Below are 60,491 nucleotides of genomic sequence, written 5' to 3'. Positions count from 1 at the left end.
CCTTGCAACTGGTGCAAAGGTCTCATCATAGTCAATACCTTCTTGTTGGTTGTAACCTTGAGCAACTAACCTTGCTTTGTTTCTGACAACTTTACCTTCTTCATCAAGCTTGTTTCTAAAAACCCATCTTGTTCCAATGATGGTTTTATCTTGATTATTTGGAACCAAGTTCCAAACTCTGTTTCTTTCAAACTGAGAAAGTTCTTCCTTCATGGCCTTAATCCAAGAGTCATCAATAATGGCTTCATTGATTGACTTGGGTTCCATTTGAGAAATCATTGCCATGTTGTTATCTTGAAAGGACAATCTGGTTCTTACACCATCAGTTGTGCTTCCAATGATTTGATCAGTAGGATGATCCCCTACCATTCTCCAGCTTCTAGGTGGACTTTGAAAAGATTGATCCTGAACATTCTGATCATCTTCTTTCTCTACTGTGTTCTCAGTATTTTGAACTGGAACATTCTGAAGTGTTGGTACTTCAGTGTCTTCATTCTCTTTAGGTTTAGAATGTTCATCATATTCATCAAATATGATATGCATACTAATTTCAACTGTCTGGGTTTTTAGATTGTACACTCTATAACCTTTAGAAGTTGTAGAGTATCCTAAAAAGATAGCTTTATCTGATTTAGGATCAAACTTACCCAATTTTTCTTTATTGTTCAGAATGTAACAATAGCAGCCAAAAATGTGAAAGTAAGATATGCTAGGTTTAATATTTTTCCAGAGTTCATATGGGGTTTTGTTAAGAACCTTTCTTATAGAAACTCTATTCAAAATGTAACAAGATGTGTTAATGGCTTCTGCCCAAAAGTAATTTTCAACATTTGATTCATTTAACATTGTTCTTGCCATTTCTTGCAAGGTTCTATTTTTTCTTTCAACAACTCCATTTTGTTGTGGAGTTCTTGCACAAGAAAAATTATGTTTAATACCATTTTCATCAAAGAATGTTTTGAAGGATGCATTTTCAAATTCTCCTCCATGATCACTCCTAACTGTGATGATATTATAACCTTTTTCATTTTGAACTCTTTTGCAAAAGTTTTGAAATGCTTCAAAAGATTCATCTTTATGTTTTAAAAATAGCACCCATGTAAATCTGGAGAAATCATCAACAATAACAAATCCATATCTTTTGCCAGTTAGACTTGCAGTTTGAACAGGACCAAACAGATCAATGTGAAGAAGCTCTAAAGGTTTCTGAGTTGAGATAAACTCAATAGTTTTAAAACTACTTTTTACTTGTTTACCTTTAACACATGCTTCACAGATTCTGTCCTTTTCAAAGCTAATCTTAGGCAAACCTCTAACTAGATCAAGTTGAGAAAGTTTAGCAATGGTTTTCATGCTTATATGACCAGCCCTTTTGTGCCAGATCCATTTGTCTTTTTCAAGAGACATAAAACAAGATTCAGCAGGCATATCATTTAGTTCTAAAACATATAAGTTCTTTCTTCTTGAACCAGAGAAAAACAATTTGTTAGAGGAGGTTTGTCTGACTTCACATATGTTAGGTTTAAAGATAACTTCAAATCCACTATCACACAATTGACTTATGCTAAGTAGATTATGTTTTAAACCTTCCACATACTGAACATTTTCTATTCTAGCAGAGTTAAGATTACCTATAGTACCTTTACCTCTGATTTTACCTTTGTCATTGTTTCCAAATGTCACTAGTCCTCCATCCTTCTTTTCAAAAGTTAGAAAACAATCCCTGTCACCTGTCATGTGCCTAGAACAACCACTATCCAGGTACCATGGTTTTGTTCTTGCACCCTGAGGCAAGACCTACATTTGACAAGATAAAAATTTTAGGTACCCATGTAATGTTGGGTCCTTGAGGGTTAGTTCTTCTAAGAGATCTTTTCTGAAAGTAACATTCTGTCTTTTATGATCAGATTTGTTACAGTAGAAACATGTCTTCTTAGCCTTTTCAGCCTTTTGTGAACTTTCTGATCTATTGAGATGAGAACGTTCTGAACTAAGATTTAAATTATTTTGTTTGATAAATTTTTTCTTAACATGACATACTGATTCATTATGTCCATACTTATCACAAAAACAACATTTAACTCTTATTTTAGCTTTAGGTACAAAACTTCCAATAATTTTGCTTGGATCCTTAAAGCCTAAGCCAGATTTCTTAGTACTTTTATTTTGAGATCCTACTATGTTTTGAAAAGTTTCTGTAGATTTTATAAACCCTGTCAGATCCTTTTTCAATGTTTCAACTTCCTTTTTCAAAAGTATGTTTTCCTTTTGTACTTCAGAAGGTACAGACATAATGCCTTTTTGTTTTCTGTTTATCTCTCTTTGTTTTTCTGACATGTCAAAATGAGAATCTTGCAGAATTTTTATGGTCTTTCTGGACTCATCATACTTGTTCTGAAGTATTTCTTTTTCTTCTTTTATCTCAGAAAGTTCTTTGATTAAAGAGTGACATCTATTAGTTAAGAAGTTTGAATCATATAAGAGACTATCAATTTTGTTTTCAAGATCTTTATATAAAGAATCAGTTTTATAGATAATTACCTCTTCCTCATCATCTGACTGAGCCATCAGTCCCATGTCTGTATCTGCATCTTCTTGAGAATCTGATTCTTCCATGTCATCCCATGTGATCATTGCTTTCTTCTTAAAGGGAGGTTTTCTCTGAACCTTTTTGATGTCAGGACATTCATTTTTGAAATGTCCAGTTTTGTTGCATCCATAGCAAGTGACTTGACTTTTGTCAGCTTCAGTTTTGATGCTGATGTTGGTCTTTGGAAACTTCTTTCTGATCTGATTTCTTCTCAACATCATCCTTTGAATTCTTTTAGAGATTAGTGCAAGTTCATCTTCAGCTTCTTCTTCATGAACTTCTTCTAATTCTTGTGGTTCTTGCACATCTTCATCAGCAACTGATGAGGTTTGCTGAGATGCTTTCAAGGCAAGTGTTCTTACCTTCTTTACTGGTTTGTCTCCTTGAAGTACAACTTCATGAGCTCTTAGTGAACCAATGAGATCTTCCAGGTTCATAGATTTTAAATCTTTGGCCTGAGTGATTGCAGTGACCATAGGTCTCCACATACTTGGAAGACATCTCAGAATTTTTCTAATTCTATCATGAGTGGAATATGCCTTTCCAAGAGATCTCATTTCATTTACTATTGTAGTAAATCTTGCATACATCTCATCAATGGTTTCATTTTCACTCATTTCAAAGACTTCAAATTTTCTGACTCCAATGTCAATTCTAGTTTCTTTGACATGAGATGTACCCTCATGATGTATTTTCAGAGTATCCCATACTCCTTTAGCATTTGTACATTCATCAACTCTTTCACTTTCTTCCATGGTTAGTGCACATGATAGAAAGAGTCTAGCTTTAGAGTTTAGTAATACCTGAGCTTTTTCATCTGTTGACCATGCACTTTTTGCTTTGACAGCTCCTTCTTTGTTTGTTGGAACAAAGTCTCCATTTGTGATGACTGCCCACATATCATTGTCTTGAGATCTGAGAAAGAGTTTCATCTTGCCTTTCCAGAAGTAGTAGTTTGATCCATCAAAGAGTGGTGGTCTATTTGAAGATCCTCCTTCAGCTATGTACTTGACTTTAGACATACTTCCTGAATCTTTTCTCTAACACTTGTTTAAGTGTTCAAACCCTTAGAGCCTAGCTCTGATACCAATTGAAGTAGATAAAATAGTCACAAGGAAGGGGGGGGTTTGAATTGTGACCCTTTAAAAATTATCCTGAAACTTAAAAGTGATTCTCAAGTTGTTTACTTGGAATTATGTTAACTTTCTGACTTCAGAATGTTCTGAAGTTCATAAACAAAATTGCTTAATAAAGTATAAGTGTAAGTGTGTGTTGTGTATACTGTAAATAAAAGAGTATAGAGAAGAAAGAAAGAACACACAAAGAGTTATAGTGGTTCACCCAATGTGGGCTAGTCCACTCCCCACAATCCTGTGAGAGTTTCCACTAAGATGCTTGAGATAACCTCTCAAGTCCTGCACCTTACAATCTTGTTCACCTGAACAATTACACTCCTGTATTCTCTAAGCCTCAGCAGGCTTGCACCTTCTTGCTAAGTTAACCACTTAGACTTTTACAACCTTTGCTCAACCTAACACTTTAGGACCTCTAAAAGCTAGATGAGACTTTGTTACAATTTGTATGGAAGTTGGGTGTTTGTAAAACAAACAATGAAAGAAGAAGAAGAAGAGGTTATCCTACAGATAACAAGAGTATTGATTTGCACTAAGTTGATGAAAGACTTAGAGATTGATCAATTTCAGTTTGCAAAAGCTTCAAACAAAATCAGAGTTGTTTTCTTGTATGCTTTGCAATGGTGTATATTTTGCTAAGGCCAAGCCCTCTATTTATAGAGTCTTTGGGCTCATATAGCCGTTGTAGGGTGTCCAATGGTGTTATGCCATGTGTCCTGGGTCCCACAAGCTTTAACTTGAAATTCTGGGCAAACATTCTGATCTCTGATGAACATCAGAATGTTGTTGTGTTCATGATGATCTTCATCTGGGTTCATCATGTTCTTCATCTGGGTTCATCATGTATGAATGAACACATGAAGTTCTGGGTTATGCATATGCTTTTCATATGAATTTCTGGACAATAACCAATGTATGGACTTTTCTTCATACATCAGAATGTTCCTTTCCCAGATTTTGTCTTGGAACCGGTGCAGGAGGATTTAGTGGGATTCTGCATCTTCATGCCCATGCTTTGAGAGATTGTGTTGTCCTTGATCAGTACCAACTCTCAGACGTGTCTATCTCTTGTTGGAGATGACAGATTTGCTTTGCTTTTGCTTTTTGTTTTTCACCTACTATACTGTTCATAAAGTAAGCATGAGCTGAGCTTGAACATTCTGATCATCAGAATGTTCCATCTGTTTCACTTAGGATGATTTGTAAGACTATCATTTGATGTAATCAAATCCTAATAGTGAAACAATAATGAAGAGCAGTGATGATAACATCTAGGATGATATTCCTTTGTGAAATATTCCTAGTACATCAATGTTCATAGTCTTAAATGAACATTGAATGCCTTCTTTGACATAACTCTTGTATATGCCTTTATTGCTTGATTGATCCATGCAAATGTACTTTCCTGGACATATATTCATGTCACATGTGCCTTGCATGACCTTGATCACAGTTCTTGAGATTCTTGGCTTGTATAAGAACAACCTTCTGAACTAGGTTGCTTCTGAACAGGTTGCTTCTGAACTGGTTGCTTCTGAACTGGTTGCTTCTGAACAACCTTCTGAACTAGGTTGCTTCTGAACTGGTTGCTTCTGAACTAGGTTGCTTCTGAACTGGTTGCTTCTGAACAACCTTCTGAACTGGGTTCTGAACAACCTTCTGAACTGGGTTGCTTCTGAACAGGGTTGCTTCTGAACAGGGTTGCTTCTGAGCTCTCATCAGAACGTTCTGATCAACTTTCTGATCAACATTCTGAACTAACTTTCTGAACTTTAGAATTAGTTCATGGATTCAATGTCCTTTGATTTTATGCATCTTGGTATGATTCAAACCTTGTTCCTGTCTTAGTGAAAGCACTCAAGAGCACAAGTTAAATACCAAGGAATTAATCAAAGTCCATTAATTCTTTAATCATATTTGTTTATTATCTTTAAAATTAATTAGGGATTTTGCCTCAACAACTATCACTACTGATGACTTTGATTCTGATTGGGGAGCAATGATAGATAAGTACGAGTTGCAAGATAACAAATGGCTAAAGAAGATCTACTCCATTCGAGCAAAGTGGATCCCTTCTTATGTACGTCACAATTTTTGTGCTGGAATAAATACCACCCAAAGGAGTGAAAGTATGAATAAATTTTTTAAGGGCTTTTTGAATTCAAGTACTCGATTGAGCAAGTTTGTGACACAATATGAGAAGGCTCTTGATGGACGTTATAAAAGAATGTTAAGACAAGGAATTCAAAACCACTTTTGCGCACTTTATATCCTATGGAAGAAGAGGCTTCAAAAATTTATACACGAAAAGTGTTCAAGATATTCTAGGATGAGTTGGTTGGATCCCAAATATTTATCGCAGAGAAAGTTGAATTTTCTGTTGAAGTTTCCACATACAAGATTCATGAAATTTACAAACAGAAACCTAACCATCATGTGACTTTTCATGACATTTCAAAAGAAGCAAAATGTAGTTGTCACGTGTTTGAATTTGTGGGTATTATTTGTAGACATGTGTTGAATGTATTCATCAAGGAAAATGTTTATTCTCTCCCTTCTCAATATGTTCTAAGCCGATGGACCATAAATGCTAAGAAAGACAAAAGTAAAGGACTTGCAATTGAAGACCATGAAGAAGGCAGAAACCAAGCTTCAAGTACTTCATTGTTTAATAGTATTATGGTTGAGTCTCTTGAGCTATCTGAAAGAGGTTCACGATCGATAAAACATCATGATATTGCAATTCAAGCTTTGCGGAAGGAATCACAAAACTTGATCAATTGGATATTGAAGAGCCAAATGAAGAGTTTGTTAATTCAATGTTTGAAGTTATGCCTAAAGTCTCCGACGACCAAACCATAAATTTATGTGATCCACCACGTGTTGTCCCTAAAGGTCGTCCACGTACTTTACGAATGAAAGGAAGTTTGGAATTGCTCAAAAAAGGTTCAATGAAGTGTAGTTATTGCAAGGGAAAAGGCCATAACAAACGTAGTTGTCCAAGTTTAAAACATGGAAGGTATCTTTTAACTACATGTTACAAGTAATTATGCAATTAGCTTGAATTTTTCATTTTACCATGTTAAGTTGATTCAGTGACAAACCAATGTCTTTTAGGTGTGATATTATCAATGGTCAGCGTTCAAATTCCAGTGTTAAAGCTTCTAGTTCTAGTTTGGTTGATTAAGAGGTATTGGTATTATTATTTTGTTGGCAATGCTATATGATTATTATTTTGAGCATACCAATATTATTGTTACAAGATTGTATTCTTTGTGTTAATTCCTGATGCTGGTTTGTTGCAGACCTGCTTTGCCACTAAAGGATAGTTTTGTCGAACTCAAAGGTGGTGGGTTTCTATGGTGTGATCTCAAATTTTGGATATGGTGCTGGGGTGAATTTCCTTAATATTTCTAGTGTGAATTTCAAGTCTTTGTTAATTTTGAGAGTGCTTAGGTTTTTTTTTTGGTGGGTGCTAAGGTTTGTTTGCCTGATAGTACCAATTGATATTTGATTTGTAGGAGTTTTTACTTTAGTTTTAGCTGGCTGGTAGGTGCTTTGGTGATTTTCTTTTTAGGCTTTTTTTTGCTTCTATTGTAACATTTTACTTAGCACAACTTGGTTTTGGACTAAGTGGTTCCATCAATGGATTTGGTTTCATGTAAATCTTAATTTTCTTTTATTCTTCAATAGTTATGACAGTAAGTTCTGTTGTGTCTTCATACGGTGATGATGATTATCTTTCCTTTGCTGCTGAGAGTGTTTTTGTAAAATCTGGAAGATTATAAGGAGCTGCTATGTGGTGAATATTATCTCTGCTACAATAAGAAATTACGCTAACATATCATCAGTTACGGTACTACTTGCGACCATCTATAATAAAGGTGTATAAGCTTGCTTTATGGTGTGTAGCTTGGCAAGTTTATTGACTATTGAGAATTGGTTTTGATGAAATTAGGAGTATACGACGAAGTGCTGTTGCTGATGCATGATGGTTGTAGGTTGGAATCACATATAGTGTAGTTTCCTATCATGTTATGTCTGATGCAACATTTTTGCTAGCATCTTGTGATGTACTATTAAAGTGATGTATTCATGAAGTGTATGACCACCAATGTGGTCACTTGTCAGCTGCAATAAAACACGACATTGTATTCTTTTACTGTAATATTAATAAAAGTTGTGCAAAACATCGGATATGCCATGGCTTTAGAGGCAGAATTCAGTGTTGTTATGTACGCAATAGAAAAAGTTGCTGAGATGCGTTGGAATAACATGGATTGAAACATATTCTTTGGTAGTGATATCAGATGCAAGTGCTCTCATATTAGGCGAGAAGGGAACCGTGTGGCTGATGCTATGGCAAGGAATGGATAGGGTCTGGCTATGCACTCATCTCAGTGGTGGATCGAGCCACCTTTGTTTTACCTTTGTTACAAAATGGCAGCTCTTGATTGTTTTAGGTTCTGTTTACATTTTGATTTGTCTTTTCCTCATACTGGTTGTATTTGGATTAGGTTTGCTCTTTTCTTTTTTCATGTATTTCTGTATCTTGTACTCGGTTCAGGCATCTCGCTTCGATTTAATGCATTTTCTCGCTTGATCAGAAAAATAATATAATGGTCTTAGGTATAAGTTAAAAGTAACATGGTAAATGCATTAGAATGAAATCAACACAATCCAAAAGTATATCATTGCGTTTATTATTACAATGTGAAAGGGATTCTAAATAGTTGGCCGACAATAAAGTACATGTTTTCATTGTCAAACACATTTACAAGATACTAGAACAATTTCATAAAAAATAAATAAACACATTTACAACCGAATTTATTTTGTTCTTTTTTTTATTATTAATTTAAATAACACATTTTAAAAGGAAATGATGTGGCACAATACCATTGGATGACTGCGTAAACTGGCTTTACACGGACAGTGCACCACAATTAAACTCGTTGACTTAGAAAGAGAAAACAAAAACACCCTTGTAAAAAAATAGAAAAAAAGTAGTGCATATTCTCTAGGTTAAATATGTTTTTAGCAAATGACTAATCGTTGAGGAGAACCTAAATTCGATTCTTTAGTGAAATAATTTTTTTTATACTTTACTTACCTCCCAACCAAACTCCATATCATCATGACCCCTTTACTCTGATAATCAGAGGGTTGACACAAAAAGAAAACGACAACTGACTAAATACGAGTCTGAGAGACATGAGATTTTTCTCACAAGAAAATATAATACATTAAGGACTAAATTATATCATTATCTCCTATTTTTATTTTATGTTATAATTTTCTCTTTCTTTTGTTGCTTTAAAGGAATCTTTTATATTTGACTAAATATAAGATAATTTAAAATAATATGAAGTATAAAACTAATGATATTAATTGCCAATTATTTTAGTAACATGGTAAAATTTTTAATTAGATTAATTGGGGTGACCATGGCCTAATAATATATATCTTATGAAGCATTTTAATATAGATTAGTTGTAGTATATAAAAAAATTATTAAAAATGTGTAGGGGAGACCATGGCCTCTGCAGGGGATTTCACACAATCTTGCTTTCACAGGAGGGAAAAATTATTAAGAAAATTTACTAAAGGTACATGCTACAAGCACCATATTATTTGAACGTGGATTTAATAACACAATCTTGTTTTCACAGGGGGAGAAAATAATAGTTTAGGTGTTGATGCACATGCAGTAAAGTTTAAAGAAGCAAAAAAATTCAAAAAGTAAGAGTATTTCATCCTGATTCCACGTGCACCCACTGTGAATGGGGGACCAAATCTTATGAATGATGCTGTCCTAGTACTCTGGTGAATTAAAAGCTTTGTCCTCTCAAGGGTACAAATACTGGTGCATAGCTCAAGGAAATAATTCAGCAGAAATAGTATAGAATGCTACTTTTGAAGCCTAGCTAGATTGGAGCATACAAGCCACAAATTACATGAACTTGTTATAATCACTCAAGAAAGATAAACAATTGATAAATGACGTGCATCGTTACCATGATTCACAAAACTTCACATGTAACATGTACTACCTCCGGTCTGAATTACAAGCAACTTTTTACTTTTTAGGTTTATTGAATAAATGATGTGTGTGGACCAAATACACCATTTATTTGATGAGCCGAAAAAGTGAAAAATTGCTTGTAATTGAGACCAGAGGAAGTATCGCCGATCTAAGAATTTTTCCATAAGATAAATAGATAACAAATAAAAACTCTGCTATGAAAATGAAACTTGATTGCTTTTTGTAACTCAACAAAAATAAGGTTGTTATAACAAATGGTTGGCTCAAATTGGCGAAACTAAACCTAAACAAGCACCAAAAAACTACTACCGTAAGTGCTTGTTGCTTCTTACTATGAACCTATATTATGGAATACAAAATTCCAATTTTTTGTATCAGATATATATGATATATAGCCACATTATGTACACTTGACATTACCCAATTTGTAGTGTACCCCATTGTCACAAACACTGTTTGCTTCGAAATTCATCAGATAACAGCACCTGAAGCAGCTCATGTAGCTTGTCAGCACCAGGTCCTGGCCTAAACACTGTATCATTGCCACGCAAAGAGCACGGGTCTGCTCCACCATCTGATGACCCAATACACCATGCACCTGGCGAAAACCTATGTGTGCGCCCCAAAAGTTCTTTGTCAATCTTGTCTAGGACTGGATCATCCCTTGCAAATTTTCGGGCAAAGGGAGCATTGCTCTTGGCCATTTTGTCGAAGTTCTTCATAGTTAGAGACATGGGATGTTGCTTTGGTGGACTGTCCCAAGCAATGTAATGAAGATCGTGGCTTATTGCTGTGTGCCGAAATTTCTGAGTGTTGCAAATGACAGTGTGAAAATATCCCTCTGGCGAAGAGACAAAATTTGTATAATACATAAGCATAGTCCGTGGAAAGTTATCCCATCCCCATATGCAGTACTCCACAAAAGACCGTGTTAGTACAACCCAAGCTGAACCTGTTCACACAGCATAGACAAAATTATAGGAAACTACCTTGTTGATTTCCTATCAAATAGTAAATAAATGCAGGCTCTAATTGGACACACAACTTAATTAAGCGCTTATAGCATAAATGTCTATCATATAAGTGCCTATATATAAGCTATTTCTATAATAATATATAAAACAAATTCAAACTGTTTCCATATAAGCCATAAACTATCATGTATAGCTTATAGAAATAAGCTAAAATCAGCTTATGGACATGTCATAAGCTGTTTTCATAAGTAACTAGATGTTTTATAATTTTAGCAGTGCTAGACCTAGAAAGGACCTTTTAGTTTCAATTTAAATTTATCGAAGAAAATAAAGGAAAAATGTATACATAAATATAGACATAAACATACATAAACATACCGGTGAACAATTTGAAAGCCGTAGGAAGTGTTCTTTTTTGACTAGTCACTGCTAAATCAGATTTCTTTGATAAGTAAAAGGCGGGATCAATAATAATGGGCCTTGCTCTTTGGTTCCTGAACAAATAAGCAATAATAGAAAGAAATGTCAGTCAATCAAAAGAGTAAACTAGAAAAAACAAACGACACACCCCACGGGGGCCGCAATTTGCAGAAATTTTGGAATATGCAATGATACAATTCACTTACAATTTCCAACCGGATAGGCGTGTATGTTCGATGAAATTAAGATCTCTTGACAGATTAGAGAAAACATGAAGCATATCTGTAAAAGCATGAAACAAATATCAAGTGACTTGCAGAAGACTCGATTATCAAGTGACTTAACAGGGTTTTTATTTGTTATAGAGAGAATACAAATATATTTGTAGCAAAGAAGATGTTGACACCAGAAGACTCGTATATTGTTGACTTCAAACCCCCGTAAACAAATAGTTACTACGGTACTAAAAAATAATTGGGGTCAAAACTGAATGCATTTTGTAGTCGATAATCTCCCGACACAAGTTTAGACTTAGTATGAATTTAAACCATCTACTTTAGAAGGATGATTATCTCGAATGTTTTACACTTCAGTCCATATAACAAAATACCATCATTTTTAATTGTACAATGGATCTTGTAATAAAAATAACTCAATAGTCTTATAATCCGTGTCGAATATATATTCATGAATGAAGCTATGATTCTTGAGAAGATTCAGGAACTGCTTAGATCGGAAGATATCATAGTAGTCAATCCCGGATAGCAGAGCGTAGCGGCCGATCCCAAAAGTTGGATAGCGTATAGCGGTATGACAAATAGCGGTCACCAATATTTGATTATTTTTTGGAAAAATTACATGAATAATGCTATGAAGTATAAACAAACTTACATATTTCTCAACAAAAAAAACTTATATTTAATATAAAAAAATTAAATATAACACTCAAATCTCATGAGACATTCATAAATCAAAACACCAAAAAACAAAAGACAGAGGAACAAATGAAAAAAATCATAAAACAAGAGAAACCATAAAACAAAAGAAAACAGTGGAAGAAAAAAAGAACAAAGAAACCATTCACAAGAGTCAATTTGGTTTTAAAAATCCCCAAAATACCCTAAATCAATTTGGAAACCATGCAAAAAGTTTTAAATATAGTCAATTTCGAAACTTCCTACTAAAACTAAACAGCTGTTGAACGGCCGCTGTCCGCTCCGCTACGCCGCTATAGGAGTTGAAGCGGCCGCTATTTGATTCCGCGCCGCTACGACGACGATTAGTGTAGCGGTTCGTCGCCGCTACGCTACGCGTGGCCGCTATTGACTACTATGGAAGATATTAATGTAAGGTGAGTTTTTATTTTACAAGGACACGGGTCCCAATCCCTATGGTTCGTAGACAAAAGCCCCCCATGAGTTCTGGATAGAAGCTCGACATGGAAAAGCCTTTCAAAGTGTACACTTGAAGGCCCAACTAGCAGGTGAGAGAAAGTAACGAAGTTTGTTATATAGCCAAGAAAACAATATATTTAGGGGCATGTCTGTTTTCTATTTGGGTTGCGGCTTTTTAGCTTAGAGCCAAGTGTTCAACTTGGCTGGGAGCATTTTCTTTTACAATATCTGTAGTGCTGTTCCTGTTTTCTTTGATAATACAAACTGCAGTCCCTTTTTTAGATAACAGTAATACTTACAGTACTAGTATCTCCCTTAATAAGAGCTTATTAACTCTTTCCCACTTCAGAGGAGGCAAATCCAGTTAGAATACAGGGCACATAAATTTTGTGGAAAATAAGACACAGACCTATCAGAATTAATGATTATTGAAGGAAAATAAGCACCATCCAATGCATGCTATATAGTAATGAAGATCGCGAACGGCCTTGTTTAGCATCTTCTAAGCTAGAAGTTCTAGCTCACAAATGTATTCTGGCAGGTATTAATAACATAAGTGACTTTGAAAACCAGATATATCTCTCAAATATCTTCCTAAAATGGCACATGGAGGAACTCTAGCAGAAATAAAATCTTCACCAGTATGTCTTCAAAGTATGACATCAAATAGGAAAGAGATTGTTGTCGAAGTCTAACAGAGCTAGACACGGCTAATTTATGGAGGGCTATTCAACTCAAAATTGCATTCAGGAGCATGACTTTGTCAAATCAGCTATGCTTTAGGATAGAATGAACGAGGTGGAAGACTTATATAAAGGTGAGAAAGAGAATATCTTGGAATTACAGCGGAAAATTAAAACAAAAACGGGGCAACAAACATGGCAAACTTGCTTCATTAGCTCAAGTCCAATTTTGCTTGTTAACCTTCTACCGTACATGGAAACATTAAAAGGGAAGAGAGAACAATTTGTTTGAATAAACCTATAGAACCATCATGAGACATAAACAATAACCAAGGGATGGATTAACTTCAATAATCTTTCCTGTAATTGAAACATTAAGTTCCAATTTTAACAATGGTTTCTGCCCTCAAAACAATAGTGTAGTGCCCAAGGGAAATAATTCAACAACATGATAAAAACCAAAAGCAAACTATACACGATGTATGGTACTAAAAATTTTAAACCACTGCAAAATATCGTTGAGCGTTTGCATTTAAATCCAAAAGACAAATTTGTAATGGACTAATGGCTCACTATAGCAATTCACAACAATTGTTTATGCAAGCATTTTCCCCATAAATAACAACATATATAACATCAAATAAGCATGTACGAGTTCAGTCACTAACCATCCTGTGTCACAAGAGGATAATCGGAGGCACTGAGGTTTATAAACCAGTCCCACTCAGAACTCTCCTTCAACAGTATAGCAATCGCTTGAAGAGTGCACGCGATCATTGTAGGACCCTTATAAGTAACCAAATTGGATTGAGACATAACACGCACATTCTCCACTTCCCTGAACACCGGATCAGCTTTCACCGCATTTGCCAATTCCAACCTCTCCCGAGGCGGCGCCTCAAGATCTAAATGCAAAACATACTGATTTCTCGGGTGATAAACTGCCTCTAATGTCCTCATCATCCTATGACTATCACCCTTTGTGCCCGAAATAAGATACGCAAACTTAGGCGCCTTCATTTTCACAACCACACTTGCATTAATAGACCTTTCCAAATCCGACTCCACAAATAAACCTCTGGAATCGTCTCCCTTAAACGAAATGACGTCAACCAGCGGCAACTCCTCTCCCCCACCGGCAGAACTAAATTCGCCAAGAATCGCTGTCAGAAGCAAGCTCACAGATACCAACAAACTTGCGAAAAATGGGATAATCCATTTCTTGTCACTAAACATCCTTCCTGAATGAGAACCAACATATTTCCTCATACTCTTTCTAACACTAATAATATAAAAGAACTTTTTCACTTCAAGTGCATAAAAACCAAGATCCCTATAAAGCCCTAAGTAGCAAGAACCTCACAAATCTTCGCAACAGAACCCAAAAAAAACTACCCTTTTAACAATTATAGCTAACATTTAAACAAAAAGGAGGGTCCATGATTTTCAACAGGATAAAGCATAGTTTTTTAAATCTGCATCAATCAACACCCTAATGCCTAAGATTTTAACTTTGCAGCTATGTAAGGTACATATGATATGACAAGAAATGGGACCCACCTCCTGATTACTCCTTCATGAGAAAGATACAATCTTTGAAGGTGGGTGAAACTTCAAAATAAGCTATTTTTCAGCTGAGAAACTCAGAAAAGAAAAATCTTTCAGTTGAGATATAAATGCAACTTGTACGTTTTGGTTTGACCCTTTATCTCTATTGAAAGAGTTCTAAAGAAATGAAACTGAGCTAAGATCTATGTAACTCCAAAATTAAAGAACCATAAAAAGAAATGATGATCCAAATCAAGAAGAAAGAGAAAGAGAAAGAGTTGAAAACTGAAATGAGGTAACTTAAAGTAGAAGGGTTTGTTATGTTTGGTTTTGGGAGATTGTGTTGTGTTGTGATGTTGCACTTTTTGTATGTACTGTTGTTGTTGTTGTGGCCATTCTGTACTCTGCTGGGACGGTGACTTTACTTTCATAGTTGGCAATATTTCATCATTCATCTTTATTATTAGTATAGAAAATTTGTGGATTTTGATAATCTAACTTTGCTTTTCATTCATTACTTCGTATCTTCTTAATGATTTTTTTTTTCTTTTTAATTTATGCCCTAAAAATATTTTGAAATTTACATATAGAAATTTTACCTTAAAAAATACAATGATATTTTGACTTTTTAAAAGTTGAATGTACAATTTTAAAATAATTATTTATATTTTAGTTCATTAAATTTTTCGTTGAAGAATTCAATTTTTCATATCTAATATTCTATGAGATCGTCTTTAAACTCTCATATGCATAAAGGATTTTTTTTAATGAAAATACTTCTATAAATTTATATAATTGGAAAAACATATATTTTCTCTCTTGGTTTATCATTAAATTAAATATATGGATAATTGGTTAAAAAGTAACATGTTTTTGAAAATTTATTATTACTATGTGAGTGTTTGGTTGCACGTTTTAATGCAAGTTTACATATAACACTTGTTTCCACCACAACTTTTTAGAAGCTCAATGAATTAGCTTTTGCATTAATTTGGTGTCTTTCATCGTAATTTGACTCAATAATGTACCACAATTTTAAAGATCACACTATAATGGGTATCTATGTTACCAAAAAAAAAGTGTGTGTCTATTTTAAATTTTTTTTTTCCCTCCTAAACAACAAGTCAACATTTTAGTACCTTTTACTAGTTATTAAAAAACCAAGGAAATAACTACTTCTTGATGGTAGACTCTAAAAGAGACAAATGTTAACAAGTATTATGTTTATTGGGATACACCAATAGTCACTGTTGTTACTGATCAAATCTTAGGATTTCAACGGTTTGTCAAAAGCCTTATAACGGTTCGTCTACCTAGGACTTGCAGACAAGCACAACGCCTCTGAAGGCGCCCACACAAAGTAATTTGGATTCATCACAACATGAAACGGAGTCTCGTGATGACCTCACCTATCATCATATTATCTAACAGTCATTCTTGGCCTCATATGTCTATATAAGTGTGGCATGTCTATCATGTCAGGTACACAATCACTTTATGTTAACTCATAAACTTAGCTAAACTTTGAATAATTTTCCCACTATCGAGCAAATACGAACTTAAGCGACAGAGCATGTGTCTGTTTCGTAGGTACCGCAATCCCTCGATGTAACTGTTATCAGAAAAACTCATCAGAGCATCTTCTCCACCATAACGATTCTTCATTGCACGAGTATCATAATTGATTGATCCTTAAGCTCTATTCTTTGACAGATCATTGGTGCTAGAAGGAGGGGCGGTTAGCGATTTTCATCAAATTTCCTCAAATCCTTCGTTGTAACTACTTCGTATCCACCACTAACCACTTCAGATTTGAAATTCTGATGACTAATTCTCGAATTACGCCTACGAAGAACACCAACAGGAACATCGTCGCCTTCGATCCGTAATCTAAACCCTTCAGGATCTCTCTGATCCCGTTCTCACTCCGTGCGATCAGCGATGGAGATTTCCCCATCATTCTGTCATAAATCCTCAAGGAGATCCACATCAGTTGAGGACTGAACTGTTTCTTACGCGAACTACTACAAATTGTCTTCCATAAATTACATTGACGATTAATCAAAATCCTCTAATTGTTCAAGCAACAATGATTCCTCCACCTTCGGAGAAACTAGAGGCAACAATGATGTTCTCGCAAATCCTTAGGTACCGTTCGAGTCTCCGAACCATAACGAGTTGTTAACAAACATCTTCAACCCTTTTTAAGCACAAAGTTCCAGACTCAATCTCGTTAAGGAAAATCAAGAGAAAATTTCAACCAAAGTTGTAACGCAAATTAAAGTCTTACAACACATGAAACAACAGGGAGAACCAGCGGAAGCATTGTGATATGCCACATCAGCACAAAGGACAGGATCCTACGAGGAAGCCTCATCGTCAACCTTTATCTCCTTTTAATTTTCATGGTTGATAGAGAACTCATACTCCATCCTATCCTCGGAAAACATGAAGGTAACGTCCCCGAAAAATTGTCATAGAAAATGTCGTGACAAGTCGCCAAGACGAGCTCGTCATCAAAGACGTAGAGAACCATTCACATGTAGAATCACAGACTACTCAATTCCAAAGTCATTGGTAAAATTGCTGAAATTAGAGTCTTATGACAGGAGCGAAGACCTCGACAAGCATTTGGAGCACATCGACATCGTCCTAGACTATCATCAGGAGAAGAGCCTAGCTAAGTGTAAGTTGTTCATCTTGACTCTTAAATGTGAAGCTATGACGTGATTCAGAGGATTTGAGGATAACTTAATTGATTCTTGGAGAACCTTTAGTGAGGAATTCACTTCCAGTTTACTTCGTGAAGCACGGAAACCGAAGACTATTACTGTCCTCAGTGCCATTGTTCAAGGGAAGAAAGAGATCTTTAGAGAGAACATTGAAAGATTTAATAGGGAGGTCGTCGAAGTTAAGGTAACTACGAGTTGAAATGTTTTATCTTCAAGAGGGGACTTCAAGCTGACAACATGTTTAACAAAAACATGGGCTGAAAGAACCCTAGCCCTCCCCCCACCCTAATCGAAGAGGGGCTAAGAACTCACAATGAAAATTTGATTCAGCTCATGACCTACATAGAAATCAGGGCTTGCATGGATAAACTAAATGATAATTTAAGTTTGATCGATCAATGACATTGTGTGTATTTTATTACTCCCTCCGTTTCAAAATGAGTGTCGCTTTAGCGAATTGCACAGAGATTAAGGAATGGAATGAAATAATCATTAGACATAACACTTTTACTAAACTGCCTTACTTTATAAGAAAAAGACAAACTTAAAGTTGCATTGAAAATTGTGTGAGAGAAAAGTTTGAGAGGGTAAAGTTGGAAGAAAAAAATTAAAGTTATATTGGAAATGTAAAATGACATTCATTTTTTTCATATCTAGTATTCTATAAGATCGTCTTCAAACTCTCATATGCATAAAGGATTTTTTTATGAAAAACACTACTATAAATTTATATATAGATAATTGGTTAAAGTAACGTGTTTTTGCAAATTTATTATTAGTATGTGAGTGTTTGGTTGCACGTTTGAATGCTCAAGTTCACATATAACACCTATTTCCACCGTAACTTTTTAGATGCTCCATGAATTAGCTTTTGCATCAATCTAGTTTTTCACCGTAATTTGACTTAATGTGCGTCAATATTAAAGATCACACTATAATGGGTATCTATGTTACCAAAAAAAAAGTGTGTTTATTTTAAACTTTTTTCCCTCCTAAATAGTAGAGTCAACATTTTAGTACCTTTTACTAGTTTGTTAGAAAACCAAGGAAATAACTACTTCTTGATGGTAGCGTCTAAAAGAAGACAAATGTTAACAAGTATTATCTTTATTGGGGTACACCTCTAGTCACCGTTGTTTCGGATCGAATCTTAGGATTTCAATGGTCTATCAAAAGCCTTATAACAGTTTGTCCACTTAAGACTTGCAGACAAGCACAACGTCTCTGAAGGCGCCCACACAAAGTAATTTGGATTCATCACAACATAAACAGAGTCTCGTGATGACCTCACCTATCATCATATTATCCACCAGTCATTGTTGGCCTCAGATGTCTATATAAGTGTGGCACGTCTATCATGCCAGGTACGCAATCACTTTATGTTAACTCATAAACTTAGCTAAACTTTGAATAATTTTCCCACTCTCAAGCAAATATGAACTTAAGCGACAGAGCATGTGTCTGTTTTGCAGGTACCTTAATCCCTCGATGTAACTGTCATAAGAAAACTCATCAGAGCATCTTCTCCACCATAATGGTTCTCTATTGCACGAGTATCATAATTAATTGATCCTTAAGCTCTATTCTTTGATAGATCGTTGGCGCTAGAAGGAGGGGTGGTTAGTGATTTTCATCGAATTTGCTCAAATACTTTGTTGCAACTGCTTCGTATCCACCACTAAACCACTTCATATTTGAAATTTTGATGTCTGATTCTCGATTTACACCTGCAAAGAACACCAACGGGAACACCGGCTAAGAACTGACAATGAAAATTTGATTCGACTCATTGCCTACGAAGATATCAGGGTTTGCATGGGTATAAAAAATGATAATTTAAGTTTGATCGATCCATGACATCTTGTGTATTTTATTATGTTATTTTACGTTGTTGAGATTAAATTTCCAGCGTTTTGAACCTTGTCAAGCCTTAAGTTTTATCACGTTCTCGGACTGGATCAGATAATATAATCCAAAATATTCTACGAATGAATTCGAATTATATAATTCAAATCATCCCATAATGTGGATTGTGGCGTTACAAGTAAGGTTTTAACGGTTTGTGGTGTGTTAATTGTATTTTAAACATTATACATGTTTACTGTAGTTACAATCTAGTGACATTATGGTTATAAATAGCCTTGTTTCGTTCAACATTTTCATTCATTCTTCACTTTTCATTTCTTCTACAAACTTCTTTCTTGAATATAATTTTGGAAGTGGGTTATGATACCATGGTCTTTCTTGACCACTCATACTATCCTAAAAAATGCTTTGTAGTTTATCTGAGAATAACACGATGGTTAACAAAGACATTCATATCAATTACAATACTTATAACCCAAAAAGCTCTAAAATAGCGTTTAGATCATGTCATTCGAACATGAGTATTTTTGAAAATAAAGAAGACATGTGAGAGTAAAGTAGGGTGGAAAAAGAAATTATCTTAAGTTTTTTTAAAAATATTTGGGCTAGTGAAAGTGTGAGCTTATTGGGCCTCTTTTTCATTTAATTATTTGGCTTACTAAAAGCATCACCCTTTTTTTAACTTATTTTTTTTAAAGAAGCAAATGTCATCAATTTTATAGGTGTGATTATTTTTATTATTTATTTTTTAATTATCCGGTTCAACCAGAGACAAACACATTGAACTTTTACATAGAGCTATCAAGTTCAATCATCAACCTGATTTTTACGGTATTGTTATCATAAATTTCTTAACACGTGTCTTTGAAACGTATGTTAACATTTTCCTTTAAAAATTTATCAAAAATTATTTTTGACCAACTTAAATGTTTTTTTATTGATCTTGGATAAAGATCGGATAATAATCAAAGTTTCAGTAGTGAGCTCATTATCGTAAGAGTAGTGATATATGTACATCCATTTGGTACAACTTTGTTGACAATTTTAATTTGTTCTCTTCTCATTGGTCCAAAACAATAGAGAGAGAAAAAAGAAGAGAGAGAGAATAAGAATATAATGTGAGTATGAAAAAAAAAATTGTAATAAAATGGCTGTACAAATATCATTTCTCTTTTCGTAAACTTATTTGACATGTTAAAAAATTTCATTGGATTCCGTGGGGGAGTGTATAAGTCCCAACAAGTCAAATATATTAGGTTGGTAGTGACCAACCAAACAAATTCTATTTTGTGTGCCAAATATGGACATGAGGCACAAAGACTCAAAAAGCTGCACATGGATAATACAAAGTTAGAGAATCCTAGGTGTGAACCTATACAAATTGTTCTTTTTTTGACAAATAATACAAATTGGTTGAACTAACTAATTGGTAAATTGTGTCCAGGGTGATGAATGAGCCATGCAGTCGATATCCAATGGAATCTCACATGTTATGTTACACACAAAAAAAATGCATGTGGTTAGTCAAGAATTTAACATTATAGGGGACCAAATTCATTGAACATATATAGTTCAACTAAAAAAAATAAAATTGTTTACATGCAAAATGTATACAGAAATAATATTTTCTTGTTAGTAAAAGATATTTATAATTATATTAAACAAGTAAGAGAGGTTTCAATCAACAAAAATTAGAGAGGATCATTGTGCTAAATAATAGAAAAATAGCCGTTCATATATCCTAAATGTAGCTCTGAAATTTGGTACAAAACAAAGAAAAAGAAACGAAAAATCTTATTACATGGAAAGATAATGACGATGGAATAGATTGAAAAAACTTATTTTATAGATGAGTTCGATACACACTTCATTCATATTCTCATGACACGGCTCAAAATTCTCTCTATTTTTTACCCTCTACATTTTTCTTTATTATCTATGTTTTGAAAAAATAAGTACAATAGTTTGATATTTTGGTGTGTCCAATTATTTACTAACTCTTGAAAACTATAGGATAAATTACCTTTTTTATCCTCTAACTATTCAATTGGTATCGGATTGATCCTCTAATTAAAAATTGATTTATTTTGGTCATTTAAGTTTCTCACTGTTACTACATTTAGTCATTTCTGTTAATTCAAATAAATGTTTGAGTTTGTGTTATGTGGGTCCTCTAACTTTATTTATTAGTATCATTTTTGTCCTATGCCTTGTTAAGATATTATGATTAAATAGTGACTGATATTATTGGTAACTGTTATGGTTCGTATGTATATGTGAAACAGGAGGTCAGGTACCCACATAACACAAACCCTAACGTTTATTTGAATAAAACTAACAGAAGGGATTAAATGTAGTCATGGTGAGAAACTTAGAGGACCGAAATAAATCAATTTTTAGTTAGATGACCAATCCGATACCAGTTAAATAGTTAGAGGATCAAAAAAGTAATTAAGCCAAAACTATAACATATGTGATAGATTATTGTATAAATGTTCCAGTAAGTTTAGATCAATTGGTAAAAACAATGCATAATATATATAAGATCCGAGGTTCAAATCCTAAAAAAAAAAAATGATTATTGTATAAATAGAGAGAGAAATTAAAATGGAGAGATTCTTGCTCCATAGTAATCTTATACTTTGAACATTAAAAGAGGAAAATTCAGAAGTTGTAAAAGTCATATCTGAAATTATCTATCATGTACTCTACTAGTTATTGGAATAGTGAGTGCTGTGAGCATGTGCAAATACTAATTGTTTGGTGGCCACAATTGTATCCCATAGTAAAAGTGTTGGCGGGTTTTAGCATAGGACAATTGTTAAATTGGTCCATCTTAGATCAATTTTGTTTTATTTGCTACTAGCTGTACATCCTACATTTTATATTTCAATTTATAGCTCTATTTAATTATAATATATCAATTTTAATTTTAATTTAATAAGGACTAAAATATTTTGGAGAGACAAAAACATATCATTTTTATAGAACTAAAAATAAAATTCGTCTTATTTATAGAGACCAAAATTTTTTGTCCCCTTTTAACTAATATTAAAATTGTGTGCTGTGTTTTTTTAGAGGGACAAAAACATGTCACTTTGGGTGAGCTAATTTAAAGGGACAAAAACATATCTCTTTGACTTGGGATTTTGGAGTGTGTTTCTTCTCAAGGTCTCATGTTTGATTCTCCCTATATCAATTTGAGTGGGCTAATTTAACTTCTTCAAAAAAAATTGCTATATTTATAAGGACCAAAAAATTATTCAACCCTAATTAGTATTACAAAGTTTTGTTGTAGGGATTAATATTACAAAGTTAAATACAAACTAAATTGATTTATTTATAAATAATGTAGTAAATATATATATATATATATATATATATATATATATATATATATATATTTACGACATTTTTTTTATCCCAGAACTAATCAAGTCTATGTTTTTAAATTAAAAAAAATATTAAGACTATATTTTCAAATTAAAAAGATTATTAAGAATGGGCTGGATGTATTAGATTTTTAAACGGGAGATTAAAAAATAACATATTCATAAGTAAATTAATTTGAGTCAAATTATAATTGAATAGTTTTTTTTTTTTTTGAGCAAATATAAGATTATACAATAACAAATAAAACAAAATTGATCTAAGTTGAGGCAATTTCACAATTGTCCCATGCTAAAACTCACCCTATTTTAAATCCCATGATAAGATAAGACAAAATAATAGTAACATCATACCTAGTAGCCTAGTACACGCCATAATTAAAAGATGAATACATATGATCGATCTTATGCATGATTGTACTGCTATGGCTCACCTTGAAATGGCAATAGAACACCAATAGCTAGAGGTCCAAAATATGAAGAACCAAATATGGTATCGTATCAAACATAGATTATCTATCAACAACATGCAATGTTAAATATTCTGCAAATCAAATCAAATAAAATCTATATAATGTTACAGAGCAGATCACATGCAATGCATGGAATCTTGGTGCTGTACCAGTAGGAGACTAGATTTGCGGCGTTATGGCCTTTCTCTTAGGCCATTTTCAGGAGGATTCATTTTCTTGGGTTTTTGGAGTGTTCAAATTGAAATCCTATTCATTTTCAAGGTTAGATTATTGCACAATCCGATTGGAGTGTGAGAACGTAATAGACTAGATTGTATTTTTTCATTAGTGTAAAAGTTTATGGTTCAAAAGTTCCAACAAATAGACTCAAACTCTTCCAACACCAACAAATACCTTAATTTTAATTATTCTGGTTCCCGCTTCTCTCTATGTTTTTTTTTTTTAGTCAAGCAAGATAGAGAAATTCACCTTAAAAATGAATAAGTGAGGTGTCTGAGGTTCGAACTCCAATCCCTGCATATATTATGCATTATTTGGTAAGTGAACTAAGCTCGTGGAGACCTCTGTATGACTTCTGCATAAAAAAATTAGTAGCGTTCCTGAAAAATAGATACACCTCCACAAATAATATTTGGAATCATATAACAATTGGTTTCTTAGCACTTCGAGAAAGTGTGGATCAAATTTTTAAAGTATGGATCTCATATTGATTTAACTTAATAAAAGAATGGTATAGGAAAAATATGTTCTTATAACATCCATTTTAAGGTGAGGTCTGCCTAATTTGAAGACATCTAACAATTAATTGGTTTATCACGCAATTAACATTTTTGGTTTATGTAAGTGAAAAAAGAGATTTTTTTTTTCTTTTTCATTGGTATTCTTGCGATTCCGGAGTTCATTAGAGAAGTGGTAGGAACATTTTATTTTCACACTCAATTTCAAAGTGGCGGGTCTATATTAATTTCATCTAATAAGTAGTATTCACAACAGTACTCCTCTTAAAGAGTATAGGTGTGGTTAGCCTAATTTTCGTTTCAAATAATTTTATTTTTTTGGTTACTAGGCTAAAGATGAAAAAGAAAGAAGGCAAAAAGAAAAAAATTAGAGTACACTCCACAGAACAAAGTTCCCAGAGCCTAATGAAATTCCGGCACGTAGTAATAACAAATTATATCAAATGTCTCGCACGAAGTCAGAACATCGTGACAACAGTAATCACAGATAACCAATATAATTAAAGATAGAAAGTAAATAACTCAGGTTATTTGTTGACCCAGTTCGGTGCAACTTCACCTACTTTTGGGGCTACCAAGCCATGAAGGAAATCCACTATAGTAGTATCAATTCGAAGCATACATAAAATCTTTCACCAACCTACTAACTTCTCACTTAATCACTACCCGTGGTATTTCTACCTACGACTCTCATAGTCCTAAATATGAGAACCCACTCACTTCCTCTTAATCACATACCAGTGACCGTCCTTGAAATCCTTAGTAAATATGGAGACACTCTCCTAGAAAAAAAAAATCAACTCGTGCTTAAAAGCTTAGAGAGATTCAGAGCATTACAACTCAATTACAAAGTCCAACTCTAATATCAAAGTGATATGATCATGGCTCACAAATAACAAAGACAAACTAAAACCCTAGATGACCCTTTTTCAATTGCGGATTCAATGAGTAATTAGGTCTTCCGTCTTTGTTTATATAGCTTGAATGCAGAATAGGTGTGATGCGCAAGTCTTGGCTAAAGATCAACTGAAATCTCGATATTTCAGCACAAGATACTTGAAGCAGATCAGATGTTTCCTTAAATGTTGCTACAACATTCTTAAGGACTAAGATAAGTTCACACCGCCTTCCTCTGCTTCTAGAACCACGCTATCTTGGTCAACTCTTTCTATGATACAAATCTTTAGATATTCCATGAAAAGCTTCATGATAAAAACGAATCTCCAAGAAGCAGATCAAGACACACTCTGATGTCGTACCAACATGTTAAGACATTATGTCTGACATCTTGCTATAACTAAGTTTTAACAAAATGCAGCCAATACATGTCTAAAAACCTAACACCTACAAAGAGGATGTCCAAGAGGCCGGAAGGAGGGAAGAGATGGACTATGAGCAATGCTAGAAAAATCACCTAACACAATTATTTCTTTCTTGGAGGTGTGAGTAATGTGAACATTTCAATTGTGATGAAAATAACATGCTTGTGAAACCCCAGGAAGTTTGATCAAGTTTGATCATGAAGGATACCGACACAATTGAGAGAATATGTGAAACAAAGTCATGGTGATTCAACTATTTAGGCAAAGTAAGACCGTGATGAATAGCACGAAGCTTGATATAAAAAGTATCAGAGGATCCCCATAAAAAGTCAAAGATCTAAGTCTTGGATTGACGACGAAGTACACCTTTAAACCCCCTTTAAGGGAGTTTTAAATAATCAAATTAATTAATTATTTTTTTCTTCCCATATTTTGTTCTTTTTACTAATATATTTTATGAGGATATAAGTTGTTGATCCTTTTTTATATCTCTACGTATGTCCAGTTGCTTTAACAAAAAGGTAAATAATTGCCATTGAAAATAAAACAACATGTACAATGGCGTGAGGGTGTACTACTATATATGGTGTGTATTTAAGGAACAACTTGTCAACGAATCTACTAAAAGTCTTAAAAAATGCAACCAAGAGTTTAGAATCGAATTGCATTAGGTAAAACTATATATCACGGGCACGTTTATGAGAAAAAAAGGGCTAGAAAGTTTTACGGCACATGAAATGAAAGCTGCCACTATACATAGTAACTAAAACAAATTCAGAGCTTTATTAAAAAAATTATTATTTCTGACAGCTTACAGCAACTAATTAAAACATATTCTACTATTAGAATTTGTATTCTAGTAAATTATCAACATAACTTTTTCTTTCTTTTTCAGGCGTGCTAGGATTTTGATATAGTACCTTAATTAATAATTATATGATGTATATTCCTTTCATTATCTAGTCGCCGTAAATAGTTTAAAACTTTATTCACTAATCTGTAGTCTGCAGTCAGTTCTTCAATACATTTTCATTCTAAAATGTAAGTAAAAATATGTCAACATAAATTAATGTATTTAATACAAATTTTAAACCACATACGTTAATTTTTACTGACCAATTTTTGCTTACATTTTATATTAGTAAAGCCTTGACCAATTTTGTCTCATAAAATTTTCACACATTAACTAAGTTGTGTTTCTCTTTCAAAGAAATGAAAGTTGTGTTCTTCTATTTTAAGTTTTCTGTCATATATATCGGTGAAAGAAATTGACCCTATTCTCCTATAATCAATCTTTTCATATATTATCACCCCTTCAAAAATGTATACATTATCACTTTTGTGGTTGTAGTAACGTCTAATGTAGCAATCAAAACAAGATATGAAATATTATTATTGCAAATTAACTTATGTAGTCACTGTCTTTGGTTCATAGACTCGTCAATTTTTTCCTTCCCATTGTATGAAGGTCATCAATTTTTTCCTTGGTTTATACAAAGTTTAATTAGAGTACACTTTGTGACCCTTAATTTCCTAGTCAACATATATTGTTTCTTGATCTCTGGAACGTACATTTAATCACCTTGGTTATGGACCTCCATAAATATACATTAATTTACATAGGACCAAATTAGTCAAAATAATAATATAGCCAATTAGGTTCTAATCATTTTTATAATTGAAATTAAATATGCAGAGAATAGAATCAAATTCTCCTTTCAAAACCCCACCTTCTTTTTTTTTTTCTTCTACCCTTTCTTTTGAACACCACTCATTTTGTTCCATTTTTAATGCAAGCAAGATCAAATATAGTAATAGTATCCCCACCCAAAGTGCAATACAACTACTTCAAAATTTCTCCTAAAGTAATCTAATAAAAAATCATAAAAATAAAAAACATTAGTAAAATAATCATCAAATAAAAATACACATTTACTTACATTCAAACTTGGGTTCGGATTCTATCCCATAATATTATCACATTCGAAAGAACTTGTTGAACCAGTACTACATCGTAGAAGAGGATCCGAACCCAACCCAATCACACATAAACAAAAATATACATTTAATTCGGAATTGGGTTCAGATTCTATCCCATAATATTATCACATTCGAAAGAACTTGTTAGACCGGTGCTACATCGTAGAAGAGGATCCGAACCCAACCCGATCAGACCCAGTCACACATAAACAAAAATACACATTTAATTCGGACACGGGTTCAGATTCTATCCCATAATGTTATCACATTCGAAAGAACTTGTTGAACCAATACTACATCGTGGAAGAGAATCCGAACCCGACCGACCGAGTCACACATAAACAAAAAGCACAAAAATCAAAAACCTCAACTAGTCTTACACAAGAGATGATTTCTTTCTCTATAAACCTTTCATCTCTCTTTTCTTTCATGATGTCAACTGTCATCATAATATCATGCAAGTAGTACCCCTTTTAACCTCAACATTTGTTTTGCTATACGCCAGCTAATTCATTACATTACATTCATTCATTCAACCCCATCACCAACCACTCTCTCTCTTTCTCTTTCTCTTTCTCTCTCTAATATTTCTCTCTCAGATCTCTAACATCTTCCTCCTCTATATATCCATACCCTTTGCACTTTGATTTTACACTGACCCATATAGTTTTTTTGGTCAAAAACAGAGTCTTTTTATGGAGAAAATGGAGAATGGGTTGGAGAAGGGAAATGGATTGTCAATGTTTAGCGAAGAAGAGCTGAGAGAAATGAGTGGGGTTAGTGTTTTTGATGAATATGTTGAAGTCACGTGTGGGTGTACTAGTCATAGATATGGTGATGCTGTTGGTAGACTTAGGGTTTTTCTTAGTGGCTACCTTCAAATTATTTGTGAATGCACTCCTGGTTGTGATGAAGGTCCCTCTCTCTCCTCTCTCTCTCTCTCTCTCTCTCTCTCTCTCTCTCTCTCTCATCACTTTCTTTCTTTTTCTTGTTTATGTGCATGTTGATAGTTGTCTTGTGTACACTTCTGATTAAAGGCGTGTTCTGTATCCGACATGCATATATACTGATACGACGTTGATACATGCGATTACATTGATTTTCTTACATTTTTTTTTTTACCTGAGTCGGTATGTCAGTGTCAGTGTCGTGTATATGTTAGTATTTCATTGGTTGATAGTATATGGTTTGGTGAAGGTTTGACTTTGATGAGTTTTATTGTTTTTTACCAGCTTTGTGTTTGGAGTTTGTGCTGATATGTTGACATCTTAAGTGTATGTTGATTTGTCTCAATGAACTCCTTGGTTTGATCCTTTTTCTGATCATGCTAATGAATGTTTTTTGTATGAAAATGTAGAAGATTTATAATTGGCATTCTGTCTTTTTGTGAGATTAAATTCAATATGGCTTGTATTTTTGTTAAATATTACTTTTCTATATAGTTACTTTGTACATATTTATTAATAACATAATGTAACTGTAGTAAGGTCCTAGGATATTTCTTCAAAGTCATTGAAATTTGCATAGAGTGTAGATTGTATAGTAATTAATATCCTAAGTATAACCTACAAGTTATGTATGTTCTTTTCTTTGATGGCACATTCTCTTATTTTATGTGAGAATGTTTATGATGGTTATTTGTATTGCAGCCACATATTCATACCACTTCTACATCCTTTTATTTGTTAGCTAGTAACTGTGGCTATCAGCCAAGGCTTAAACTTAAAATCTAATAATTTTCAGTCACTATGCACATGCAATGTCAAGTTGTACTTATTCCATGTATCCACTGCAGTGTTGTCAAATTTCCGCCATGGCAGCACTATGGCGGATTTTGTGCGCCCATCAGAGGCCGCAACATCTATTATATGTCCATGTTTCTGCCATATGTTGTAATGTCATGTTTATATGGTGGATTTTTGACCTGCGGCCAGCCATCATTGATAACTCTGATCCACTATGTACTTGAACATTGATATATACGAGTAGAACTTGGTATAGTATCTGTTGATGCAAAAGGACCAGTACATCTGCTGACAAATGAGAATTTGTGATTTAAACTGGCAGTGTACTTCGGAAATTTTGTTTGCCGCATTGCAGGATGGTGTCAAGGCACTATATGACATGTGTTTAAGTAGTTATGTCAACACTTTATACATGAAATATACTGACTTAAGAAAATATGAGTTATATCCTACCATACCTTCATAATTTAATTTGAAAGATCAGCAACTTGGGAAAAGATCATATGATTAAGGTTTGATGAAAATTCTAAACTTTTACTCATAAAAATTTAAATAAAAGAAGATAAGAGAAATAATTTCTTGCTCCCTCTGGGAGTGTCTTGAGGGGATGAGCACAAGTTTATGCCGTCTATATGACTAATTATTGTTAGCTTCACATTCATTTTATTAGATGATTTTAATAATTTCAGCTAATAATTTATGATTTTGTTTTGGTCATAGTCATTCATATATCCAGTGATAGGAGCTTTATAAGTATGCCATTGTATATTTTTTTTCATGTGCTTTCTGTATCCATGGTGAAAAGAAAAACTCAATTTCTGATTGTGATTCTCTATCTTACATATAAGTAGTGTTAATGACATTGTTTTTCTTGTTCACAACCTTAATTTTTGCATATGATGTTTTAAATGATAGACAAGTTAACACCTGCTGCATTTGAGAAACACTCTGGAAGAGAGACAGCAAGGAAATGGAAGAATAATATTTGGGTTATAATTAATGGTGATAAGGTTCCTTTGGGTAAAACAGTGCTGCTCAAATACTACAATCAAGTGGCGAAAGCTGCTAATGGCTCTCAGAGATCCCAAAATGGCCGGGTTGGTCACCGCGATGAGTTTGTTCGCTGTACTAGGTGCAACAAAGAGCGCAGATTTCGTCTGAGATCTAAAGAGGAATGCCGCATTCACCATGATGCTGTGTCAGATGCAAATTGGAAATGTTCTGATCTTCCATATGAGAAGTACGTTTATTCTTATACACTTTCACTAAGAATAGAAAATAAGTCAGCAAGTTATGCTTTTAATGTTGGTGACTTGTGTTTAATAATTTCTGTCACCGTGCTTCGAATGAACTTTGTTTGTACCAAAGAGCATCTTTATGTACTTTATTTCTATTGATAGATCTTAGAATTTGTGTTGAGCCTAACTCACCATACAAAACCAGCTTGTAAGATGAGTGATGCCTCCCACTTATAAACTCATTTTCACGCCATATCTCATCCAATGTGAGACTCTTAACACACCCCTCTCACACCCAAAACCAGACATCTAGAACGTGACTTGGATGGTTTGATCGCAGGTGGCCCAACAAATCATGGATAGGCTATAATATAATCTTCGAATTTGGGTTGGGTTTGTAAGGTGAGGGATGCCTCCCACTTATAAACTCATTTTCAGACCATACATTATCCAATGTGAGAATCTTAACATTGGAAATAGTGCACGGCTGCTCTCAAGTTAAGCCAATTCATAAATTTGGTCTTTTCTTTTCATTTTCAAACCTTGTAGGATCTAAAGATATAGTCGCTAATCTTTACTAATTTGCAGAGTGCTGTACAAATAATTGATAGTCTCAATATAGAATATCTTATTTTTTTTACTCTATATCTGACTACAGAATGTGCTCTAGATTACTTTATAAAAACTTCATCAGGCATATGATGTTACTGTTTTACGGCTGGGCAATTATGTATCATTGATGTGGTCTCTTTTCGGCATTGTTAAACTACATATGTACTCTTAGAACTACCGAACTATGATAAATAACTGCTAATCATTTGCATAAAATTTCAGGGATGAAATATATTTTATTGGTAATTTGTTATTGGTATATGCTAATTAATTCTTAAAGTTAAGTCTTGGTTAGAATACAGTTTATGTTCCATATTGGAATAGTTTAACAGACCTGGTACTGAATTCTGGGTTTGTCTCAATGAAACAGCCAATCTTGCTCAAGAACATTTTGTCCCTCTAGTGATTCTCTGTGTGTACTTTGTTAGGAACCAACTATCCTAAAAGCATATATCCTTTTCATATTGTACTCTCATTTCTCAAACGAGCTTATTTCTAGAACTTAAGCTGTTGTATGAAAACACAATGTTTTTTATATCGAACGTTATCATTTGATATTTCAATCGTTTAACTGTTCTGCTTTTACATTGGCAGTACTAGCTTAATTTCTAAATGTGTATATCTATTTTTTTAATTAATTTTTTGACCAAATGTATGGCTATTAGTTTTATAGTTATTATAGTTATGGATATCATTTGGAACTTGTGTTGCCTTTGTTGTCTGTTCAACTACTGAACGGGAAGGACCAACTTAAGGTTTATTATAAAAAACTCAGAATGTCCCCTTGAGCTTAGCTCAGTTGGTAAGAACAATGCATAATATATGCAGGTCTCAGGATTCGAACCCCGGACACTACCAAAAAAATAAAAGACTCAAAATTTGGGCACATTTCCTCAAGGAATTAGATATCTTCCTGACATAACCTACATAATTGCACCTGTACTATTTATTTATGCAGACATATATTTTATAGAAGCTCTTAGTAATATTAAGTTTTTCAGGATAACATGCGATGATGAAGAAGAGCGAGGAAGTCGAAGAGTTTACAGAGGATGCGGCCGATCACCAACGTGCAAAGGTTGCACTTCATGTGTGTGCTTTGGGTGTGACATCTGCCGTTTTTCAGATTGCGACTGCCAGACTTGTACTGACTTTACCAGCAATGTAAAAGCTTGAATCAGAGTCCTCAACAACAACAGCAGCATTGTGTTCCTATAAGCTGGTTATTTATGCCTATATAGAATTTTAGAAATGCTTAATTTCCTAATTTGACATCAACAGTCTGAGTTCATCTTTCATTGTTCTCATTGACTGGATCATAAATTTCATTGTTAACAATTTATTATTCTCTTACACAATGTCTTTTTTTCTCTCTCCCTGTCTCTGCAACAAAAAAATGTTTGAAATGAACTAGTAGACAATATGAGTATATATATATATATATATAAATGAACCAAAATAGAAATCAATGTGCCATGTAGGCACAACAGTGATCTGAGATATCAAATTGATAGTGACGGAGGTAGGGAACTATAGTGTCAGACTAAGAGCTTCCAAGGAATTTTCATAGTGGGTTCCATAGCTTTATGGAAACTTTGTCTCTATTGGAGTAATCTTATGTGGCAATTTTAGTTCGATAATTTTTTTTAGTTATTTTCATAGATCAGGTCTATTGTACACGAGCAAAATTCAGTATTAAATTAAATATAAAATATGATGAGATTTATTTAAAATACATCTTTAAATGGTGCAGAAGTAATTTCCTTGTTCATGTTAAACAAACCCTTTTACATAAGGTTGCAAACATACAAAATCACTCATCTGTCCCCAAGTTATAAATTAGACTGAAGACTCATTTTGACCCTTCATAATTTTCTTGCGACCTAATTTAGTCTATGGTAAAATATAATACTAAATTGGTTCCTGTTTTTTTTTTTATTATACATAAGATAAGCTAGTTTCTCACTCATTATATCAAAGGAACTAATTTGTCTTAAGTAGGGAGTAGTTTGAATATTATTTTTGTCGATATCATATTTATTAAATATGTCTTCAGCATAAAAATATCTTAAACTACACAATCCATAATTAAAAATATTCAAAATCATAAGCCGTTTTATAATATTAATGAAACATTATATATATATATATATATATATATATATATATATTAATAAATGATAATTTTATTCATAACACATTATTTTTCGATACAAAATTAAATGTACTTAACTTATGTAAAACTGTTAAAGTGATTTATAATTTAGAGTGAAGGGAGTATTGGTATAGTGTGAACTAATTGGTAGCAACAAGATTTCGTGCTTGAGTTGGAGGGCCCTCCCCATCCATCTATTGAGTCAGGTAATTCGCTATCGGAAATTTAGGTTTGTAGTGGTTTTACAATACAATTCAAAATTAATTTCTAGGAGTGTTTGCGAGTTGGAATTTTGGAGGATTAAATATATATTTGATATTTTTTTAATTATAAACATGACATTATAGGTACATGTATAATATTTTGAAAAAAAAGTTCATGAATGTTTTGACGTGGATATAATAATCACAAAAAATTAGGGTTTAAATTGTGATCCTTTTTAAATTTAATCCTACATTTTAAAAATTATTCTCAAGTTGAAACTTGAAAGAACAATGTTATAACAGACTTCATAACGTTTTGAAGTGTTAGTATAAAACAGAATATGAAAGTTAAATGATTTTGTGTGTGAAGTGGATATTGTAAGTAAAGAGTATATGGATAGAAGAATCGACCACATATAAATTACACTGGTTCACCAAATGTAGACTACTCTAGTCCCCACAGATTTTTCAATATGATGCTTGAGACAACCTTCTCAACTCCTACACCTTACAGTTTTATTCTCTTGGAACGATTACAACCTGTATTCTCTAAGCCTCAGTAGACTTACAATTTTTCTGTCTAAGTCACGTAGGACATTACACTTTTCTTTCACTCAACTAACACTTAACAAACTGAAAGTTAGCTGAAAAATCTTATACAATGATTTTTTTATGTATATAAGAATGAGGAAAAAAAGATCATCTTTGAGAAAATAAGAGAGAACTCTTACACACTCTAAGATTTTATGAATCCTAAGAGTTGATTCGTGCAATCAGTGGCTTGAAGAGCTTTAAACACTTTTAATTAGTTGTTTAAGTATGTTTGGTAGTTGTGTGTCTTCAAGGTAAGTGTTATGCTATTTTTATAGAGTTTCTTCATGGTAGTTGGTAGGACCTGTCCAATAGCCTTTTTTCACGTTGTCCTCGTGCTTATCAACTTTTTCATAATGTTCTTGGGTTCTTCGGTATGAACTTCAGAATGTTCTTTGGTTCTTCGTATGAACCTCAAAATGTTTATGGATTCTTCAAAATATTTTTTTTTCTAGTTTTTCATATGAACTTCAATGAGTTCCTGAGTCCAATATGCCTTGTTGACTTGTATTTGAACTTGTACAGGAGAGAGGAAAGTGGAGTTGTGACTTCATGCCCATGCTTTAGGGGACATTGCTGCTACTGCACAATAATTATTCCCTTATGTGTCGAGTTTTTATTGAATCTAACTGATCTTTGCTTTTTGCATTTTGCTTTTGTAATTCGTTATACTTTTGTCACAGAAAGCATATGGTTGAATGAACCTTTTGATTTCATCAGAATATTCCTTAGTTCCACTAAAGATGATTTGTAAGACATCTAGAATGAAGTGCAACATGTATAACATCTAGAATGAAATTCTTTGATGAATATTCCTAATGTTTGTACTTCATTTGTTCATAAGTCTTTAATGAACAATGAATATGTTTTTGACCTTTATTGCTTGTTTGATCCAAGGTTATAGTCCTTTTGTGTACTTTTTGTTTATGTCACATGTGCTTGGAATATCCAATGTATGATCATTAATTTCTGGACTTGTTTTTTATAAACCATATGAACAACCTTCCGAACTATCTTCCAACCTTTTAAACACGGACTAACCTTCTAAACTCTGACTGGATTCATAAACTTTCGTATTCTTTGATCAATTGATTCTTGATATGATTTATACTTTGTTCCTGTATTAGTTAATCACTCAAGAATACATTTCTATACCAAAAAACTATCTAAGTTCATCAATCCTTTAATCATCAAGGTTTGTTTATCTTTAAAATATTTTAGGAATTTTGCATCAACACGTATCTCTTTCAATTTTTTTAAACATTAATATATATTAAAATATAGATTCAGTCCTTAAAAAATCACCTCACAAACACACCTTAAAGATATAATTAAGTGTAGCCGTAGTCAGTGGAGTATTATTTTTGCTGCATAACCGTTTGATCCTGTTATCATGACAGTGTTGACTTGAAATTTTAAAGTGCTTCAAAGTCTCATATTTTCAATACCAAGTTACGTAGAAGAGGTTGGTTTCTACAAAAAAAAAAAAAAAAAGTTTTACAAAGACAATTATCTCTTCATCAAATATTCCAGTCAGCTTCTATTATTTTCTTTGGAGAGGCTTCGACACCTCAAAATTTTAGTATTCCTATTCACTTTGCTGAAACTTGAGCTGTTTGAGAGCAATTTTAACTTGACAAGATCAAATCTGCAGTGTTTAAATTAATTAATTTTTTTAATTTCTCCGATGAGTAAAATTGATTCCAAATGCAAAATTTTCAAATTATTTTTCAGAAAAACATACTTTGTATTCACACTTAGAACATGATTCTACTTTACTATTCACATAAAATCAGTACATTAAAAACTTCATTCCTAAACACAAACTAAATTGCCAAAATTTATTCAAAATCAATTAAACCAAAATCTTAAACATAGCCTCTACCAAAAATTAAAAAAAACTAAAACATAGCATTTGTGGTTTCTGATACATATCAACTTAATTATGATCTAACATTTAATTTCACAATCATGGACTATAATCCAACACTTACTCTACAAAGTATAGCAATCACTTCAAAAGAGTTAAAATAAAAATGGGCTCCCTGCATTAAGATTACAGAAGAGAAGTGTGTATCCCATGGATTACAAAAGAAAAAGTACAGATGATGAGATGACATATACTCCCAAGCACATATGACACATGTAACTAATAAATCAGGAACTCGACTCGTCCCTTTTAAGAACCCATGAAATCCTTTCATAGTTCAAGAAGCTGCAGGAGAATGTGCAAGTACAGTCCCTACAGAATGGCCCAACTCGATTAATCATTTCAATGTCACCTTGAAGGTCGCCACCCTCTCCCACTGGCACCACGAAATGATGGTCTCCCTCGACTACCTGATGAACCTGGATGAAATTGAGAGGGGTTGCCAGAAATAGGACTAGGACGCTGCTGCAATTCAGTGGGTGGAAAACCCTGTTGCTGCGCTTGAAATATAGGTGGTTGCTGAATCTGTTGGAAGGATTGTTGTGGCATTTGGTTTTGACCCAAGAACCCTGGTGCATACATGGGTTGTTGTGAAAATATATTGGGCTGTACCCCAGGCATCATAGTTGGGAAATGAGTTCCGTGACTGGGATTCATTTGCTGTTGAAATGGAATTCCTGGAACAGGAAACTGATGAGAAAATTGTGTGTTTTGTGGATAATATGACATGGCATTTGAAGGAAATGCATTTGGAGGCAGGGAGGGCTGTGGCTGCTGTGGAAATGTTGTCTGATTTGCCCACATTGAATTTGCAGCAAAGTTAGGACCTGCATTTAAAGGTTGAAATGGAGAAACTGTGGTAGTTCCACCTTGTCCAATCCCTGAAAAAGGAGAATAGTTTCCTTTATTAACAAATGGTGCTGCTGCAGGTGCGTTAGGGACGTTGGGAAACACATGCGGTGATGCTACAGGTGCATTAGGAGGTAACACATGCTCTTTCGGTGAAAATTTCTTTTTATTGTTTTTCTTCTTGCCAGGATTTTGATCATTTACCCCTCTCTTTGTCATTTTTTGCATTTTCCTGTATTCGGCCTCTTTCTCATCATCTGAAAACTCTACTTCATCAAACAACTCTTCATCATACGCACCAGATGCATCATAGCCTTTCCTGTAAAGATCCTTATTATTGAGCACATGTTCAGCAAATTCTGGAACACATGAGACCAAAGTTGTTCCCCCTTGGATCCCCGCCGGGACATCATTTTCAGAATTATATCTCACAACATAATACGGGTTTTTGACTGGTCCAAAGATTTCATCAACTAAACCTAGTGGTTTGCGGCTTTCAGTCAGCCACAGAACAGAACCCTCATTAAGAGGTTCATGCTTCTCCACTCCTTCCACAATGACTTGAGCTCCGAGAGTCTGTCAAAGAAGAAAGTTGGTTGATTCTAAGAATAATTGGTGCCCCTTCTGATATATTTCATGTATTTATTATTAAATGTAGTTGCAGATACTTGATTTTAAAAAGATAGAGTGTTCCCAATCAACCGGAGAAAGAAAAACAAAAACAAATTCCAAAAGACATTGTAGAGCACTGGCAGGAACCGAATTCCACAAGACATTGCAGCGAATGAACCCAAAGGTAAGGTTCGTGTGGGTTAGATTGTGAGCTGTGGGATTGCAGACACAATTTGTGATGTAACAGTTACATGAAAAACAAATAATTGTTACTTAATAGACCATTGTGAGATGTAGCATATTACCGATCTTGCGCACAAAAAGAATGTGTTACAAGGCATATGAGACTGGATATATGAATGAGAAAGTTTGGTTGTGAGGATGTAGGTAAGGATTTGGCCCCCTCTTCGACTGGTAGTTGAATGTCACAAGTCACAACCAACTACTATTCTTAGGGATTTGCATCTAAATCTTCAAGATCGGGACATCCACAAAAAACTTGAACACAAGGGTGCAATCTCTAAAGACAAGGTTCAATCAAATAAAGGTATTTGAGTAACGGATAATCAACATTGGAAAAGCAATTCAAAATAACAGTGTAGAACTTGAGGGTGACAAGAGTTCTGCAACTGTAAAAGCAATTAGGCAATAGGGTTGAAGTGATCATGCGGAGGTTGAATACTTGAATTCCATTTAGGGAAACTGCAAAAGGAAATAGCTTGAGATATAAATATTTTTTAAAATTTCAAAATATATAGCTTGAGCTATTTCTTTATGCAGCATCGCTAAGAGGAATTCAAGAACTTGACCTCAGCATGGTCACTTCAACACTTCAGCCTAATTGCTTCTAAAGTTGTAGACCTCTTGTCACCCTCCAGCTACACCTTGAGAAGTTGCGTGATTATGTTCAATCTTTTTTGCGGATGTCCTAACTGAGAAGATTTAGTTGCAAGATCCAGAAGAACAGTTGGTTGTGACATTCAACCAACGCTGGAAGAGGGGCTAAACCCTTACCCAAATTGGTCACAACAAAACAAATCAATTCCTATATTCCCTTCCATATGCATCGTAACACACTTTTTGTGCGCTCTAATGATAATATGATGTTTGGTTCTCTCTTCTATTATTACTAATTTGTTTTATTAAAAAATTCCATACTTTCTGCTAACTGCTATTTGATTTTTCACGTGACTGGTACTTCATAAATTGCGTCTACAAACCCATGTTTCACAATCTAACCCACATGAACCTTACCTTTTAGTTCATTTGGTGTAATGTCTTGTGGAATTTAACCACACTAGTACTCAACGATTCTCCTAAGTTTCAAAATCTTGCCATTCACAATGATTTCCTTTTGTTCATCTTCTATTCTACTCATCTAATAACGGATGGGATTTATGTGAGCTTACCGACATAACAACTCCCACAGGTAGCATTTTATGGTGTGGTGCTAAACACACATCCACGGGAGGAACTGGAGGCAAATTCTGCAAAATCAACACCATTCAAGAGATTTTCAAAGTTAGTCAAATTATTTCACCTCACTAAAAAAAAAAGTTCTTCAATCCGAGTTTGAGCATCACATTAAGCATCAAGAAATTTTCAAAGTTTCTCATGTTCTAACTTCAATCCTAAATGACAACCAAAGCTACCTTCAAATTAACATGACCAATAGGAAAAATCCTAAACCTTCAAAATTGGAACAAAACAATACCGAAGAATAAACCAAACTGCAGTTAAGGGATACAAGTCAAAACCATATAATTATCAATGAAACAATACACAATTAATTAATTTTTTCCTTCTAAATAAAACAAGATAATTGTCAGTGAAACATTACACAATCAAATTAAATAAAATAAAAAAAAAACTATTATGAATGAAAATAAAAAAGAAAAATACCTGAATCTCATTCTTTGACTTAATTGGTCCTACTACAACATCTTCATCATCATCAAGATCACCATCAGCCGCACTCCAACTAACCATCTTCTCATCATCACTTATCTGCCCTTCTTCTTCATCTTCTGCATCGTCTTCGTCGTCTTCATCACTGTCAGAACCAGACGTCGACGATGAAGAAGTAGAACTCTCAGATTCAGACTCAGAACTTTCACTTTCACTTTCACCTTCACTTCCATCATCTTTATCCTCATTCCCATTCACCTCAACTGAAGGAGGGTCACCCGTTAACGTGATCCTTTCCACGGATTTCTCAATAGGAATTTCATCATCCGAAGTACCAAGCTTTCCGGCCACCGGTGTCTCCGCCGCAAAAGGGTTTGGGTCAAGTTCTGACCCGTTGTTGTTGATAAGCTTTTCAGGCTGTGGTTTAGGTGTCTCTGCCGCAACAGGGTTGTTGTTAACGAGATTTTGAGGCATTAGTTCCGGTGTCACCGCCGTAACAAGGTTCGGGCCAGGTTCCGACCCGTTATTGTTTTGGGTTTCCATTGTTAAGGTGAAATTTGTCGGAATTGAAACACGAATTGGGGCTGCAAAGCGAGGATAGGAGCTGTTGTTTTGCTTTCGCTGCTTAAACCCTAACCTATAACTAGGCGCAAGGGGTTTTGACTTAAATAAAAAAGTTCTATAGCTTTTATACAAGCCTTTTGATATGTATAACAAGGATATTTTTGTCTTTTTAAGATGTGAAATCAATGTCTATTTCACCATAAATGGATATTGTCACATTGCATATCTTGAATCCACTAAAGTAAATAATATAAACCCAGAGCTTCGCCCACAACCACATGATACAAAAGGTGTAAAACTCATAGTTTTAGCTAATACAAAATCAAATGCATCATGACAGAGACAAATACAAATACAAATACATGTACGGTTTCTCTGAGACAAAAAGGAGGCATCGACGTTACAATTTAACCGACCTTGTTAAGGCCTCTGCCAATGAACAATTGTTGCTATGCAGTTGGTAAAGCCTACACATTGGACAATATCGTTGTACTAACCGTGTTGCGAACTTGATTATGTTGCTGACGAACGATATTATTAGGTGATTCCACTTCATAAAAATCTTCCAACATATGTCGTGCTCGGTCAACCATGAGCACATAATTCATTCTCGTTTTGCAAAATTTTCAGATTACGATGTTTTCACAGACTCCACATAAACATCCATTATATAAGAATGTTCAGGCTGTAAGTATTCTAATAAGGAAAATATGGCATTCACCATGGAGCCATGATTGCGAGTGGAGTGATCGACTTCGTCCTAAAGACTAAGAATACACCACACTTAAATAGAAAAAGGACATTCGAGGAAAATATGAACAAGATCTTCCAAGTCATTGCTGCAACTTATGCAATTCATAGGGCACCGAACCCCTTTGTCTAGAAGGGGTATTCTACCAAGCAAACAACCATGACACATCCTTCATTTGGCGGCACTTTGAGACCGTTATGCAATGGTTAATGATTTTAAACGCCTATCCCCCTAATTTGTAATTAATGTGTGTTGTTTCAATCAAGTACCGAATATCAAAGGTTTACACACTCACTCACTCACAATTCTTACACAGTTACACTCAATTCCAACACTTTACGGTTTTCTAACCTCCTCCGAGAAAAACCATTTTTTGAAAAATTTCCTTAGAACCTTAAACTCTTGTTAACATGATGTTTCTAGATAAGGAAGAAGCTAAAGAACCTCAAGTTCCCTTTTGTGTTAAAACAAGGAATCTAGACTTTATGCATGACTATCATATCATCTCACTGGCTGACAACAAGGTGGTCATTCAAAGCTTCATAGAACTCTACAAGCAAGAAGGAATTACAATCAGGATGGAATGATAGAATGACAAGAGAGAGTTATTTCAACATAAACTTGCACATTGTTGATAGAATGACTAATAAATACAAATGAATACCTATTATTATTTTTTAGATATATACGAAGTCTATCACTTCCCTGTAGTTGAAGCGAGAGGTTGTCGCAAACGGAGTATGTCCCTAAAATCTTCAAATAAAATCAATGGGAGACCCTTGGTGAAGATATCTGCAATTTGATACGCAGTGGGACATGTAGGACGCAAATGTCTCCACGAGCTACATTTTCACAAAGAAAATGAATGTCTATTTCGATATATTTTATTCGTTGGTGTTAAACTGGATTCCAAAATAGATATATGGCAATAACATTATCATAGTAGACCAAGGTATCCTTGTGAATAGTGTAATGTAATTCTAAAAGAAGATTTTGTAGCCAACAAAACTCATAGACAACGTTGACAACTCCTCGGTATTCTAATTCAACACTGGAACAAGATAAAGTAGGTGGTGATAAGTGCCAAATTAGGTCTCTTTTCTACATATGTCGATATGTTTTTGAGAAAGACTACACAAATGTGGAGAAAACAAAGGCAAGCGCATGCGTCATAAGCTAAGCTAAGCGTCATAGAAGCAATCTGGGAGTTTCTCGGTTCGCTAGGCGCCCTGGGCATGATGAAGCTGAGCCAAAACAAAGAGTTCCAGAAGGAAAAGCTAAAGGCAGTTCGCTAGGCACATATTAGTCCACTAAATGCACAAAGACGGTTAAATGAAAACATACGAGGATGAATGGTTTTTCTCTCTAAGGAAGAAACCTCGACTCGCTAGGCGCGCCTTGTTGAGCCAATAAATACAGGTGTAGGTCCTTTTAGAAATGGAATCACTTGTAAATTCTGAAACTATATATATATATATATATATATATATATATATATATATAGAGAGAGAGAGAGAGAGAGAGAGAGAGAGAGAGAGAGAGAGAGAGAGAGAGAGAGAGAGAGAGAGAGAGAGAGAGAGAGAGAGAGAGGGCAGAGAGATAAGGAAGCCATTGAAGGGCTAGGGAAGCCGAGAGACAAGCTTGTTGATGCTTCTCTAACATTTATTAACTCTTTTGTGTTAGTCATGCATTTCATGTGTAACTAAACTATATTTTTTGCTGGGATTGGATGTAAATATCTAGAAATCTATGTAGTACTTTTAATCTGGCCAGTTGTATATGACTTATGCATCCAATATAATTTTAGTTTAAACATGTTCTTAATACTTTGCCGACAATGTAGTGTTCCACAATTTATATATTGATTTTGTTGGAACAAAATGTGTTTCACAATGAACCTTAATGAGTTTTGATGATAACAAGGTATTAAAAATTGTCAATTGGTTATTGCTAATGATTGTTCAAGTGTACAGGAACAAAGGCTAGTCAAGTAATTTCAATAGGTCTTGGAAGAACAATGGAGAGCAAAGGAATTAGAAGCATCTGAAGAAAACTGCGTCTGAAGCTAAAGTGCTTCTGAAGCTAAAGTGCCTCTGAAGTGATGACGTCATCAGAAGCAGAAGCTCATCAAAAGCATATGGTCATCAGAAGCAAGGTTTTCATCAGAAGCGAAATCATCACCAGAAGCTACAATTGATCCGTAAATTTAAACTGGAGATTCAAAGTAGCTGTTTAACATTTCAACCTTGTCTAAGAAGAACGAAGAATTGAAAGGGAGACATCAACGGTCATTTGGAGAAAACTAAGTACTTGTCCTTCGTTAACAGAGTTAACAAAGTACAAGTGTACAACCACTACCTCCACTACTCTGTTTTTGTCCACGCTACAAGACAAGAAAAACAGCCATGCCTGCAGAAATGTTCCTTCAAGATGGGAATGAATTTGAAGCTAATTCTTCAAAGGACTACACCCAAATCAGGCAAAGGATTACTGGTGAATGATCAAAGGAACTCAACGACTCTTTAGACGTGCTAATCATCTCAACGTCTCTTTCACGCCTCTATATAAAGGAGTGAAGACTTGAAGATTGTAGATAGAGATACACAAGTTAAAAAGCGCCAAAACTCTGTCAATTTGATTCTACAAAGCACACTGAATTTCTGCACTGATTTGATATATCTTAGAAATTCAAAAGTCTAGAGTCTTTATTGTATTGTATTGTGAACACCACTGATTGTATATCAAGTGTTCAAGTCAAACTTATTTCTTTGTATTTTTGTTTGATCAGAAGACTCTTGCCTGCGTGCTTGAGCATTAGAAGACTCTTGCTTAGTGCTTGAGCATTGGAAGACTCTTGCGTGTGTGCTTGAGCATTTTTGAGAAGTCTCATACTTAGAGAGTATTGAGCATTTGTAATCTTTGTGATTATAGTGAAATCTCCTTGGAAGTGCAAGGGGGACTGGACTACTTCCGTTTTGTGGAAGGAACCAGGATAACTGCTTGTGTCTTGCTTTTCTTTTCTCTGCTTTGATCTTTTCCGCTGCATATCTGATTCTGATCATTTCATCAGAAGCATTCACAAACTGATTCTGAAGTTTTATCAGAAGAAGTTTTTTTAAGAGAGAAAAAGAAAACACAATTCAACCCCCCCTTCTTGTGTTTTTCTCACCTTCAGATTTAGCCAGAGTCTAGTAAGCCTAGATATCTAAGGGACATGGTTTAAATTATGTAGAGGTGCTATCTCCCGAGAGATCGCAGGTAGATCTATACTGATGTATAAATTTTCGAGCTTATGCAGTAGAATCAGCTATTTTGTCGTCGTGCATTGGAAGTTAGTTCCATGGATAATTCCATGGATAATGAATGAAAGGCTTGGTATTTTTAGGAAAAGTTCCACCTGAAGTTTGGCTTAAAAACTGGGTTCTTTCCACTTACAAGTAACAAAAATCAGTTATGGTATGTTTTTACGCATGCTCGGGGCACACATCACATCCTTGAGGCACCTAGGTCATGCTTAAGACACATGGTCGTACTTGAGGCACATGGACCATGCTCGGGGCGCATGTGAGTACAATCTGGTGCATAGATGTCTGTTTCCTCGTCCTTTTGGGTGTTTGCTACCATATAAGATGTCTTGGGACCTGGGACCAAAATTTCTCCCTCTATAATATCTTTTGAGGCCTCTTAATTCTTCATTCATGATCTTCCCAAAGTCTTCATAAGTCTTCCTATGTCTTGTTTTTCCGATTTGCGTGATTTCTTCGTGAATTACATCAAAACACCCTAAAATTGTTATGTTTCGGGAAAAAGAGAATTACATGACTCAAATATAGAAAACATTACAAATGTCTTGAAATCATAAGCAATTGCTCTAATATTCCTCTATTCTAGATGAAAAACCTACTGAAAATAACTGACAAACATGCTAAGAATAGCGTAAGGTGACCTGTCATCACAACCCCAAACTTAAATTGTTGCTTGTCCTCAAGTAACGAAAGAAAAAACGAATTTTATTCGTTGCATTTTTTCAGAAAAACATATCTTTCCGAAGAGGTTGCTCAGATCATCATATTGTCCCATTTAAAGACTTTACTTACTTACCACATTGCTTCAAAGCGGGATAGACTTAGAGAAGTTAGCTCATATATAGAATCACAATCTTTTCCAGGATACACATATGTATCTCCTTAAGCCAGCAGGGTTGGTCACGACATTTGCCTACTCCAATCATCACATGATTGTACCTTTGTTGTAAATTTAAGACAATTCTAAACATACAGTCAAGATTAGATTATATACAAGATGGGTACTACCAACCTTCATTCCTTTAATCAAACAATATGGGCACTAAAGTATAACTATTTATCTTTTTCGTTTTCAACAAAAATCTATTTTTTTAAGAGCCCAAATTTTTTGATATTTTTGACTCTTCATTTATTTTTTTCTATTTTTTTTGTGTAGAGGCATGGTAATCTACTTTTTTTTTTTTTTTTTCTTTTTTGTAAAATAAGTTATACTAGTAACCCATCTCAAACTTAGAATGTTGCTAATTTTAAATAGCAACCTCAAAATTAGTTGCAAATTATACCAAGTTAAAAATATTCTATCTAACTCCAAGAGAAATAAAAAAGATGACATTAAGGTTTAGAACTTGTGACATGATTCATCACTTAGTAACAACAAAAGAAATTATTTTTGGAGGCTCAAAGTGGTTTTACAAAGGATAATAAGAATATAACATGGTAGCTTGAAAGGTTCAAAGTACCCAAATTTTTTTGCCTCGTGTGTAGTATAATATGATCGATCGTGCATAAAAAGCAACCGTAAATTCTAGCAAAAATAACATTCATATGAAACACTCGTGATAGAAAGAATTATAGTAACAAATTGAAATATTAGGCTCAAAATCACACCGGTATGCGATACAGAAAAGAGATGGTGAATAATATGAGTACCTTCAGTAGCAAGCCCCAAAAGTTATCCTGTTGTTGAATGTAAGAGTAAACTAGCCTCCATCTGTAAATAGTCTGAAATAACTCTCTAAGTCTAAAACAATTTAAGCTTAAATGGAAAGGTTATATATCTAATGTAAAGAAATAAAATTAAAAACAATAATGAGGATTAGCAACAATAACAATGAATGGAACGTTTAAACTAGTCAAAAAGGATGTGGACACGTACAACGAAGCATATGACAACGAGAATTCAACTATACCCACATAGTTTTCATTCCAGTAAAATAATCTAAAACAAATTTTGAATCTTGCTTTAGATTGTTGATAGTGGATCGAAGCATAGCAATACAAACACGATCAACTTTAAAGAAGCGTTCCTTGAGGTCTTGCCAAACATCAATGGCATGTTCATGAAAGACAAGAATCTGCACAATTTAAGGAGTAACATAATTGATAATCCAAGATTGAATCAAATGATTACAACATTCCCACGCGTTGCAATTCAAATAATCTTCATCAGGAATCTCCATATATCCATCAATGAACTTCAATTTGTTCTTCGCACCTAAAGCAATAGGCATCGAACGACTTGATCCAAGATAATTGGGACCATTTAATTGCGGAGTAATGGGAACAGAGTTCAGACCTTCACTAGGATGAACGTAGAACATGGATTCATTATCAGGTTGTACATTGTGAGGAAAATTGTGTGAAGAAAACTCTCAGAAAAAGGAGAATTCAATGCAAAGTCAATATGAACCAATCGCAAGAAAACGAGAAAACGCAAGTAAATTGCGAAAAATCCAGGAAAATTGTGAAGAAAATGCGAGAATTCGCAAGAAAATTGCGAAGAATCAAGGAAAATTGATGAAAAGTTGAAGAGATTGAGTTCTAAAAGACTTTGTAACTAACTTCTTCATAAAGAAAAAGCTTAATGATACCATGTTATGAGAAAAGAAAGATTAACAAATGAACTCATTTCTCTTAATTAAAAACAGATATACAACCAACATTTATAGTAGTTGGTATGAAGTCTATGTTATGGATAAGACCAAGGAAATTACTGCAGTAACTAATGCAGAAGGAGAGGAAGGACAGATGTCACGTAATCCACAGATCCAGGGACCAAGACGTGGAATGAGGCATAAGATTCCTAACAGAAAGTTCAATGAGGACTCTGTTAAATAGGACAATCATTAGCATTGTTAAGGGGGAATAATATTTGGTAGAATTATGGCTCTCTCTCTCTCTTGAAGCTTTATGCTTTTCTGCACTATCATTTCATTCCCTGTACCTTTCTTCAATTGGTTTTAACCATTTTTCCATCAATAATATTTAGATTATTATCATTTTACTGTCATTTCAATATAACAGTACCTATTATCATATCAAATCATAACATTTGGTGCTTTCATTGACCTCCCCACATGGCTGACAACACACGCATGAAAACAATGGAAAATTTCATTACTGAGCTCACAAAAACCTTGCAACAATATATGGTTGAGTTAGACAGGCGCCATAACGAATACTCTCAACACCGTCACGTAGACCTAGCACGCTTTGATCGTGTTGAAAATCAGCTTATTTCACTGCACTATACCCAGAATTCCAACAACAGCAACAACTCAGCTCAAACTAGCTAGGCAAGCCATCACCCATTTCAGGTTCGTCACATTAAACTCGATTTTCCTCGATTTGATGGATCTGAGGTCATGAATTGGATTTTTCGAGCAGAGCAATTTTTTGATTACTATGAAACACCAGACAATCATCGCCTCACCATTGCAGCAGTGCATATGGAGAAACATGTTGTTCCTTGGTTTCAGATGATTTCCAAGAACCAACCTTTTCAATCCTGGGCCATGTTTACTAAGGCCTTGGAAATGGAATTTGGGCCATCACCATATGAAGCAGCAAGGCCCAACTTGTTCAAGTTGACCCAACAAACCACTATTGCTGACTATTATTCTTCTTTCACTGTGTTAGCCAACATATCTGAAGGATTGAGCCCAGAAGCAACTCTTGACTGCTTTATCAGTGGATTGAAACCAGATCTCAAACGAGATGTTATCGCCCGAACCCCCTTATCTCTTTCTCGAGCTTACGCTCTTGCAAGGCTTTTTGAGGACAAATACACACCCCCATCACAACTCAAATCGACCAACCCAACATCCACAAAACCTTATAATTTTCCCACTTCAAATACCCTACCCAGAAATAACCCTCAACCACCATTACTCCCCACCCCCAAACCACCAAACCTACCCACAAAAGGCCACCCAGTTAAAAACATCACTAGAGCTGAGATGATGCTCAGAAGAGAAAAAGGATTATGCTATTATTGTGATGAACGATTCTCTATATCTCATAAATGTCCAAATCGTCATTATTTCTTATTCCAAACTGAAGAAGAAGAAGAACCTGAACCACCACCACAACAAATCACACCATCAGCTGACCCTGAAACACCACCTATTGTTACGGAGGAGCACCACTTGTCACTGAATGCCTTGAACGGTTCTGCTCGTAAAGGCACCATGCGGTTCCACAGTCAAATTCAGGGTATTGCTATCACGATTTTGTTGGACAGCGGAAGTTCTGAAAATTTTCTTCAACCACGCATTGCTCAAACTCTACAATTACCTATTCAGTCCACTACTCAATTTCAGGTGACGGTTGGTAATGGAAACTTGCTGTCTACTATGGGCTTCATTGAAGATTTACCTGTGGCGGTTCAGGGTAATACTCTTCACATACCTGTGTATTTATTGCCTATATCTGGTGCTGATTTAGTTTTGGGTGTCCCTTGGTTACAGACCTTAGGACCACATATAGCTGATTATAATGCTTTATCATTGAAGTTTTATCTCAAAGATACTTTTGTTACACTGTATGGTGAGAAAACCAAGAGCCCTAGTCCAGCTCAATTCCATCACATCAAAAGGCTACATCACACACAGTCTATTGATTCAGCTTTTACCCTTCAATTCAACACCATTACTACTAAAGATAGCTCTGTTCCTTCTGACCTAAACCCAGATATAGCTGTTATTTTACACCAATTTAGGGATGTGTTCGAGGAACCAAAGTCTCTGCCTCCGGCACGTTTTCAGGACCATGCTATTACCCTGATGAAAGGTAGTAATCCAATAAAAGTAAGACCATATCGTTATCCTCATAGTCAAAAAGCGCAAATTGAAACTATGGTCAATGAGATGTTGGCACAAGGGATTATACAGCCAAGCATTAGCCCCTTTTCTTCACCAGTGCTACTTGTTAAGAAAAAAGATGGGTCTTGGAGGTTTTGTACTGATTACAGGGCATTGAACTCTATCACTGTCAAAGATAGTTTTCCCATTCCTACAGTGGATGAACTATTGGATGAACTACATGGTGCTTGCTATTTTTCTAAGCTTGATCTTCGATCTGGATATCACCAAATACTTGTCAAACTTGAAGATAGACCAAAGACAGCTTTCAGAACTCACCAAGGGCTCTATGAGTGGCTAGTTATGCCTTTTGGACTCTCTAATGCACCTGCCTCCTTTCAAAGTCTCATGAATCAAGTGTTTCAATCACTGCTCAGAAAGTCAGTATTAGTTTTCTTTGATGATATACTGGTATATAGTCCCAATTGGTCCATGCATCTCACTCACTTGGAAGAAGTACTTCAGCTTATGCGCCATCATCAGTTGTACGCAAAATTATCTAAATGTTGCTTTGGCTTCACTAAAGTGGACTATTTAGGACATACTATTTCTCAGGAAGGTGTCCATATGGATAAAGATAAAGTAAAAGCTGTCCTTGATTGGCCTTTACCAACGAACCTTAAGCAGCTTAGAGGTTTTTTGGGATTATCTGGTTACTATAGACGATTCATTCGCAATTATGCGTCAATAGCTGCATCTCTGACTGCATTACTAAAAAAGGATGCTTTTGAGTGGAGCCAGCCAATTACTGATGCCTTCTTAGCTCTCCAACAAGCAATTACTGCTGCGCCTGTTCTAGCACTACCGGATTTCTCCAAACCCTTTATATTGGAAACTGATGCCTCTAGGACCGGTATAAGAGCCATTCTAAGTCAAGATAAGCATCCCATTGCTTACTTTTCAAAGAAACTTGCTCCTTCTATGCAACATAAATCTGCGTATGTGAGGGAATTATATGCAGTCACTGAAGCTATGGCAAAATTCAGACACTATATTCTAGGCCATAAATTCATTATACGCACTGGACAACAAAGCCTCAATGCTCTAACAGATCAGACAATTCAAACTCCGGAGCAGCAGAAGTGGTTACACAAATTCCTAGGCTTTGATTTTACCATAGAATATAAACTAGGAAAAGATAACGTAGCAGCTGATGCTTTATCCAGATCATTCTTCATGGCCATCTCTAGACCAGTCAATTCTCTGCTAAGTTCTCTTAACAGTGCCGTCAATTCTGATTCCACCTTATCTGCCATTAAAACTCAGTGCTTACAGGGAACCTGTGCTGATCCATTGTACCAGGTTAGGCAGGATACACTTTATTGGAATAACAAAGTAGTAGTACCTGAAGATTCTCACATAATTCAATCTATTCTCCATGAATTTCATTCTTCTCTATTGGGTGGTCACACTGGCATTGCCCGTACCAAAGCTAGAATAGCTTCACAATTCACATGGCCCTCTTTATCTCGTGATGTGAGGTTTTTTGTATCAAAATGTTTAGTATGCCAACAAGCTAAATCATCTACTGCTGCTCCAGCTGGGTTGTTACAGCCTCTGCCCATTCCCTTGCAGATTTGGGATGATGTTTCCATGGACTTCATCACGGGTCTTCCACCTTCACATGGCTTCACTGTGATAATGGTAGTGGTTGATAGGCTCTCCAAATATGGCCATTTTGTACCCTTGAAATCTGATTTTACTAGCTTGAAAGTTGCAGAAGCTTTTCTACATATTGTAGTTAAGTTACATGGATTTCCCAAGAGTATTGTGTCGGATCGTGATAAGGTGTTCACCAGCTCTTTCTGGCAAAATTTGTTTAAGCTAAGTGGCACCACTTTATCTATGAGCTCAGCGTATCACCCCCAATCCGACGGACAAACAGAAGCTGTCAATAAATGTGTTGAGATGTATTTACGGTGCTTTGCAGGTCAAGCTCCTAACAAATGGTCTAAGTTACTTGATTGGGCTGAATTTTGGTACAATTCATCGTACCAGTGCAGTATTGGAATGACTCCATTCAAGGTTGTGTATGGCAGAGATCCTCCTATCCTTATCAAATATGATACTGCTGCAGATGTTACTCCATCACTGCAATCTCTACTGGTGGAAAGAGATGAGACCTTGCAGCTCCTTAAGGTCAATTTACACCGCGCTCAACAAATCATGAAGAAGTATGCTGATTCTAAACGAAGATTTGCTGAATTTCAAGTGGGTGATATGGTCTTAGTTAAGCTTCAACCGTATCGTCAACATTCTCTTGCGCTTCACCAGAATCAGAAACTAGGCCTTAGATATTTTGGACCCTTTCCTGTTATTCAGAGAATTGGGTTGGTGGCTTACAAATTGCTCCTGCCTCCATCTGCTAAGATTCATCTAGTTTTCCACATTGTGAATTTGAAACCTTGCAAGGGGGATCATACAATGCAGTACCTACCACTACCCTTAACAACCACTGAAACTGGACCAGTATTACAGCCTGAAGATATTTTACAATCAAGAACATTATTGGTGAATGGAAAACAGGTTCCACAGGTCTTGATTAAGTGGTCTACCTTACCAGCATCTGAAGCAACTTGGGAAAATTGGGAGGATATCTCTAACAATTACCCTAACGCTAACCTTGAGGTCAAGGTTAATTTTAAAGGGGGAGGTAATGTTATGGATAAGACCAAGGAAATTACTGCAGTAACTAATGCAGAAGGAGAGGAAGGACAGATGTCACGTAATCCACAGATCCAGGGACCAAGACGTGGAATGAGGCATAGGATTCCTAACAGAAAGTTCAATGAGGACTCTGTTAAATAGGACAATCATTAGCATTGTTAAGGGGGAATAATATTTGGTAGAATTATGGCTCTCTCTCTCTTAAAGCTTTATGCTTTTCTGCACTATCATTTCATTCCCTGTACCTTTCTTCAATTGGTTTTAACCATTTTTCCATCAATAATATTTAGATTATTATCATTTTACTGTCATTTCAATATAACAGTACCTATTATCATATCAAATCATAACAGTCTATGATAGCTAAACATACACACTTATGTAGAGAATCTAACTAACTCTAGGAAGCGTGTAATGCAACAAACAAACAAACAAAATGCCAACAGCGGATGGATTACATGAACAGTAGCAACAAACTTGAATGAGTGAGAGCTATATGCAAAATTTCACAAATTAAAAGATCAATTTACTCAAAAACATAATCATACTCGGATTTGAGAGGGAAGAAGAAAACGAGGATTAGAAATAAAAATTGGAGATTTTTTACTTTAGGAACAAAAACTCGGTCAAATATTAAAATTAAACAACGTAAAGGACATCAATCCATCTTAACAATAGTTAATTTTAATTTTGTTCCATCAAAGAATTGTCTTTTAACTTATAAGAGTCAAGCGGAATCAACTGGAAGAACGCGGTTACCTCATACCAGCATAACTATTTGGTTACAAAAACTGATGGCCAGAAGTTTCCTGGTTAAGATTTTCCTTATTATTAACACTTTGGCTTTGGCATATGCACTTTGGTTTTCCATTTGTGACTCCAGATCCATTTGTTAAGATTAGCCTTATTATCATTAACACTTGCTTTACCTTTGAACATTCTATTGTTTTTCCGAATTTTTATTGAAAATTCTGACGATGAGAAGAAATAATATTTTTTTTTTGCTTTATTTATCAACTAGCGTCCAGACGGGCACTCCCGTGCCCGTCTGTCCGCTTTTTCTACTGCGCTAACGTATTTATATACTTGATATTTCTTTGTATAAATTGTTTTTAATTTAAATGTATTTGATTCAAAATGAAGGAGGAATGTGTACATTTTTGAACCCTCATGCAATGCCACTGCTTCCTCACTCTTTCTCTTTATTTGTGTCTATATTCTCTAGTTCTCTTTTTTGCTCCTTTAGGGTGTGTTTGGTTTGGAAGAGAAGTTGTGAAGAGAGAAATAGGTGAGAGAGAGAGTGAGAAGAGAGAAATATGTGAGAAATAGAGTAGATTTTATGGATTGTTTGTTATAAGAGAGAGATGAGAGAAATAGAAGAGAAAGAAGTGTTGATTATTTATAAAAGTACCAAGATGCCCTACAATAAAGTGAATAGATTGAGAATATAATATTTTAATGCAAGGGCAATAATGGAACAACAAAGTGAATAGTCTTCTCTCTCCCCTTTCTTCTCTATTGTGAGGAGAAACCAAAAAGTGATGGGTCCCACTACTTTTTAATCTCTCTTCCCTATTTCTCTCCATTCCAAACAAGAGAAAGTTGCTCTCTCTTACCTCTTTCTCTCTTCTCTCTTTCTCTCTTCCTTATTTCTCTTCAACCAAACAGACCATTAGTGTGGACACTCTCGTGTCCGTTTGGCTGCTCTTTTATGTTTTGTTGTTGCGCTATTTGAATATTTTTCTTTGTGTAATTTAATTACAATTTATCTATCATTTAAATATTTCACAAACCATCAAGTGAGATGTTCCTTTGTTGTTGATCTAAGAAACCTACTTAATGAAAAGAAGAGAAAAAACATGATACGTATAAGTAGGTTATAAGGCATCTTTTGAGGAAGTTTTTTTGTCTATTTTTGTAAGACATCTTAGGTATTTTCAAGTACATTTATTAATTCTTTACCAACATACTCCTATTTATTTTTTATTTTTTTCTTCAACCAGCATTAAATACTATATTGAAAACATACACTAACTCACTCTCTTAAAGAATAAAAGGGTAAAAACAATAGCGATTACAAACAAATTTATTATCATTTTTAATATAACTTTTAAATTCAAGTCAAATTAAATAGCACGGTTAATGATGTTGGCATTCGCTTCATGGAAACTATAAGTAGGTTTCTAACTAATTTTCAACTATTTAATACCTCATTTCTCCAATTTGCTATGAATCAAGGAAACTACAACTCTTTAGTCAATGAAAATAACTATAAATTATGGAAAACTTCTATGGTATACCTCACAAATTAAAGTGTACCGGTACTCTTGTTCCATAAAATTATAAATTAACGGCCGTTTTATGAAATAAAAATATATTTGTCAATATTTATATTTTAAAAAACATCATTTCATAAGAAATAACATCATTTCATTGTTTATAAGATTCATATTAAATTTTTAACATTTTCTCATAAAAAATAATCAATATTATAATATTATGAGTAATAAAAATTCAAAAAAAGTAAATTTTATTTCGTCGAAGCTTTTGGTAAATAAGAATTGATTATTATAATTGTCAATGATAAAAAATAATTATTTTTCAACAAAAAACAACTCATTTAATTGTGAATTTAACGATTTGGTGTACCGGTACACTCAAATTTTTAAGTGTACCATAGAATTTGCCTTATAATGTAGACAAATATACATCCCTAAAATAGGTAGTAGCTACAATAATGAAAATATATTTAGAGTCTAAAAATGTCAAGTATATTTTGACACTATTCCATATTGTGTCTCATAATACTTCAACTTACATATATTCATCTCATCACTACTTGGCATTTTCAAACATCTATGTGCTTCATTTTCATGTTCTCTGTATTGTCTTTCTTTTATAAAGTTTGGTTATACTCTTAATTCCCTTTTTAATTCAAGAAACATGCAGTTCTTCGATACATAAATTAAAATTGTTTAATATATCCAAACAAGAGAACAAAAAAAAAAAATGATATAATAATCTCGTAACTCAGATAATTACTGCACTTAATTTGTAAAAAAAAATAATATTATTAATGCACTTCATTAATTATCAAACCTCTATCTCCCTCTCTCTCTCTCCCTCTAATTATGGGGTAGCACTTCAGTGCCATGGTGCCATTGCCCTAATCAGATTTTGACACGTGGCAATGCTAATTAAAATAATAAAACAACAGAAAAAGAAAGTTGAAATGAAATAAAAAAAAAAGACTCATCAAAGCATGGCCTGAAATGACTAAAATGCCCTCAAGTCATCTTCATGAAATCTGGAACTTACATTCCCCGTCGTACTCTCATCTTCTTCCTTCCTTGCGTACATATCACATCCCCCAAACCCAAATCCTCCATTTTTCTTCTTGCTAAAAAAAATAAATAAAAAATAAGGAATCCTTCATGAAGTCATGTGTTGTGTGGGTTTGTAGGAGCGGGTTTGACAAAGAAGCCTTGCATGATAGAGAATTTTGGAACGAGCGTGTACAAGTGTTTTAGATTATGAAAACTTCATTTTATTCCCTTTCTTCTTCAACCCATCCTAACTTTCCTCATCTCTGTAACATAACAACAATAAAACAAACTCTCTTCACTTAAAATAAACACTCAAATTCTCATAACCTATCCCTCACGAAAATTCCCAATTTCTCAAAACCCAAACCTTAATTGAATCAAAATCAAATTGAATTAGATTTAGATCAAGCAAGATAAAACAACGAAGAGGAAATTTGATCGAAGCATAAAGATGAACAAGTAATCAACCAGATCTGAACACCAAAAACAACTTGACAGGGTTTACTTATTCATCTTTTATATATATTCAACTTGCTTTTTCTGTTTTTTTTATTATTTTAATTAGCATTGCCACATGGCAAAATCTGATTGGGGCAATGGCACCATGACATTATGGCACTGAAGTGCTTCCCCTAATTATGATGATGATGAATCCTCCCCCTTATTCCTTCATCATTTTGTCCAACTTCTGTGTGGATATGCAAATATTAGATAACAATCAAAGGAATATCTTATGGTATTCTGATTTTTTTAATGTTTAAAATTATTTTCTCTAATTTATTGTCCTACAAATCCAATTTAACCTTATTGAAGGTGTTATATATATATATATATATATATATATATATATATATATATATATATATATATATATATATATATATATTTTAATAATTTATATATCAAAAAACATTATTAATTAATTTTTGGTATAATTTCGGAAAATTTTAATTGTTCTTGCCTGTGTTAGAATTTGCAAAATCATAACACCTAAATGGCTAAGCCAAAGAAATGTAGAACGAAGCATGAATATGTAAGGAGCGTATCTATAAATCTTACAATGGAGAAGCTTCGATTTTTCCTGTGCGATCCGCTCTTCTCCGCGTTTGGCGCTGATTTCGTGTTAGGTTTCCGCTTTCTGCAGGTATGTAGCTCTTTCCTACCGCTGCTGCTATTTTTTTTTTGTTGTTTAGTGCTTTTGCAGAGTTCTGGGTTGTGTGCTGTAAACCCTTATCTGAGATTTCTGTGAAAGGTGTCCCTTTTGTTCAGTTGGTTTAAAATTTCATCCAATTGATCAGGTTTTCTTGGTTTCTGCCCCTTTTCCTCTAATTTACAATGACATTGGTGTTATCGCGATTTTCGGGTGTCAAGTCATTAATTAGGCTTGAACCTTTCAATCTTTGATATTCTCTATTTTTTCTTGGGAAGGGCAAAATTGAGAAAAAACCCTTAGATTCTAAGTTCGGGGGTCGTTTTCACTACGGGAAGGTGTTAGGCACCCGCGGTGACTATAGTACTCTATAGGAGCCGTTTTCTTAGTTTATGTCTACGCTTTATTTTTAATGCTATTTATGAAAGAGGAAATTTATTTATGTTAAGAATGGGGGGAGAAAGTGTTTGAGGTTTTATTTTAGTGGACTTGGAGAGGTTTTGACCTCATGCCTACATACCCATTTAAGGGATCAAACTCCATGTAGTTCTCTCTCAAAAATGTTTTTTTTTGTGTGTTTGGTTGATTTTAGTTTTTGTTGGAAAATGGTTTTGAAGAAGAGAAAGAGGCCTTAAAGGCATAAGAGAGAAAAATGGTGAATGGTTGGTTCAATTGTTATTAAAAAAAGTCTAAGTAGAAATTAGGATTCATTTGGATTTGTTTAAGAAAATAAAAGAAGAAATTCAATGGAGTTTTGACTCCAAGGTTTGTTTGGAAAAATTTGAGTGATGGAATTGGTTTATTATTTTTTGAAAATTGACATTTGTCTAAAAATCGCGTTTCCTAAACATACATCTAAACGGTAAACATGCAACGTGTGTGCGTGTCGGTGCTTGTGTCGGTGTACATCACTTATAGTGTCCATAGTCCTTTACATTGAGTCCTAAATACATGCTATGGTCTTGCAAGGAATTAAAAAAGAACTAATCTATCTAAAATTATTACAAACCCAATTGATGTAGAAATGAATAGAAAATTGATGCCAAAACTATGGGATGAATGAAATGTGAGATGAAACGGTTAGTATCATAAGGCATAAAAATAGTAGGAAGGTAAACAAAATTGAATAGAATAGCAAGAGAGAAAAAAAGTAATGAAATGAAATAAAGTGGCAAAATATACCTAAAATTGGTTATGACACTTAGACAATGCACATGACCTATAATCCCCTCATTATAGCAATGTTAAAGGGATTTGATTTTGAGCTATAATGTGGGAACAAGTAGGACACATTCAAGCCAAGAATCATGACACATTTTCAAAGATATTTTGCACTTTATTTCTTGGTCAAAACACACATTACTTACAAAACAAGAAAGAAATGAAAATCCATATCCACAATCAGCAAAACATACATGTGATCAGCAACATATTCACCATGAAATTACACACCAATCATCCACATCACATGCCAACATTTTATGAGAAAAATATACCACAAAAATACACAAACTTAGATCAAACACAAAATTAATCAAGAAGAAATAACACACACATTTTTATCATTTTTTTAAACCACTGGAAAATATCACAAAAGTGTTAAAATGTATTGAGAAACATATAACAATTTTTTAGGAATTTTTAGAGAAAAAATTGAGCAAACTGGGGGTTCAATCAGCAAGAAAACATGGTGTAAGCAGCACAAAAAGCAAAAAACGCGCAGGAAATAGGCCCAACCCAAAACCAAAGGATCCGGATTCACAAGGAGCGTTGGATTGATCCAGGGAAGGAAACCCTAGATCCAACGGCCAGGAACGAAGGGGATTGGACCGGTCTTGGACCGGTCTGGTTCACTGGCTTATAAAAGGATGTGTGCACCGGTTTTTTCATTTTTTGCAAGTTCTTTCTCTCTCTTCTCTCAACCTAGTGAGAGAAGCTCTCACCTCTCTCTTCTTCCCTCTCGCCGGATTCTGGAAAAAAGGTGGAAGATCTTCATCTTCTCCGGTGAGGTTTGTTCCTCCGGCGTGGTGGCCGGCCGCCCAAGGGTGGCGGCGCCGCCGCCGGAGTTGAACGAACTTCTCCGTTTTCAAAATTTTTTATGTTTTCAGATATCCTTTTTTGTCCTGAACACGAATATGGCACTAGATTTTGCATGCAAGGTTCGAATCAACACAGATCTGAGTTTTGTGTTCGCGGTTTTGAAAATTTTAGGTTTTCAATTTTTTTGAAAGAAACTTCTAAGAAAACTCACAGATCTACGCTGATTTGTTCTCGTTGATACTTTGAAAAGAAAAGGAGAAGGTTTACGCGTTACCTGAGTTGTTATTCGGAGATTTCAACGGAGATCTTCGGAAAACTTCGTCTTGTTGCTTTAGCGCTCTGAAACCGAAAATAAATCGGTGTTTTCCACTGGTTTGCTTTCTTTATCTTCTTCACCGGTTTGAATCTCTAATTCTTTCCCTCTTCTTCTTTGCTTTGATCTCTGTGATCGGTGTTTGAGTCCGCCGTCAACAATGGCGGATTCGCGCCTCGAATTGCAGAGGTAAAGGTTCAATGATGATGATTATGTGCGAATCTCTGAGAACCGTGATGAGTTTGATTGAATCTGTGTTGATTTGCGATGGTTTTTGTTGAATTTTGAAACGGTTAGGGTTTGGGTGTTCTTGATGATTTTCTGGGTTTTGATCTAACTGAAGAGAGAGAGAGAATCTGATTTTTGTTTGTTGAGGTGGCGTGTGGTTAATGGATCTGTGTGGCACTGTGCACTATTTATAATCTGACAAGTGTGCTTGAGACCCAATGAAATGGTGACACCTGGACTTGTATGAAAATGGCTCGGCCTTGGACTGGAATTTTGACTTAGGGACCTTTCTGCAAAAAAGAAAAATTGAAGGACTAAACTGCAATAATAAAAAATGGACTGAAATGAAATTTTTAAATGTTTTGGACTAAAATGCAATTTTAGAAACTGTCTCAGGGACTAAAATGCAATAAAAAATAAAATTGGACTAAAATTGGTAAACTGGACAAAACGTAAAGTGAAACCAAAAATAAAATCAACAAAAGGACTAAAACAAACCAATTGCTGACATGAGGTATTTTAAAATACCTCCCTGCCGAAATTTTGACAGGAAAAGACCAAAATGCCCCTAGGGACTAAACTGACTCAAATGCAATTTTTGAAATGATTTTTAAACAAAGACTCAACAATGATTTGTACAGACAAGTTGAAAAGACTCAGAGGCAAACACAGGGACTAAAATGGGTTCCACTGCAGGAAATGACCAAAATACCCTTTTGTATGATTTTTGAAATAAAATGCAAGAAAAGTAATGCGACGTTTCAGAGAGTTCTTAAATGACTTGTAATGCAAGAAAAGACAGACAGAGGCAGTAAAATATGTTTTAAAAAGAGAGTAAAGATTCAGAGAAAAATAACAGCGAACTGACAAGTATCAGTGTTAGAAAAGAAATTTGAACGAGTATTTTTAGGTCCAAAATCAGGGTATAACAATTGGTTAATTAAAAAATTCAATTTATCTGTTTAATTTTGGCTATAAATTCGGGATGAAAATCACTTTCATCTTCACATTCACATCGCTCATCTTACTGAAAAACCTGATATTGATTCATAATGGAGAGTGTTTTTCATTCTGTTTCTGAGATTGCTGCTGGTAAGGATGGTTGGAGGATCAAGGTTCGTGTGTTGAGGATGTGGGAGGTGCCAACCTTCAAGAAACCAGATATCACAAATGTAACACCCCGTTTCCAAAATCAATTAATTAATAAATAAACATGCATCAAAGTAATGACCCAAACGGGCATGTCACACTACTAATTCAAAATTTCTTAAATAGAATATATATATAAAAAAACTATTTAATTAAACAACCTTCAAATCATCATTAATTATGCAGCGGAAATATAACATTAAATAATCACCACATCCAACATGTTAATTCTCCAATAAAATCTTGGCATAAAAGCTTCAACGACATAATTCAAAATCAAATAGGGCTACAACATCAAGTTCCAAAATTTGATACATAGGAATGAAAGAAAACATTAAAATCCCATCCCACGTATCAGAGCCCTAGACATTTGAGCCACCACCTACTACTCAGGATCACTTGCAAGTTACCCATAGGAAGGGCAACATTTTCAAGCAGAAGGGGTGAGATTCACAACAATAAAGATAGTTAATGAATGCATCAATTGAATCTAACACCCTATTATAATAATAAATCATCAACATATATAAATATCATCATTACCAACATCAACAACAAATTGATGATTAAAACCCACAACATCGACTCATGCAACACTCGACAACTCCACTAAGACTCCTCTATACCGCTCATGCATGTGGTACCATATTCAGGGCCGGAGCCCTCACCGCTAATAGAATGGTTAAAGCATTCATTTTTCAGGACATAAGTCCTCACCGCTAAACACCGCTTTGAACAACAAAGTGTTCCACCGCTTTGAACGACAAGGCGTTCCAGGACCGAAGCCCTCCCACTTATTATGATTATGCAACTGACCCACTTGTGTATATCTACATACAACTCAACAAATGCATATATATGTATATGACTCAACTCTCCATAACTCAACACTTGTATGATTTAATGAATGTAAACATACAACACAGTCATCAATAGTTCATCATTAATCAATCCAACAATCCAGAAAAAAATGCACAATTTATCTTAATCATGTTCATACACCAAG

At 34.5% G+C, this 60,491-nt stretch overlaps 3 protein-coding genes across 3 annotated transcripts; 1 reads left to right on the top strand and 2 right to left on the bottom strand.

The window, feature by feature from the left end:
* Nucleotides 1-9,959: 9,959 nt before the first annotated feature.
* LOC25480140 (beta-glucuronosyltransferase GlcAT14A) lies at nucleotides 9,960-15,238 on the bottom strand. The gene is made up of 4 exons (XM_013587416.3): nucleotides 13,909-15,238; nucleotides 11,370-11,445; nucleotides 11,122-11,237; nucleotides 9,960-10,721 (listed from the first exon to the last, which is right to left on the bottom strand). Exons 1-4 carry the CDS (start codon nucleotides 14,507-14,509, stop codon nucleotides 10,213-10,215), a joined length of 1,302 nt encoding a protein of 433 aa, XP_013442870.1. The 5' UTR covers nucleotides 14,510-15,238; the 3' UTR covers nucleotides 9,960-10,212.
* Nucleotides 15,239-27,680: 12,442 nt separating this feature from the next.
* LOC25480141 (protein ULTRAPETALA 1) lies at nucleotides 27,681-32,257 on the top strand. Its single transcript, XM_013587417.3, has 3 exons — nucleotides 27,681-28,202; nucleotides 29,948-30,272; nucleotides 31,884-32,257. Exons 1-3 carry the CDS (start codon nucleotides 27,983-27,985, stop codon nucleotides 32,056-32,058), a joined length of 720 nt encoding a protein of 239 aa, XP_013442871.1. The 5' UTR covers nucleotides 27,681-27,982; the 3' UTR covers nucleotides 32,059-32,257.
* Nucleotides 32,258-35,745: 3,488 nt separating this feature from the next.
* Nucleotides 35,746-39,807, bottom strand: LOC25480142 (H/ACA ribonucleoprotein complex non-core subunit NAF1). The gene is made up of 3 exons (XM_013587418.3): nucleotides 39,125-39,807; nucleotides 38,632-38,709; nucleotides 35,746-37,186 (listed from the first exon to the last, which is right to left on the bottom strand). The coding sequence occupies exons 1-3, from the start codon at nucleotides 39,671-39,673 to the stop codon at nucleotides 36,110-36,112; spliced, it is 1,704 nt and encodes a 567-aa protein (XP_013442872.1). The 5' UTR covers nucleotides 39,674-39,807; the 3' UTR covers nucleotides 35,746-36,109.
* Nucleotides 39,808-60,491: the final 20,684 nt, after the last annotated feature.

Source organism: Medicago truncatula, chromosome 4 (genome assembly GCF_003473485.1).
Source record: "Medicago truncatula cultivar Jemalong A17 chromosome 4, MtrunA17r5.0-ANR, whole genome shotgun sequence".
NCBI lineage: Eukaryota > Viridiplantae > Streptophyta > Magnoliopsida > Fabales > Fabaceae > Medicago > Medicago truncatula.
Note: the sequence above shows the minus strand (reverse complement) of the source record. Positions and strands in the feature narration are given on the sequence as shown.

What these genes read in the sequence shown, in the direction of transcription:
- LOC25480141 (XM_013587417.3), top strand. Translation starts at nt 27,983, where the DNA reads ATGGAGAAAATGGAGAATGGGTTGGAGAAGGGAAATGGATTGTCAATG. An exon ending in CACTCCTGGTTGTGATGAAG is followed by an intron (nt 28,203 to 29,947) that starts GTCCCTCTCTCT and finishes TTTAAATGATAG; the next exon opens with ACAAGTTAACACCTGCTGCA. An exon ending in TCTGATCTTCCATATGAGAA is followed by an intron (nt 30,273 to 31,883) that starts GTACGTTTATTC and finishes TAAGTTTTTCAG; the next exon opens with GATAACATGCGATGATGAAG.
- LOC25480140 (XM_013587416.3), bottom strand. Translation starts at nt 14,509, where the DNA reads ATGAGGAAATATGTTGGTTCTCATTCAGGAAGGATGTTTAGTGACAAG. An exon ending in CGCCTATCCGGTTGGAAATT is followed by an intron (nt 11,238 to 11,369) that starts GTAAGTGAATTG and finishes TTATTTGTTCAG; the next exon opens with GAACCAAAGAGCAAGGCCCA. An exon ending in GGCTTTCAAATTGTTCACCG is followed by an intron (nt 10,722 to 11,121) that starts GTATGTTTATGT and finishes CTGTGTGAACAG; the next exon opens with GTTCAGCTTGGGTTGTACTA.
- LOC25480142 (XM_013587418.3), bottom strand. Translation starts at nt 39,673, where the DNA reads ATGGAAACCCAAAACAATAACGGGTCGGAACCTGGCCCGAACCTTGTT. An exon ending in AGTCAAAGAATGAGATTCAG is followed by an intron (nt 38,710 to 39,124) that starts GTATTTTTCTTT and finishes TTGATTTTGCAG; the next exon opens with AATTTGCCTCCAGTTCCTCC. An exon ending in CTGTGGGAGTTGTTATGTCG is followed by an intron (nt 37,187 to 38,631) that starts GTAAGCTCACAT and finishes CTTCTTTGACAG; the next exon opens with ACTCTCGGAGCTCAAGTCAT.